This window comes from Rosa rugosa, chromosome 6, assembly GCF_958449725.1.
Source record: "Rosa rugosa chromosome 6, drRosRugo1.1, whole genome shotgun sequence".
In the NCBI taxonomy this organism is placed as follows: Eukaryota; Viridiplantae; Streptophyta; class Magnoliopsida; order Rosales; family Rosaceae; genus Rosa; species Rosa rugosa.
In genome coordinates, this window is record NC_084825.1 from 46,478,755 (window position 1) to 46,530,892 (window position 52,138).

General features: G+C 39.6%; 6 protein-coding genes and 1 long non-coding RNA gene across 16 annotated transcripts; 3 read left to right on the plus strand and 4 right to left on the minus strand.

The window, feature by feature from the left end:
* The first annotated feature begins 7,478 nt into the window (after window positions 1–7,478).
* On the plus strand, window positions 7,479–11,653 carry LOC133718032 (protein DA1-related 2). Of its 7 annotated transcripts, none has more exons than XM_062144817.1 (12): window positions 7,479–8,062; window positions 8,214–8,374; window positions 9,122–9,209; window positions 9,321–9,435; window positions 9,713–9,833; window positions 9,928–10,011; window positions 10,127–10,246; window positions 10,356–10,568; window positions 10,645–10,707; window positions 10,813–10,928; window positions 11,021–11,079; window positions 11,164–11,653. In XM_062144817.1, exons 1-12 carry the CDS (start codon window positions 8,017–8,019, stop codon window positions 11,490–11,492), a joined length of 1,515 nt encoding a protein of 504 aa, XP_062000801.1. In that variant the 5' UTR covers window positions 7,479–8,016; the 3' UTR covers window positions 11,493–11,653. The 7 variants fall into 7 exon arrangements, with proteins under 7 accessions (XP_062000801.1, XP_062000802.1, XP_062000803.1 ...); XM_062144818.1 differs by having other exon boundaries at window positions 8,238–8,374; XM_062144819.1 differs by having other exon boundaries at window positions 7,479–8,029.
* A 374-nt stretch (window positions 11,654–12,027) lies between these two features.
* LOC133715215 (uncharacterized) lies at window positions 12,028–16,311 on the minus strand. Of its 4 annotated transcripts, none has more exons than XR_009848962.1 (9): window positions 15,853–16,311; window positions 15,147–15,323; window positions 14,915–15,064; window positions 14,276–14,377; window positions 14,118–14,188; window positions 13,931–13,998; window positions 13,363–13,468; window positions 13,157–13,240; window positions 12,347–12,485 (listed from the first exon to the last, which is right to left on the minus strand). XR_009848962.1 is itself a non-coding variant. In XM_062141623.1 (7 exons), exons 1-7 carry the CDS (start codon window positions 16,093–16,095, stop codon window positions 12,244–12,246), a joined length of 1,053 nt encoding a protein of 350 aa, XP_061997607.1. In that variant the 5' UTR covers window positions 16,096–16,311; the 3' UTR covers window positions 12,028–12,243. The 4 variants fall into 4 exon arrangements, 1 of the variants encoding a protein (XP_061997607.1); XR_009848961.1 differs by having other exon boundaries at window positions 13,157–13,268; XR_009848963.1 differs by lacking the exon at window positions 13,157–13,240 and having other exon boundaries at window positions 12,346–12,485.
* A 1,123-nt stretch (window positions 16,312–17,434) lies between these two features.
* LOC133715926 (BEL1-like homeodomain protein 9) lies at window positions 17,435–19,865 on the minus strand. Its single transcript, XM_062142627.1, has 4 exons — window positions 19,271–19,865; window positions 18,155–18,534; window positions 17,996–18,056; window positions 17,435–17,910 (listed from the first exon to the last, which is right to left on the minus strand). Exons 1-4 carry the CDS (start codon window positions 19,703–19,705, stop codon window positions 17,557–17,559), a joined length of 1,230 nt encoding a protein of 409 aa, XP_061998611.1. The 5' UTR covers window positions 19,706–19,865; the 3' UTR covers window positions 17,435–17,556.
* An 8,619-nt stretch (window positions 19,866–28,484) lies between these two features.
* Window positions 28,485–31,941, minus strand: LOC133715704 (protein NRT1/ PTR FAMILY 5.6-like). The gene is made up of 4 exons (XM_062142323.1): window positions 31,523–31,941; window positions 30,738–30,955; window positions 30,084–30,631; window positions 28,485–29,399 (listed from the first exon to the last, which is right to left on the minus strand). The coding sequence occupies exons 1-4, from the start codon at window positions 31,677–31,679 to the stop codon at window positions 28,541–28,543; spliced, it is 1,782 nt and encodes a 593-aa protein (XP_061998307.1). The 5' UTR covers window positions 31,680–31,941; the 3' UTR covers window positions 28,485–28,540.
* Window positions 31,942–33,080: 1,139 nt separating this feature from the next.
* LOC133715706 (ras-related protein Rab2BV-like) lies at window positions 33,081–35,558 on the minus strand. Its single transcript, XM_062142324.1, has 3 exons — window positions 35,396–35,558; window positions 35,040–35,232; window positions 33,081–33,952 (listed from the first exon to the last, which is right to left on the minus strand). The coding sequence occupies exons 2-3, from the start codon at window positions 35,202–35,204 to the stop codon at window positions 33,467–33,469; spliced, it is 651 nt and encodes a 216-aa protein (XP_061998308.1). The 5' UTR covers window positions 35,205–35,232; window positions 35,396–35,558; the 3' UTR covers window positions 33,081–33,466.
* Window positions 35,559–38,403: 2,845 nt separating this feature from the next.
* On the plus strand, window positions 38,404–41,392 carry LOC133715707 (uncharacterized). The gene is made up of 3 exons (XR_009849186.1): window positions 38,404–39,224; window positions 39,899–39,974; window positions 40,900–41,392. It is a non-coding gene; the product is annotated as an uncharacterized LOC133715707 (long non-coding RNA).
* A 921-nt stretch (window positions 41,393–42,313) lies between these two features.
* LOC133715703 (cucumisin-like) lies at window positions 42,314–46,330 on the plus strand. The gene is made up of 9 exons (XM_062142322.1): window positions 42,314–42,463; window positions 42,617–42,818; window positions 42,958–43,201; window positions 43,305–43,818; window positions 44,151–44,254; window positions 44,513–44,752; window positions 44,831–44,942; window positions 45,041–45,233; window positions 45,371–46,330. Exons 1-9 carry the CDS (start codon window positions 42,371–42,373, stop codon window positions 45,901–45,903), a joined length of 2,235 nt encoding a protein of 744 aa, XP_061998306.1. The 5' UTR covers window positions 42,314–42,370; the 3' UTR covers window positions 45,904–46,330.
* The last annotated feature ends 5,808 nt before the right edge of the window (window positions 46,331–52,138 follow it).

Below are 52,138 nucleotides of genomic sequence, written 5' to 3' on the forward strand. Positions count from 1 at the left end.
AACACAAGATCAAGGTTTGACTTTTTCGACGTCCCTGATTTAATCTGAAATCTGATCAGACGCACAGGATTAATCCAAACTTCAAAGCTTGATCTAGGACGATCTAGGCCGAACCAGACTTAGCTCCAGGTATGAAAGTTGATCACCCTTTTATTTTGAAGAAGTTTGTAGTTGACGACTTTTGCATCGGAGGTGGTTGACCGCCATGTTGACCGCCGCGTTGACCGCCCACTGACCACCGCTTGTGGCGGCGCGTCAGACCATATTTCGAGTTTTCATTATCTAGACGATGATCTACGCATCCATACGAGTGTTTTGATATATTACAAGGTTATTTTAGAAAAAGTGGATAAATAGTGGATTTACGTTTTTACGTTACTATTTACGGTTTTTTACGTTTTATCCACGGTTTACGATCTGCGAAGATCAGACCATCGGTTTTGCTTCAAATTTTATTATGTTGATCGTATGACTGTCCCGATGACTTTGTGTGGTCACGGGCGAAGATCCGACCGTTGGATCTTCGTATAATTGAGAAATGGTGATTCGGAAAGCGATTCGTGAGAATCCGACCGTCAGATTTTCGTATAATTTTGTGGAGATGTTTGTAAGGACGATTCAGGAAGATCCGACCGTTGGATCTTCGTGATAATTTTGGAGGATGATCCTGAGGGCGATCCGTGAGGATCCGACCGTTGGATCATCGTATAATTTCGATCCGACCGTTGGATCATCGTATAATTTCGATCCGACCGTTGGATCATCATTAAATTAGAATCCGACCGTTGGATTTCCGTATATGTGTGCTTTTGAGTTGTTGGCTAAGTTAAGATCATTATTGGATTAGGTGATCGATGGATTTATTTGGCGGACGATTCGTGAGATTGTTAATTGAGCTGTTAAGAAGACGCAGCTGGATTAGAGGTGAGTAAATCTCACATGGTTCATATTACGAACCAAATGTCTTTAATTACCTTGTTTATATTGTTGATTTTATTGTGAGAAAGTAGAAGTGAGTCGAGGTGTAACATTTGAGTCAGATAGAATGACCTTTAAAATGTTTTGATCTACGGATCGGTCACCAGTGGTGACAGAGGCAAGGTCTTCGTAAGCGTGAACCTTGGCTAAGGTGACACATTACGTAAGATTCAGTTAGAGCTCTAGTCTGTCTGCCATAGTATGACATGAATCAGCGAGTTGGACTACTCGGGATTTCATGAATACAGTATGACATGAAAGTAGAGAGTTGGATTACTCTTGATCATGAATACATTTTTGAAAGTTAACGTATGACATGAAAGTAGAGAGTTGAATTACTCTTGATCATGAATACATTTTTGAAAATTCATAGTATGACATGAATCAGCGAGTTGGACTACTCGGGATTCATGAATACAGTATGACATGAAAGTAGAGAGTTGAATTACTCTTGATCATGAATACACCTTTATTATTTAAAATGTGTCGAGTGGTGAGTGATGAGATTGTTGGAAAATGGTTTGGAAATGGAGGTGGAATGATTTGTTTTGAATTGGGTTGAGTGGTAAGGATTGAGGTTGGGGGTGTTTACTTGAGTTAAAGTATTTGTGAGATAATAAAATCAACCTTTCCTTCTTGTTTACTCATACGAGCTTTGCAAAAAGCTTACCGGGTTTTGTGTTGTTGCAATCCCGGTACACTATTCAAACGGTGTAGCGGGTAATCCTACAGGTCAGGAAAATCAGGAAGGTGATCGAGCTGCGTAGAGTAGTTGCATTTGTGTGAATCTGACTTTCTTTTGTGAGGTGTGTTATGCTCATTTGAGCTACATTTATATTTGGAGAGAGTGTGCTGTAATCAATAAACTCCTTGAGGATTTGGTTATGTAATATTGGGTGGTGTGAGGTGTGTTTGTTCTGAGAAAAAATTTCAGAACGTTATTGTAATAATTATTATTCATGTTTCGGATTTGAATTTGTTATTCAAAATTCGGGGCGTGACAGTTACTGACAAGCTTCAGTTCTTCAAGTATGTATCAGTAACCTGTAATTCAATAAAATAGCAAGACTGTAAGGAACTGAGAAACAAACCGAACAGTTGGGACGAAATTAACAAAAGCCCAGCTCTAAAAGTTATGCATGAGTAGAAACTTACAATTGGCCAAAAGAAAACACACAGAAAATGATCAAATTAAGGAAAAAGGAAGCAGCTAGCCAGCTACAACAAGAGACAGATATTGGAAAGAGGGGAGAAAGAGGTAGACATTTTTTTCTTCCTTTTCAAATTAGATAAATACCAGTCGTTGAATATCACAGCTAATTCTCTCAAGTCATCAAGTGTATAGTCATTCTTTAATTAAACAAAAGATTAGAGTCATCAAGTGCATATTAAATAGGAAATATTTTGACCATTTGAATCTTAAAACTAATCTGAATAACAAAATTCTGTCATCATCTGATCATCCTTACATAGAAACTAAGTGGAGACTAACGTCAGAATCTATCTATTTTATTTGGGGAAGTAAAATTCATTGTGAAATTTGTCAATGTGTTAACAAAATGACCATTATAAAAATTGAAAAAAAGTCTAATAAATGTAGTTTTTTTAAGTTAAAAATGATTTTTAAGTGTTTTGACAAATATACCCTCAATTTTAACGGCTTCTAACGGTAGAATTAACGGCAGTGAGTTAAGTGAAAGACGGATGTAAAACTGAGTGAGTTAAGTGATATTTTTGAAAATACAGTGAGTTAAGTGTCGAATAAGTCATAACTCAGTGACCCTTATGGTAAATCTTCAGAAAAAGGTCCAAGCCCAAATATGCATTTTTCAGATTTAGCATTTGTCGGTTTCTCTGGGACAGATGAAGCCTGAAGGATTGTCTTTGTTCTTTCAAAAGGAAAAGGTCCAAAGCCCAAATATCATTGATAGACAAGTCTCAAATTTGCACGACTGATAGTCATAACAAGTCTCGAATTTGTAGCAGAAAATAGAGTGACCTAAATGGCTTCCTCTTTTCAACATGTACCATACTCTAAATTATCTTACTTAAAAGGAAGGCATCTTGATCTGCTCCAAAGTTTTGTATCGAGATCGATGTCATCATGTGGCTTGAGTCAGAGGTAATGGCCGGCCTATACTAGAATCTAAGCATCTCTACATCATCAACTGCATGCTTCTTATTCACAACTCCTTCTATTACACACAAAAAAGACGTTAGAATATAATGAAAGATCTCAAGCTCAGAATAAGTATATGTAATGTATGCACAAGACCGCTGTAGCAAATTTTTTGGCTGCTAAAGTCCTAAAGAAGAAAGCAACCAATAGTTAGGCTTCAAAGTCAGATGGCTGTCGATATGGCTCATGTCACACCCTACAGTCTACAAGCTTGTAGATTATATTCCCTTAAGCAGATTTAGTCGTCAGACTGAGACGTTGAATTGTTAATTTGTAGGCTGCTGTTTACTTTGCTTATGGTAACTTTCCACTTTCAGGGGATCCACCATCTACGGTGTAGATGGTATCATTTCAAAATGGCATTGACATTACAGAGCACATTCCAGATCTCCAGTACATAGGCAGATTCCCTACTATAATCTGTTAAAAGAACTAAACTCAATCTGGGGTGAAAATGTTTGTTAGAATGCCGGAAAGAAGTTGAGATATGGAGCCGTATAGGTAAATATATAGTGTTAAAGGGAGTAGGAAAATACAAAGAGGCTAAAACATGTGTTCGGTGATTCACACGCAATTTACGTGTGTTTCTAGCCCTAATTACCTTGAAATTAGCGAATACTGAAACATTATTTCGTAGTATTACTTTGTTTTTCTTCATTTGTAGAAAATTATGGTCAAGAGAGGAAAAAAACGAAAGAAGTAGTGAATTCGAGCAAAAAGTCAACTCCGACTGAATGACGAAAAGTCAACTAGTTAACCATCGGGTCAACCAAGTCAACTTGGCCCAATAACAAGAAGTCTGAGGCCCAAGACCAAAGAAGCACACATGTGAAGACCCAAGCCCATTTATATTACATCTTTGTATTCAAATTTCAAATTCAAAATCAATGTAATGATAATAATAATTAGTGGACTACATACCACACACATCACACATGTTGATGAGATATTTATTTATGTTCACACTAGGCACACACTCACTTACACTTTTACCCTCCGGTTTTCTTTATATTTTCCAAAATGTTTTCTAATCTTCTAATTCTCTACATTTTTATTAGGTTATTTTAGTCTTTTCATTTTACCCATTTTCTATTTGTTTTTGAGCCCTTGGATCCAGGGTACAAGTCCAATCTTGACCCTTGAACCCAAGGGGGTATTAAAGCACATTTGCACACACATTTCACAAGCTTAAAACCCATTTTTCTACACCCTAGGCCGAATTTGGGACTTCTCTCCCTTCTCACCTCTTCTTCTCTTCTTCATCCTCCATTCTTCACATGTAAGCTTGCACAAGGAGGAGGCACACACATTTCCGGTATCTAGGTCATCATCTCTACACCATGGCTTCTCTTGGCTTCATAAGGGTAGCAAGAGAAGCCATGAAGTTATGGCAATAGCTAGTGACAAGCTTTGCCTTAACTTTCAGTCTTTCATGGATTTCCCCTCTCTTTCCCTCTTCTTTCTCTCTCTCTTATTTCTTGCTTATGGTGTTGTTTGATGTGTATTAATATATACTTGTGTGTGACCTCTCATGGTTTTAGGGTTTTGAAACCCAAGTTTAGTTTTATATGGTTTTATTGAGGAATTAATAAAATTGATGTTTATTCATATGATTTGTGTACTCTTGCTTTAATTTCTTCACTCTAGATGTATGATTTAGGTTTTCCCCTCCTTAATCTATGTTTGGTGTGTTGGAATTGAAATATTAAATTAGGGAATTTATATTTCAATTTAGATTATGGCATGAGTATGGTGGAATTTGCCCATTGCATATCTCTATTTCCATTTAGATTTCTTAGATTGTGGTTCTCCAATCACCCAATTTTGAGTATTATTACCCATGATTGTCGGAATAGTATTCAGAATTGTTGGGTAAGGTAATTGTTATCACAAGTACTCTTTTCGACCTTATTATTTGTGGTGATGGTTGTTAGAATGTGTTACAATCGATTGTCGAAACATAAAGCATTTAGTTTTGAGCACTTATGGCCCTAACAAGGCATAAGGTTTGAGACTAGTATAGGGTAGCCAAAAACTAAGTATTCTTTCTTCTTTTTGTTTTTGCTTAGGGTTTGACTACTATTTTATGACAATCAATTTAGTTTTCTTTTCAACCTCTTAATGCTAAATGGAAATCCGACAAAACATTTGAAGCATCATTTGAATTAATCATTATCATTCCATACGATTTTAAATTTGTGTGGAGAACCTTGAATTCCATGGTGACCCTTGATGCGATGCATCTCATCATTCTATCTATCTTATTTTTATATCGTAGTTAGTTAGTTTATTTATCATTTATGAAAATCCAAAAAACATTGTGACTTTTCCACTACCATTCATTTGTAAATCTATGTGAGCGTGAGCATTACAAGCACTTTCGTGTGTTTCACGGTCCTATTTAGGCCTTGCTTGGTGCAAGGCCATCTATGTGACTTTGTGTGATGCAAAGTCATGCTTGAATGAGGCTCGGTGCCTTGTTTAGCATTTTTTTTCTATTTTTATTTTTTTGTGCAAGTGATTTTCGGTGACCTAGAACCATAGGATTCTTAGCTAGCTCGTAATCCCAAAGGTACAATAAACCGGGACGTAAATACTTCCCATCTTTGATAACCGTGTTGATTGTTACGCGATAGGCGAATGAAAAACGTTCAAATCATTCGGAAAAATGCTTCAAATAGAATTGGCTGCAATGTGCAAAAATCTAAAGTTCTAAACTCTTCAAGAATATTTAAGGGAGTTGGGACACCTTAGCCATGTGTTTAAACAGGACACATGAAAGCTTTTTCCTATAAAAGGAAAAGGTTCAAGCCTACGCTTAGCCAATGTCATCGATAAAGAAGTAAAAGAAGCATATGGGTGGCTAACAAAGGCTCCCTTTTATCCTGTAATTAGTCTTTAATTGATTTACAATATCCTTCAATTCTTAGGAATATTATAGGACAGTTCCCTAATACAAAAACCAACTTCGGCTCAGGTTTCCTATTGCAGCCAACTAAATAAAAGCATCGATCACTCTGTTGCCTAATCAAAACAGGTACGAATAGAAATTTTCTAGGTAGAAGAATCTCTTGAGTCTTAGAAATAGTATTAGCCACTCCCACTCAAGGAACTTTATCAATCTTGAAAAGTAAAAGAATATTGTGAATAATCTCAACATCTTAGTTTTTTTTTCCGTCAAGATCTCAACATCATAGTTACCATTGCCCAGCTAAGAATGATGAACTACCAAAGCCATCTTTTGGCATCAAAATTCTAGGAAAAGTGGGTTGACTATATAACTTTATGAAATCATGCAGGACAGTTTTGAAGCATAGCTAGCTGCATAGATAGGCCTGATTGTTCTTGACCAAAATAGCTGGCCACGATTATTTTTTGGCAGTGTGAGAACTGAGAACTCAAGAGAACACAATGTTTGATATATATAGGCCTAGGAAGAATTTTCAACAGATTAGCTGATTAAGACTCAGTTTTGACCTATAAAGTTATGCCAATTCTTGTATTGTGTCATTGTGTGCATGGAAGAAGTAGGGTGACATAGGAGTACGTATATGAGTGAACTTCCTCGTTCACAACCTTTTGGAAGTTACATATATCTATATTCAGTTTCCATTATCTGAATATGCTAAAACACAATTAATATAAAAAATCATATATGTTGAGAAAAAAAAATCGATCAATTTGAACATAAAATTATCAGAACATGATGTCTAATGAACAATTAGTTTTCATTCATTCGACATGACTATATAGGTTTGCTAATTAGAGTTGCTAGTTATGTGACACAAATACAGAAACGAGATGTGTCAAACACGAATGACACGAAAAAAACTCTACTCTTCAGATGAGGGTTCTAGAGAATGCATTGGACAAATTAGCTACCGAATTACAAGTTTAAATCAAGTATCTAATTCCAAAGGAAGCAAAGAGGATTATCATATTGACAACCCAAAAAAAAAAAAGGAATTAAGAAAAAAATTGAGAATAAAAACATGTTATATTTAGTGGACCACCATTAATGAAGAAGGCTTTTTGGTCTGATGCTAATCTAAAGCTGCGTTTGGCTCTGATCAACTCGGCACTTTTGGCGGGTATAAAGCGAAGACGTCGTTCATTGGACAACGGCCGCACTTTCCAGACCTCCAAACACACCCCTAACCCCCCCAGTTGACACAGCAAAAGCTGAAAAGTGCAATGGCACTTCCGTAAATTAATCGAATATCCAGACCGCTTTTAACCAACCCAAAAACGACCTTTCAATTATTAACCCGCGCGAAATTCATAAATTCGTTACACACAAAAAAAAGTTCAAAACCAGAAAGCAAAGCAAGAAAAGCAGAAAGAACATTCTTTCGTTTAATCTCCAACTCTCCAATCCACGGCGATGCGTCTGCACACCGCACCTTTCTTCTTCGTTCCGATTCCTTGTGCTGTCCTGCACCGCAAACTTTAGTGTTCTCCGCTTCACCAGATTCCCTAGCCCTCTCGCCGGGGCCGCACACAACTTGATTGTATAAATATGCGAGTGTGGACATTCTGTCTCTGATCGAACTCCCCCACTTTATTTTTTTGGAGATCAGAAGTCGGATTTCGATTGCTTTAGTGCCGAAGCGAAGAATCTGTCGAGAAAATGACTTTCTTTCTCTCTCAGAGATTCCATCTTTCTCTCTCCGCTTTTTAATTTGGACGATGCCTATTGCCTTGTTCTTCTTCCCCTTTTCTTTCAAACCGTCCGTCAAATAATTCCTCTTTCTCTTTCTCTCTCTCTCTCTCTCTCTCTGTGGTTTCCGTCCTTTTCAAGCTCCTTGGTGATTCCGGCGAAGCCTAGAGCTATAATAGGAGCTTCATTTCAGTCTTTCATGGCTCCCTCAGGTGTCAACCAGCTCTCTCACCCTTGTGTTTATGGTATAATCTATATTTTCCTGATATCAAGACTCAGCAATTCGGCTAGTTCATCGGTTTTTTTTTTTTTTTTTTTTTAATTTGGTACCGCCTGTTTCTGTGGAAAGAATTGTAATTAGTTGGGAGATGTGGTTGAAATGTTTTTGGTAAGCAGGGGAGTTTGTTTCTTCATACGCAGAGAGGAAGTCACGCTTTATGAAATGGCTGAGTAAACTTTTCAGGAGCGGGAACAATCGAGGAGGAACTTTTGGGAATCGCAATCATCAGCTTATTGGCGACGAAAACATGGTTTGGCGTGCGCCTTTTAGATCTGTGGTTAGAACAACCTTCTCTCTTTTCTGTCGTTTCTTACTTTTTTCTGATTGTGGTTATTGGTTATGGTACTAATTAAAAGGAAGTTATGGAAAAGTTTTGTTCTAACTTGGCTGCAACTATTTAATCAAGTAATGTTGCTTCAAATTACTTGCAGTCTTAAAATTTTAAAATGTAAATTATGACCAAGATATTTCTCTTCTTGCTATTGTTAATGGATCTAGTTACAACTTAACAAAATAACAGATTCAATCTGAAACGTTTTACTCAAGTAAGGATTCTTTTGAGGTCGCAAACAAATGGGCCGGGGTTTGGTAGAATTACCTCTGCATCTTCATTTTGCAATTTACTGCAATGTAGGGTTATAAACTTATAATGATGCCATAAAGCATTAGCTTGCAGTATATTGGTGTTACTCAACTGTCCAGAAATTTTCATATGAAAATTTTCTCATTATGTAACTTTTGCATTAGATTCTAAATTAAGACCTGACTAGTAGGTCAATAGAACCTGTAAATTGTTGTTCACAGCCAATGCTTGATGCCCTTATATGCTTTGGGTGTATATTATTAAGAACAAACATTTTGTAACAACTACAAGAGCCTTTCATTTCCCATGTACGAGTGTAACACCTATGTCTCCCAGCACAGTGGTGACTACTATTGAGTGGGTTTAGGCAAAAGGCTCCCTTCAATTATATATGACTAGATATCTGAACTTTTGTGATTTAGTTTCTCTCCTTTTTATCAGGATGAGCGGTCTAGAACCCAGAAAGAGAAAGAGGAATTAGACCATGCAATTGCGCTCTCTCTGGCTGAAGATTCAAAGAGACCCAGTGGTAGGCTTTATGTTCTTCAAGATCTAACTAAACTCTTTTTACTACTCTGCATAAGTTTGTGTGTTTACAATTATCAATTATTTTAGATTAATTTTTAGTTTTTATTCCCAGGATATAGATGGCAGGACAAAGATAACGAGCTTGCTAGGTCACTTCAGGATATAAATCCACCAATATATCCTCCATATGCCCCTCCAGTTCCTCAGTATAATCCGTATGGAACTAGGTAAGAATTTTTTGTTGTACTTGTAATTCTGTGTAGCTTAGGGTCGATAATTTGATCGATTGTGTTATGAAGCTTGAAAGTTGCTGCAACTGATTACAGAATTTCATGAGTTTGTGACCACCAGAGTCTAAAGTTGGTAGCACCCTTATTCTCTCATATTGTCAAATCCTATACAATCTGAGAAGAAACAAACCAAATGCAAGTTTAGGAAAAAAAAAAATCATGACTTCCTATTTTGAACATTACTGATCCTGTCCTTTTTGCCTGTAATATGCAGAATATGTGGTGGTTGTCAGCAAGATATACGTTACGGTAATTATTTGGGCTGCATGGGGACATTTTTTCATCCTCAGTGCTTCTGCTGTCGTTCTTGTGGTCGCCCAATTGTTGAGAATGAGGTATAACTGTATTAGTTTGTCTTTCTTGGACTCATATCATGTATATATATTTGCTTTCATCTAGCCCTTACCTGTGTTTTTCTCTTGATTCAAGTTTTCTCTATCAGGGAGGGATCCTTATCATAAGTCCTGTTTTAAGGAGCTGGCCCATCCAAAATGTGAAGTTTGTCATCAATTTGTAAGAAAAGTCTACTTTGACTTATAATTCATCTAAACCTTATTATTTTCTGGGATTTGGTAACGATGGGTGATATGAATTGACATTGATAAACTTTCATTTCAATAACTTTCAGATTCCAACGAATCAAGCTGGTTTGATCGAGTATAGATGCCATCCATTTTGGTCACAAAAATACTGTCCATCACATGAACATGATAACACAGCTCGTTGCTGTAGTTGTGAACGCTTAGAGGTACTCATCTAAACCTGCACTGTGATACTTTCTCTTAAAACTCTAGAAATTGTTGAAAATGGAAATCACTGATCAAATTGTCTGTTTTCTTCTTTTCCCTTCCTTACAGTCTTGGGATGCAAGATATATTTCAGTGGGAGATGGACGGAGTCTATGCTTTGAATGTATGGAATCAGCTATCATGGATACTGGTGATTGTCAGCCATTGTATCATGCCATCAGAGATTATTATGAAGGAATGAACATGAAGTTAGATCAGCAAATTCCCATGCTTCTGGTTGAAAGACAAGCACTTAACGAAGCTATTGTCGGGGAGAAGAATGTAATGATACCCTGCTCTGTTCCTTTAAGTTATAGATTATTTTGGAAGTCCATAATCTAAAACTGGTTCTTTGCAGGGCCTCCATCACATGCCCGAGACAAGGGGTTTATGCCTTTCTGAAGAGCAGACAGTCACCAGTGTATGAATCATATTACAACTTTGACAATCTATATTTTTCTTCGTTAATAATGAATCATTCACAAGCAGAGTCTTACCAAAGCATTTTGTCTGCTTCTCCATTTAGATACTCAAAAGGCCAAGAATTGGAGGGCATCAACTTATCGGAATGAGAACCCAACCTCAAAAGTTGACTCGAAGATGTGAAGTTACTGCCATTCTTGTTCTCTATAGCCTTCCAAGGTAATGGGAAACTTCTGCAATATCTCCTCTATATAAAACTCAGTTCTCTGCAATATTCATCTCACTATTTAGTGTCCTTTCTGGAAATGCAGATTACTAACAGGTGCTATCCTTGCTCATGAGTTGATGCACGGCTGGTTACGTCTCAAAGGTAAGTTTGTATTTCTGAAGCTCTCTCATATGAACCTTTGCATTCTCATTAGGAAATCATTTATTGAATAAACCAACTGTGCAGGCTACCGTAATCTTAATCCTGAAGTAGAGGAAGGTATCTGTCAAGTGCTTTCATACATGTGGCTTGAAACAGAAGTAATGCCAGGATTCAAAAACATGCCATCCACGTCTACATTTGCAGCTTCTTCTTCCACTTCCTCATCCTCATCGAAAAAGGGTGGAAAGTCGAATGTTGAACAGAAGCTTGGTGAATTTTTCATGCATCAAATTGCGAATGATTCTTCCCCAGCATATGGTGGAGGGTTTAGAGCAGCTAATGCAGCTGTCAATAAGTATGGTTTACGTCGTACTCTGGATCACATTCGTCTCACTGGAAATTTCCCATTGTAATACGAAAACAATATGATCCCTATTCCTGTCTCTTTTAATATAAATTATTTTGCCAGCCCCAAAAGGATTGAGCTCATCAAAGAAGCTCTAGTCCTTTGAGGATAACACATCCAATGCCACTCTTACCAATAACAATGCGTATCTTTGTTTCTTTCTCGTTACAGATGATCGGTTTTGTTTGATAGGTTTTTTTTTTCATTTCTTTTTTTGGGAAAAAGAACCCCGTTAAATAATGTTCCTGTTTATCAGATATGGTACTGGGCAAGAGACGATCCTTGGGGATATGTAACATGAAAATAATAGGAATAATAAATTAAAAAAAAAAAAATAGGGAAGGACTGTTACTATTTGGAGTTGCTTAAATGGTCCATGTAGTGCCTAGTCATGGACTCCCTCACTCATACAAACTCATACAAAATTAAACTTCCGGAAAGCAAAGTGGGTAACAACATAGCCTTCTTTTTTTCCTCTTAAGAAATAGAAGAATACATTAGAACTACGACAAAATAGTCATTAGTCATTACTGATGCAAGAATTGCAGCCCAGCAAAAAGAAGATTTAATATTCTTTTTAGAACTGTGAGAGAAAGTGTGTTGCATACATTTCTAAGTGTAATATTGGATCCTAAATCTATACATGGAAAAATGCTAGTATCTCACAGCAGCATTGCAAAAACTACCATGAGATTAGTTATAACAATTTCAAATCACATCCTCCTCTTTAGTATCTCCCTTAAAAAGATGTGCACCTACTATATAGTAGCACTAACATCTGCAAGAAGCATCTTCAGTGTCTCGTATGTCATAAAACAAATGCCGACACCAGGTACCACTTTGTAGTATTCCGGTAGAATTCCTCTATACAAGCCGCGCAAGCCTTCTGTCCTGAATATGTGCTTAAATGTACCGAAAAGACCTGTTGTGTAGACACGCGCTCGGCCACCAGCCCCTTCCAACTGTTTGCGCCGCCTCACGAGATCCAATGGAAATGTTGCTGCATAATAGAGTGAGAATGAAATATAAGGAGGTAACACAATTATTGCATGACACTCCTTCATACTCTATGATGTGAATTCTACAAGGTCAAAAACCTCATCAACCACAAACAGAACAAGGCTATTGTAATCATGCAGACCAAAGAACAAATCCATAACAAGCAAACAAATTAAACCAGGCCAATGAAGACGAAAACTTCAGACCACAAAGACAAAAAGATAAAGTTGCAACATATGATCACATAAACATGCAAGCATATTGTTCGGAATTTGTCACATTCAAATTGAACATTCTTGTTATTTAATTAACACCACTGCAACCACGCTTTGTAAAAAGGTATGGCATGAAAACCACGAATAAGGTCCCATAACTGCTCCTTGACTGATTGTATTTATCTATAAGACAAATCACCCAACGAGTAAAGAGAAAACTCATAGGCTGCTTGTACTAACGGGAAAGTACCTAGGTTGTCCAGTCTCTAAAGGAATAGAAATGTTATCCAATACCCTATTAAAGTCATTTTCAATCTTTGAGAAGAAAAAAAAATTATTCTTAATCCATAGTTGATGCAAATTGATAAACACAGTACTCCCATCTGTACCAGTGAGGCTTGACGGATTCCAATACCCATGAAGACATTGGAAAAGGAAGCCTAAGTGAGAAGCATACCTCAAAGAGGACACCTCTCACATTTGATAACTGAGAACAAAGGTTCACCTGTAGTGCCACCCTATAATAGAACTGACTGCAAATCTTTGGGAGACAAGTCACCGAAGAAATGCTGAATGAAGTTAGTCAAAATAAGATCTTTATTATTAAAAAAATTATGTTTGATGAATGACGAAGGAGAAACAATTTCTTGTCAGCTTCCTTACTACAATTCCCAAATGCAGATTAAAAACCACTCCATTGTTGTCACTGACTCTAGGGTTCAGTCTGGTTAGAGACTTGGTGCAGAGCCTGCACCACAACCTGTTTTCTCTGCATCAAAAGCATAGTAGACAGCTATATACATCAACGTCTTTGGCGTTTCTAAGTTAACAAAGTAATTAATTAAACCACATTGCTAACTGTAATAGCATTGTTTTAATCAATTTAAATGCAAAAATTCAGGTTGGGGTTTTTTGAGCAATTAACACAAAAAAGTAGAACCAACAGAAAACATCACTGGAACAGAAAATTGTGAGAAAAAAAAAAAAAACCTTTTATAACTGCAACATGGGTTATTTAAATAAATAAAAAATAAATAGATAAAACCACCATTAAAGCTAGCTGACCAAGTATCAAGACACTGACAATTTTGAAAACTATGACTTCTCAGTACATATTAAATGAAACCATCAGCCACAACCACCACCCTCAGTAGTCAGTACATATTTAAAAAAATATAGACCATCTTAAAGACCCTCAGGAATTCCAAACAGAACGTCTAGGATCACTCACCTGTTGATGATGCAATTCCTGAAAGGCTCCCACAAGCAAGACTAACCAGCACAGTAGAATCATCAGGCCTAATGTAAAGACACAAAATTAAAATTATCGTGTTAGGCCTGAAAATAGGATGCATAGAATGACAATTAAAGGGCATGAAGACCCTAAAATTGCGGAGTCCATAAAGAAAAGTAATCACCTGTTTGCCTGCCAATAAGATCTTAATGTCTCATATACTGTAAAACTGATAGCTATACTGGGCCCAACACCCTGCATTATATACAGTCCAGGAGTCAGCAGCACATCAAGAAGAAATTTTAAGCATAAATGAAGTTAACAATAATAATAGGAGCATACCAAGAGGGTTGCTCCAAGTCCTTTATAGAGACCAAAGATACCCTCATCCCTGCTAATAGTTTGCAAAGCATGCCCAATGCCTCTGTAGTACATTACATTTGTCTGCAAAGTACAAACTAATTAGGACAAAAACAAAATATACATGCAAAATAAATCAATCAATATTAAAGGCAATCGAGAGCACAATACAACAACCCCCAAAGGTTGAAAGTGTTGAAACTGAATAGAATATATGCATGTGTATTGCTGATACAAACTCTGCCTTGGATAGCAAACTTTCGGGTAGGTTTTAAAAAAGAAAATGATAACTCAAGGATTAACTTGCGTAGACATGCCAAGAACAAATTGAGAGGACTTGCAATATATGCAGTAGATATGAAGAGCTTTAAGGCAATCATACCTACAGAAATGCCCAAAGGTTCAGATGGTTGAAACTGAATTGAATAGTTGCATGTGTGGTAATTGATTCAAATCTACCTCCAGACCGCAAAGTTTCAGATAGATTTTAACAAAGAAAAGATAACTCATAGATCAACTTTCAAAGACATGCAGCATGCTGCATAGCATTCCCAAGCATGTCAAATCAAGTAAAATCTAGTAAAAGAAAACAAAGATTGCCTCCCAACCATCTGATCTTACCTGAGCTGCAAGGCGTGTCCTTACAAGATCCAAAGGATATGTGGCTGTTGCAGCTGTTATTCCTGCCAAACCTCCACCCACAAAATGTACACAAATGTCTGTACTCATGTTATCCCTGGAATTTTCCAGTCCCGGAACTGTATGCAGAATCTGTACCACATAAAATCCAATGAACTAAATGCCAAGATATAATAATCAACAACTTACTTAAACTGTGAGTGTTTTTACAAACCTTTTTATACTGCTCATATGAATAGAAATTGACAGAAGAATAAGGAAGACGATGAGCAATCGTAACCAGATTTCCTTTCCAGAAAGCTCTAAATCCCTCTTCACCAGCAATTCTTGAGGCCTCACGCCATAAGCTAGCTTTTCTCATAGTTGCAACATCCGAGTGCATGCCTTGTATCTGAAAAGATAAGATAATTCTCAATAAAGCAGTTCTTACCAAAATCAGACACACCCAATTTTCACTACCCATAACCAAACTAGTTTAAAGATCAGTGGCTAGAATCACTGCACACTAGGCAGACTACATCACAACATAGAACTAAAAAACCACAAAAGCGGAACAAATATCATAAACACATCTGCAACAACTACAACTATGAGCTTCAAAGAAGCAAACCTTTACATTCAACATTAACTACAGCCCAATACTTTATGCTCTTAAACACAACCATAGTGCTCTACTGATACCTTAAATTACAGTCCACAATTACTAAACCAATAACTGTATAAAAACACTCCAACATTATTCAAAGGCCACATTTTTACCCAAGTTTCCATTACACAAAGACACCACACTCCAAATTCATACCAATAAATCCCATAACAAATACTAATTACCCAAAAAAGTAAATTACTTTCAGAAATAAAACTTAAAAATAAGAACTTCAGCTCTGCAAAAATTAGAGGAAAAAAAAAGGGGGGCAAACCTGAAAGAGTATAGTAAGCCGAGCCAGAGGCGCAGTACAAGTCTTAGCCAGAGCTCCGGCCACGCCTCCGGCGAGAAGCTGCGACACTGTTCCGATCTGAGACTGCTGCAGAGACTTCGACTTCGGCTGCGGCTGCGGCAGTGACTGCGCGACTGCGGCGACGCCGCCTCCATGGCCGGCATGTAAAGCTCTCTGAGCTCCTCCTCCTTCCACCACCACCCCAACTCTCGCCTCCGTCTGCATTCCCACCGTGCCCTAGAATCCCCCAAACTTCACCAAACTCTAAAACCCTTAGTGAATCAAAAACCCTAGCAAAACAATCAATTGCAGTAAAAACCCTAGCGGCTCGCTCTTTTGTTCAGCTCTGAAGCTTCATTTCGATTTTGGGTACTTCTGCCTCTGCCTGATTTGAACGCAGGAAGGGGGAGAGGAGAAGAAAGTCCCAAAACGACGTCGTTCGGTGACCGAAACTCAAAAAGTAGGGTTTCTAAGTCATCGTCAACTTACGGAGTTTGATAGCTCCGCTCCCCCACGGTCAGTCCTAGTGTAAAACGAGAAACGTGGCATAAGGGGAGTGGAACAAGATTTCTGCACCGTCGGATCAGATATTACTAGGTCGGTGGAAGGATGCGGACTTATGATATTAGAGTGGAACTGGGTGCAGGAGATGGAAACCTTTGGCGGAATATCTGTTTGTTTCGGTTTCGCATATTCTCGCGCGTGCAATTTCGGTGATGACAGCTGTGGAGGTTAACGTAAGTCGGTTTTTTGTAATGTCTACTCAAAGATTGCCAGGTAGCATTCTCGGGAATCCAACAGGGGCTTGTTTTCCCCGATATTATTTTCAACCACCGACCAAGTCACCAACCTTGTTTTCCACCATTGACCTATTTTTTTACCGATATGCATTAGAGTAGCAGTAAATTCAGACTAAAACGAGAGAAAATGTCATTCATCTCAAATTTTTATGATTTTTCTATGATCGAGATCAATTTGAGATTTAAAGAATATAATGCAGCACTTCATGTGTTTTTGTCGGACTATCATGTTAAATATGTTTTCAGACCAAAAAAAAAAATCATGTTAAATATGGATGATGAAGTAGATTTTACAAGAGATATTTTCAAACAGTTAAAATAATGTAGTTGATATTTCCATTCAACTAGAATGTTCTTTTTATGAAGAGAAGCAAGAAAGCAGTATACTCTTCATCTAGTATCTTCATGATTTTTCATTTGGTATCTTCATGATTTTGGATATAGTCAAGATTAGTTTTGGTTGTCAAATAAGCAAGAAACCAATGAATATATACCTTGCTTAATCCATAGTAGAATAAACCCTACTTGATGAAGCCTTGGTCAATTTGAGATTATGTTTATTCTTTTGATTATTTTTACCCTTTCACTCAATAGAATATTACTTACCAGAAGATATAGTCCAGTGGAACAAGATGCTGTTCAGCCCAAATCATGGGTTGTGACGATTAATTCTAGTGCCATTAAATCAGATAAGTATTTGGAATGTAGCACAATACAATTATGATTAAAACATAATATATGGTTCTCCACTTAGTGAAACAAGCTAGCACTTAATCAGCAAAGCATTAATCCTGATCTGTAGCTTTCTCTTGCTTTATACATATACTTATCCAAGAAGCATAAAGAAAAAGCAAATCCCAGCTAGCACTGGCAGAAACATTCTTGATCATTTTTTGGCTTGAAGGCTTAATGCTAAAGAAACTTCACCTTCATGGCTTCCGGTATTCATACGAAAATAATTGCTTGATAAACTCCCATAATCTCCTGCATTCCTTTGTGTTTCACTCTGCTTAGACATGTCAGAATGTTTGTTGGTTCTACAGCGTTTAGTTTGGGGCAGATTCCCCAAATGGAGAGGGTTCTCTAAAGACGAAGAGCAAAGGGATGGCGCCATTCTTGTGTTTCTGCTCGTTGTGTCTGAAACCGAAACAATTGGAGCTTGTTGTGTTTCAAGGCTGTGTATTTCTTCCACCATTGGCTTCCAGAGTCTTACTCTTGAATTGATAAACCAATTGGAAACCTGCATATAGCCAAAGATAGATACCAACATGGTTAAATGCATCACAAGTTAAATGGATTTGAACCCTAATGTATAGTAGCTTCACCTGAGTTCTTGATAAGCCTGTCTGTTGAGCTAGCATTTGCTTTTCAGAATCACTAGGATAACTGAAAATGAACAAACCCAAGTTATATAAGATAGAAATTTATTACGTTTGTGAATGAATGTAGTCGCTCATTTGGTTAAGTATAGAGAAGTCACTCACGGGTGAAGGAAGTGTTCAAAAAGCCATGTCCTCATCACAGCCACTGCATTTTCCGGAAGTCCTCTTTGGGATCGAATTTCCGATAGATGAAAGTTGTTGGTCAGGTTCTCATGACTTGGGTTTTGGCTATGAAAGCCTCTTCTAGAAACCCCCGAAACCCCCCTAATCCCATCTTTAACATGGCTAAAATCGCCGACACTGCTCTTGCCTTTGGATTGAAGTTTGTCCAAAATGGCATTCTTCAAGCAACCAAAGTGCTTCAAAATGGCTTTGATGGCAAAAGATATGTATGGAGCTGCATTTCCAAGCCCATCAATGGTTTCAAATGATGCAACAACCGACTCCATCTGCTGGCAGTATAACTTATATCTCTTGTAGACCTAAGAAACAAGTGTCTGGGGGTTAACAATGTTCGATACAATCTGAAAAGCTATAAAGTAACTAGCGACACAAAGAATGAAATGATACGACATAAACACAACCCCGCTAATATTAACCGATACCACTACTTGTCGGCTAAAGCTTTTTCGTAAAATGAATAGATCCAGCCTTCATCTGGGTCAGAAATAGGCTTTAAGGTATAGAACAGGCCCCTAGGCCCAATGCGCTACCACTGTGTTTTCTTTTGTCCGAGGCCCAGGGGTAAACTGAGTCCAAGCGAATAAAAACAGAAACATTGGAAATTAAATTGTGACAGTGTGACAAGACAATACATCTTTTTTTGCCATGACTCTACTGAACCAAATCAATGATTGATGTGATCGTGACCCCTTGCCAGTCTCAATCAAATTTTCTATCAATCGAAATAAAAGTGATAAACCTTATACTACTATTTTATTCCATACTATAGTAATGATAAAAATATCTATCGACAAAAATAGCAATGCTAAAATGCAAAAAAGAAATCAAAATTTCAAAAACTCTAGCTAGGATCCTCAATTAACAGGATATGTTTCAAAAGGAGTCTTAAATTAGCAGTCTACTAATTTAGAAATAATTCAATTTGAAAGAGTCGTTAGATTAGTAGTGTTCATTAAGAATGACTAATAACAATTTGATGTAGCAGTACATAGAATTTAGATGTATGCAATTAATTAAGGCGAGTGATAAGTGTACCTCCTCGAGCATAATGGTGAGCCTAGAATTCTTGAACTGAAGCTCGACCCGATCACTCACTCCACTAATCTGATCTCTTCCTCTTCCAATGAAGCAGTTAAGGAGAGCAAGATTCGAATCGGATCGATCCGACCCGCAGAAGTCTTGAAGGAGCTGCTGGGCAGGCTTGAGGAACCTGGACCGCTTCAGTATGGAAGCGTAGCCCGTGAAAGGGCCTAGGGGGACAGAGCTTCTGAACTCACCACCTTCAAATGAAACACGGTGGTCGTGATCGGAGAAATGTGGGGAAAGTGGTGGTTGGGGGGTTGGCATGGTGGAGGGTGTGAATAGTGAGAGCTGTGGCTGTGGTGGGTTGGTTAGGAGGTTCACGACTCGGAACTGGTCTCTTCTGCTTTGTCGGGGGACGTGGAACGCTTCGAAACCCTCGTCCGCCATGGATGGGTTGTGAAGCTTGAGAGAGAGAGAGAGAGAGAGAGAGAGAGGTGTTAGTATGAATTGATAGTGGTTTGATGAAGGATAGGAAGACGTACATGAGTCACAGTTACATACTTACATAGTTACATACAGACTGCTGCAGTGTGGTTAGCAAAGACAAAGATATGGTACCGGTTCCAAGAAAGAAATAGGCAATGCAGTAGATGTTGAAGGAAAATCGATTTAGTGTGCCTTATCAAACTAGGAGTAGCAATAGGAGAGAAGGTTCTAGAATTTCTAATCATATATGAATTAGTATTCCTTGTAACATTAGAATATGTACTTTGTAATCCCTATATATAGGGCTCCTATTCTCAATAATATGATTGACAATTCTCTCATCAATCTCTCTCAATTCTATTATCCTTAAACACGTTATCAGCACGAGCCCTAACCACAAAACAGAAAACCAAAAACCAAAACCCGAAAATCCTCTTTCACCACCGCAGCCCTTAGCCCGAGCTAGCCGAGCCTTCGCTGCAGCCTGCCCCCGCGCCCCCCACGCTACGCGCCCCTGCACTCCTTTGCTGCAGCCTGCGCGCCCATGCGCTTGCAGCTCTGTATCGCTGCCCCTGCTGCTCGTGTTCTCTGCTGCCCCTGCAGCGTTTACTTCCTAGCTACATCTGCAGCCTTTTCGGACCACCAAACCGGACCAGCAGCAGCAGCTTTCTGCCTAACTCCCTGCAATACTCGGCAGCAATCAAAATTCTTTGCTGCATCACCACCGAGCCATCTGCCAAAACCAGGATTGCAAACCGTTTGCAATCCTAACTCCGGATTGAAGCAGTTTTCGGCCTGCATCCCTGCAACCTTCGGTAGTAACTCAAACCTACTACCACCATCACCACCGAACAATTAAGCCACGACCAGGATTGTAAATAACCTGCAATCCTAGATTAGGATTGAAGAAGCATCTGCAATCCCAACTAAGTATCAAGCTTCCGAAAGTTCAAAAATTCAAGAATCAAGTGTTCAAGCTCCAAACAAACAAGTAAGTATTTATAATTAAAGTTCCCGTTTTTCGTACTTTAATTTCTCCTTCTTTTCTTCGGGGACTTGAAAACCTCCCTTCTTCTACATCCCACCTTTCTTATAACGTGGGTTCGATCATTGAAAAGCGGAATCGTGGGGATTCACGCAATTAACGAACTAAGAGCGTTCGTAAGACTTCGGACTAAGAGCGTCCGTAAGCATCGATTTAACGAACTAAGAGCGTTCGTGAGCATTTATTTTGATCATTCAAAAATCATTGTTTCGGTCTAATCCAAATTTCTTGGAAATCGATTTCTTGGTAGCATTAAGGCTCGGAAATCTTAATACTAGTTTTCGTGGAAGCATTGACTCCGAAACTAATCCGTTCTTGTTTCTCTTTTTTGGATATCAAACTTGAACGAGCTCGATTTTACTCCATTGGATTCTACGGGCACGGGATATTTATTTGCCTACAATCCAAGAGCCATGTTCTAAAGGAACCGCTCAAGACTCACAAACTGAGATAGAAAATTCCAAGGCATTTACCCTGATGAAGCGCCACATGAATATGGCCCTCCAGTTTGAGTACATGAATGAGGATAACGCTAACAACCTTTGGGTTGCGCCTAGTGAACGTTTTAGTAACATTCACAACTTTCCGAACATGGAAGCACGATGGAATAATATCTGCTTCACTAAAACTTTGAAAGAGTTATGAAATATTGTTCGGAGGCTCTCTGCATCATATTATTTATGCATGATTGTGGAAAACACAAAAGAACAAATTGATTGAGAAAACCCTAACATGACCATAGGAGTCATGACGTTGAGGGTATAGGGTTGGACACCATGGCGCCACTTTTTGGCCATGATTGCACTATTCCAACGCCATTGGTCCTAGGGACCATAGTATTGTGTCAATACATCTCAATCAAGAGAGCATCATCTTCATGGTATTTTATGGAGTACCTGATCAATGGTAATCAAGATATCGAGCTATAAAAGACTTTAAATCTGGCGATGAAGATAGAATGCCGCAGATTTTTATTCAGAATAGTCTTTTAATTTCCAAGAATTATGTAATGGCAATTATGCCTTAATCAATAAAATGACTTATTGGATTATCTCTTTTCCTCTAGGCGTACTCAATTAAGTATGATGTCTAGGAAAGTAATTGAGATTAGTGGTACTTAAGAGAGCTTTGCTCCACCGACATCTCTCTCTACTTCCCTGGTCATATTTAATTGGAATTACCGAACGAATTGAATGACTACAATTTGTCTAATGTTTGATTTTACTTTAGATTAGATTATGGTCACGAAACTTTGATGTAATCATTGGCTATTATTAATAAAGTATCGATTTATTTTATCTCATGTCATGGACATGTTTTTCGAACTTTATTACTTAAAAGATATAAGAGCCAATGGTTTTCATGCGGAAACGCATTGTGAGAATGGACAGGAGTTCCTTTGCATCACCTCTAATGACTACGGACATAAAAGAATCTTAGAGAAACTTATGTGTCACTCTAGTGGGTTGTATGCAACCACTATTCGAGTCATTGAATCCAACCATGTCATGAGAGATGATTTATGGGATTCCGACACATATAGGCTTTGGCACGATCGTTTGGGACACCCAGGTCGTGACATGATGATCCGTATATTAAAGACTTCACACGGACATCCCTTTTTCAGAACGAAATGAAGTAAAACTCGAAATTTGGATCAAGGAGGAGCACCTGCGCCTCACGGCGGCTTCCCCTTTCAAGTCTGGCCACCACAGGCCGGCGCCGCCATCCCCCTGCGACCCAAGGGTGGCTTTGACGCCACCTCTGCTCCCCTGACTCCAATTTCTACTTCTAAAGTCAATTGTGACTTCGTGGCTCAATCAAAATCCTCATTGGTTATTTCTAAAGCCCATTATTCGTTCTACAAAGCCTGCTCTTTAGCAAAATTAGGATCGAGACCATACTACGCAAAGGACACTAAAGAAAATATACCATTCTTGCAAAGAATCCAAGGTGATATTTGTGGACCTATTCAACCACCATGCGGACCATTTAGATATTTTATGGTGTTGGTTGATGCATCGACACGCTGATCACATGTCATGCTATTGTCCACAAAGAACGCTGCATTTGCTAAACTCCTAGCACAAATAATTAAGTTAAGGGCTCACCACCCTGATCATCCTATTAAGTCTATAAGATTAGACAATGCTGGGGAGTTTACATCAAAACCTTTTCATGATTATTGCATGTCCATTGGGATAGACGTTGAACATCCAGTTCCTCATGTTCACACCTAAAATGGTCTCGCAGAAGCCGCCATTAAACGACTACAAATGGTCGCTAGGGTATTGGTAATGCGCACCAATCTCCCTATTTCTGCTTGGGGCTATGCAATATTGCATGCAACTGTGCTTATTTGTCTGAGGCCCACTACCACTCAACCCTTCCCTGCGTCCCAGATGGTGACTGGGTATGAGCCTATTGTCTCACACTTACGCATATTTGGGTGTGCAGTTTATGTGCCAATTGCGCTGCCACAGCGCACCAAAATGGGTCCTCAACGACGATTAGGCGTTTATGTTAGATATGATTCTCCAACGATTGTCCGCTACTTAGAACCCTTGACAGGCGATCTCTTTACCACAAGATTTGCGGATTGTCACTTCGATGAGACAGTCTTCCCGTCTCTAGGGGGAGATAAAAACATGAATGTTCAACAGGAACGACAGGAATTGTCGTGGTCTGTCCCCTATACATACCTCCAACAATATGGAGTATTTACTACGTCACCAAGCATAAGTAACACCCACTTTGAGACATCCACGAGACATGGCAAGGCCCAACCGCTACTCGCATCTTGTAGCCCTATGTTTAAGCTACGCGGCGGTATCCGGAAGTCACAAATCCGCCACCGGGAAGCCACCTTCCCGCCCTCGCCAAGATGTCACCACAACATAGCTTTCTACATGCTTCTAAGCTTTCTATACTAGAATTATGTGAAAACTTATCCCACATCGAAGAATAAGTATAGGAAGGGCATTCCTTCATCTATAAGAGGAATGCCCCCCTCCCACAATTAGGACATCCCATTACATATTTTGTAATCTTGTTAGGCCGCAAGGCTCGACACACTAGTGTAGCTTTCAAGTGGACGTAGTCTCCCGCTCAGGCGGAGGCGAACCACTATACATCTTGTGTCAATCTCTCTCTCTCTCTTTACTTATCGTTAATTAGATCCCCAACGGATCAAAGCATTAACATTGGCGCCGTCTGTGGGAAGCCAACACATTGGCTTCGTCACCTTCCATGAGCTAAGTCTGCTCAGCGGAGCTTGAAGAAATTCCTTCATTCTTTGAGTTTGTTTGAATTAATGTTTCTTGGCGGCAACTAGAGCAGAGTGTGCAGAAATAATTTGCACCTTGCGGGCTGGTCAACACGTGGTCAACGCCCAGCGGAGTTAGTCAACGCCCATGGAGTGGTCAAAACTTGCAGAAACTGCTCAAAACACCAGCATATGGGGCGGTCAAAGCTTGGTCAACGCCCGTCAGCATCCGGTCAACGCCCATGGGCTCGGTCACCGCCGAGCAAGGCTGATCAATGGTTGGTCAACGCCATACACAAAAAAAAAAAAAAAAAAAAAAAAAATCTGGGCGGCCAAATTTTCTCTGGACACCCAGAAATCTTCTCTGGGCACCCCTCCAACTTTCAACTTTCCCGCCCGACTTCATCTCCGCTGCACTTCAACCTGCAGCTCAGCCAAACTCTTCGATCTCCACTGAGCTCAGGCACCGGCGAACTCCTCCGCCAAGCGGACACCACCGACCTTGCACCACCATCAGCGCCGCCGCACCGCCGCACTAGGACTCTCCGCCGCACTCGGACTCTGCAGCTCCGGTGCTCCGCCGGGAATAGCTCCGCCCAACCTCATCCGCGCAGCTCCAGTTCCCCGCTGCGCTCCGTGGTCTCCGCCAGACAACAACCACCGTGGCGAACCAGGTCCTCCGGACAAACACGGCATCCGCCAGCGTTGGTCGCCCGCACGCGCTCCGCCCCACTGTCGGACCGCTAACGTCACTCTGCTACGAGCATTCTACGTATGCCTGCTTTTTGTTTTTGTTGTGCAGGTTAACGAGTCCCTTCTTGCTTACGGAGTTCGGGGACTTGTAGGGGCTCCGTACCGCCCAGTTACTTATGCTTGATGACTTCATGATTTGAACTCCCCAACCAAGAAGCTACTCTTACTTGGGGACTTCGGGGACTTGTACATACCTCCAACAATATGGAGTATTTACTACGTCACCAAGCATAAGTAACACCCACTTTGAGACATCCACGAGACATGGCAAGGCCCAACCGCTACTCGCATCTTGTAGCCCTATGTTCAAGCTACGCGGCGGTATCCGGAAGTCACAAATCCGCCACCGGGAAGCCACCTTCCCGCCCTCGCCAAGATGTCACCACAACATAGCTTTCTACATGCTTCTAAGCTTTCTATACTAGAATTATGTGAAAACTTATCCCACATCGAAGAATAAGTATAGGAAGGGCATTCCTTCATCTATAAGAGGAATGCCCCCCTCCCACAATTAGGACATCCCATTACATATTTTGTAATCTTGTTAGGCCGCAAGGCTCGACACACTAGTGTAGCTTTCAAGTGGACGTAGTCTCCCGCTCAGGCGGAGGCGAACCACTATACATCTTGTGTCAGTCTCTCTCTCTCTCTTTACTTATCGTTAATTAGATCCCCAACGGATCAAAGCATTAACATCCCCACTCTGTCTCATCTTGATCCCCGAACCGCACAGTCCGAAATTGAAGTGCAGAGAATTCTCGATCTTCAGAACGTAGCAGAATCGATGCCTGATGCGTTTTCTGATATCGCAAAAGTGACGAGATCACACATACCTGCTGCAAACGTGTCTGCAAAGATTGATGTCCCTAAAATTAGAGGACATGACGCCACCTCAAGAGTACATGAGTATGGCGCCAACGTCCCCTCTCACAGTGATGGTGACGTTGTGGCTAGGCCCATGGCTCCTGCTAGGAAGCGCGGGAGGCCCATAGGTTCGATGGATTCTCGCCCAAGAAAGAAAGCGAGTTTAGCACAGAATAATCCATTAATCATCAATGTAAATAATCCATCTCATGAAAATATTCCGGATTATGGTTATGTCCAAGAGACATCATTGGGGGACGCTCCAATGTCAGAACCAACTCCAGAGATTAGAGAGATCTCCATAAATTACACTAGTGTACATGAGATGATGGATAGAAATTCTATGGCGATTGATGATGCATTTGCATATCATATTGCAAAAGGAATTATAGAATATGATGATATCGAACCTCGCTCTGTTGAAGAATGCCAACGAATAGCGGATTGGCCTAAATGGAAAGATGTGATCCAGGCTGAATTGGATTCACTAGCAAAGAGATAGGTATTTGGGCCTATAACGTAGACACCCCCAGATGTAAAACCTGTTGGCCATAAATGGGTCTTTGTTAGAAAGCGTAATGAGAAAAATGAGGTGGTTAGATATAAAGCCCGCCTCGTGGCGCAAGGTTTCTCACAACGCCCTGGAATCGACTACGAGGAGACATATTCTCTCGTAATGGACGTTATAACGTTCCGCTACCTTGTCAGTTTGGTAGTTTCAGAAAAACTTGACATGAAGCTTATGGATGTGGTTACAGCATATCTCTATGGGGATCTAGATTCAGAGATATATATGAAGGTTCCAGATGGACTTCAATTACCCAAATCAAGTGGCTCTAAACCACGGAGCGCGTTTTCAATAAGATTAAAACGCTCACTATATGGATTAAAACAATCCGGACGGATGTGGTATAATCGTCTAAGTGACTACTTGATTGGGAAGGGATATATTAATAATGAAATATACACATGCGTGTTCATTAAAAGAACAAGTTCCGGATTTGCAATCGTAGCAGTTTATGTCGATGACATGAACCTAATTGGAACTCTAGATGAGTTAAAGGAAACTGCTAAATATTTGAAATCCGAATTTGAGATGAAAGATCTTGGGAAAACACGGTTTTGTCTCGGTTTAGAACTCGAGCACCGTAGTGATGGGATTTTGATCCATCAGTCTGCATATACTCAGAAAATCTTAAGGTGTTTTAATGAAGATAAAGCAAAGTCTGTGAGTACTCCCATGATCGGTTGTAGTCTTAAGCCCGGAAAAGATTCGTTTCGTCCAAAGGATGAGGACGAAGAACCATTAGAGGCCGAAGTGCCCTATTTAAGTACAATAGGCGCATTATTGTACTTAGCTCAATGCACAAGACCAGATATCTCATTCGCAGTGAACTTGTTAGCTCGACATAGCTCTGCGCCAACACGCCGCCATTGGATTGTGTAAAGACAATCTTTCGATACCTAAGAGGTACGATTGATATGGGCCTATTTTATCCCTACAGAGAGAAGAGGAATGACGGAAGAATGGGATCGGACCCCATTAGGCATGGAGCCGCCGTCCATAACATGACCGTCGACCATGTTGTCACCGCCAGCGCCGCCGACGCCCATGGTGGCCGGCCTCACCCTATTCCCCTCCATTAAAACGACAACAATGTTTTGATGGGTTTTGCTGATGCAGGGTACCTCTCTGACCCTCACAAATGTCGCTCCCAAACGGGTTATGTCTTTACCATGGAAAGCACTGCAATATCTGGGAGGTCTACAAAACAGACCCTTGTTGCTACTTCCGCAAATCATGCAGAGATTATTGCTCTACATGAAGCTGTACGAGAATGTATATGGCTAAGGTCTATAATAAGACATATTCAAGGAAGTTGTGGTTTGAAGTCTACCACGGATTAACCTACATGCATTTCTGAGGATAATGCAGCTTGTATTGAGCAAATGAAGTTAGGTTTCATCAATGGCGACAACAAGCACATATTGCCTGTGTTCTTTTATAATCAGCAACAACAATCACTTCTAAAGATTGAAGTGAATCAAATCCGATCAGAGGATAATGTAGCGGACTTATTTACTAAGTCGTTACCTAAATCCACCTTCGAGGAGCATGTGAAGACCATCAGATTGAGAAAGTTATCCGAACTCCCACGATTGTAGCAATCAGGGGGAGATATCGACATCAGGGGGAGTTATGATGTCTACATGTTCGATCTCGAAGAGTGAAGGACGTGTTGTGCTCTTTTTGTCCTTCGACCAGGGTTATTTTTATCCCACAGGGTTTTTGTTACCTGGCAAAGTTTTTAACAAGGCAACGAATGAAGCGTTACCACCAAGTTTTAAGCGGCACAAGGGGGAGTGTTGAAGGAAAATCGACTTAGTGTGCCTTATCAAACTAGGAGTAGCAATAGGAGATAAGGTTCTAGAATTCCTAATCATAGATGAATTAGTATTCCTTGTAACAGTAGAATATGTACTTTGTAATCCCTATATATAGGGCTCCTATTCTCAATAATATGATTGACAATTCTCTCATCAATCTCTCTCAATTCTATTATCCTTAAACAGTAGAGAAATTCTTAATCACAACCTTTTGATTTTTACCTTTTACCAAAGCTGGTTATATGTGTGACATACTGACACATGACAAACATTGAACATCTAGGGTTAATGTTATGAGCATTAGGTCATGACCTCCAACCTTGGGTCAAAGTCCAATTTTTAAAACTCATCTCGAATGCAAAAATATGTTTTGAGAGTTCAAAATTAATATAAGTAAAAAAGTTTAACTTTCAAGACTATAAAAATGGTGAATATCAAGGAAGCAATCACTAAATAACACAGGATTCCATATGTACACAAATTAAGCCATGGATTGATCATTTCCATTAGTCACAGAATTATCACCCAAAACCACTCTCCTCTCCACATTCTTGTAGGTATAACCCCTAGCCACATACCCATAAACACATGAATTCAACCCGTTCATGGCTGCCAAAAGCCAGAAGAAATTGTCCAAGCGGCTTCCACTCAAGTCCTTCCCAAACCAACTCCTCCCATCCTTCTCTGTAACATGATCTATAGCAATAATTAAAAAGCTGCTCAAGAAGCTCCCAACCCCAATCACACTCAAGTACAAAGCAACCCCTAAACTTCTCATTGAGTCAGGAACTTGGTCATAGAAATACTCTTGCAAACCGACCAGAGTAAATGCATCCCCTATACCAAGAATTATGTACTGGGGTGCTAACCAGAACACACTCATAGCTTGTGGATCTGCATATCTTAGCCTTTTTCGTTCAACAAGTGCTGCCACGGACATTGCCATCACCGTAAGTATCATCCCAAATCCGATCCTATGGAGGATATTCATACCCCTTTCATTTCCGGTGGCTTTCCGTAGAACTGGAACAAGAATTTTGTCATAGACAGTGACTGAGATTAGCATTGCAATGGCTCCAAGAGAGAAAATGGTGGCTGGTGGGATCTTGAAGTTGTTAGTAATATTTCGGTTCATTGTAGCAGCTTGTTTAACAAAGAAGGTCGGGGCTTGTGCCAAACACACTGCATTTGTTAATGAGGTGAGCCAAATGGGGATCATGCTCAAGATGAGTTTCAACTCCTCCACTCTTGTCAATGTAGCCAATCTCCAAGGGTTGTGCTTCTGTTCACAAGATGGGTAGTTCTCATTCTCTTCAATTATTGCGGCCTTGTCTAGAAACCTACGGATCAAATCCTATTAGTATTGAGGTGTGCGTTCCAAGGCTCAATCACCCCGATGAATACTTTACAATAAGAAATTAAGAATTAATTAAAGACATTCAAATTCAATCTTCAATTTTTAATTGAATGTCGGTGTTATTTTAAAAATTATAGTATAATTTATTCAATTGTTGAACTTGAAACTTCTCAATGAGTCACTATTATAATGTTTTTATTGGAGACTCTCCCTAAGTTTCAATACACATATTACAAAAGAAGTTGCAAAAATAGATACATATTGTATATAAGAAAGCAGATCAGGGTTTTAACAAAAATGTTTCTAAGAGCAAGTTCACCCGTTAGGTCACCGAGTCACCTACTATTCACTGCTTTTTAGTGTATATTTTCATTCTCTGGGTCACGAAATACACTGTGCCCGTGACCCAGGGCACGAAATACACTGTGCAGGTCACCATGGTGACCCAGAACACTGTACAGGGTGACCCAGGGCACGAAATACACTGTGCTCGTGACCCAGAGGGTGAAATTAACACTAAAAAGCAGTAAATAGTGGGTGACCTGGTGACCTAACGGGTGGACTTGCTTTAAGCATATAAGAAAGCGATAAGCAATACTATATGGACCCTAACTATGATTCAAAATAGTTTATATATAGAAGTATGACGGGCTTATAAGCTGCTTACCTGAGCCTATTTGTGTGAAGTAGAAGCCTTCCTTGGGAGTACTTCTCTGACTTGGGAACTTCAAATAGCAGATCAGGGTTTTGAGGATTGGTCAAATTTCTTTTTCTAATGGCTGCAACCAAGACCTGTAACATGGGTCTCAGAGGGCTTCCTTGTGCTACTCTATAACGGTAACAATACTTCCCCATATAAAACGTCACTATTGTAATAGCCAGGGTGATTGTGAGAACAAGATCTGCTACGCCCCAGCTCACTGAGTCCTGAACATAAACAATCACAGTTACACCAAGAAACAGCCCACAACAAAGTGCAAAGTTCCACCAGTTGAAGAAAGACATTTTCTTCTTTCTTTCTTCCAAGTGATCATCATCGAATTGGTCAGCACCAAAGCTTTGAAGACATGGCTTGTGACCTCCGGTTCCAACAGAGATGAAGTACAAGGCAACAAAAAGTAATACTACATGAAGCTTTCTAGGCTGTCGACATATCTTCGTGTTGCAAGGCTTTAGACTTGGGATGAATTGCGACATTGTCAAGAGACTCAGACCCTGATGATTAACGAAATTTTCAAAAGCATTACTCCAATATTCATGACTAACGATCATCATAATAATTTGATATTTAGAATATGTAGTATGATATTTAGTTATTTACCATTAGATATATGAGGGATGAAAACATAACCATGTTGAATCGACCAGTGTAGGCATCTGCTAAGAACCCTCCGATTAAAGGCATGATTGTCGTCACTCCTGTCCAATAGTTCACATTTTTCGCTGCGGTTTTGATGTCTTGATGAAGCACTTGGGTGAGGTATGTGATGAGATTTGTTGCTATTCCAAAGTAACTCAGCCTCTCACTAAATTCAATAGCTGATTCAGGTACAAAATCAGATGTCGGTCACAATCATAGAGAAAGTCCAAACTATCATCTCCAGGTTATCAGCACCTTTCAATGCAATTATCTACCCACTTTTACTAATAAATTCCATTGATATTAGTGAAATTCTTTATGCATGGAGACAAACAATACCTCAAATCAGGGATAGAAAATGACACAACTGATTCGTGTAGTAAATTGCTGTCAAAATATGTTGCCAGCTAGCTTTTTTCAATCAGTTGCCAAAAGAATTGAACTTGCTGGTCTAAATTGCTAAAAGCCAAGAAACTAGTTAGCCACATCATGTTTTACTTCTCAGTTACCTAGTTTAAGAACCAAAAAGATGGCACCAGACTGGTTGTGAAGTAACTTGCCTAGTGAGTTTCAAACCACATCAAGAGGGTTTCGTATATTTTCACTGGAACGTGGAAACTATTATAAGTTTTTAACTGAGACTTACTGTAAGAAGATAAACATTGACATAATCAGAACTTGAAAGAGTAATGAACCAGCAAATACCGTGTTAAGAGTTGGCTAGCTATGAGGAGAGACAGACTTACTGATGATAAACAGAGAAGCTTTCCAAACGCCTGTTGAAGCACGTAGAGGAACTGTTCCTTTGTAATCTATAGATGAATCATGAACCAAATTCTCTTCCTCCCTTTTTGTTTCTCCTCCTCCACTTTTTAATCTCTTTTCGACTTCTTGCAGCTCCATCTTTGGTATTGGGAATGAAAAGAGGGAAAGATATGGTCTGTTTAGAACTTGGAAGTTTTGTTATCAAGTTGTGCTTTCTTTTCACTGATTTTATAGCTGGGGGATTCTATACTGGGGTAGAAACGTGCTCAACTTGTTAGTTTCTTATGAAAGCAAATTAGTTGCAGTCTATTATTAGTTACTGTCACCAGTAACTATTAAACCTAAACGTTATCCAAAAAAACCACTCACATTTCTGCCTACTCCACTTTTCTGATTAATTACCTTCTTTCTTATTTGAATGCCTAGCTACATTCCCATTTGAATATATTCAAGCATCAAGGACAACTAGCTTATGTGATTAGGAAACCAATAAGATCGTCCCATAAAACCATGAGCATTAGGAAAACTGGTTACTGCTAACTATTTACAGAACTAATCTATTTTTTAATCTCTTTTCAGAGACAGTACTAGGCTTTTATAGCTACCAGTGAATGTTTGAAAAAGCTTGAGACCTTACAATAATTTAACAAAAAAAAAAAAAAAAAACACTACGATGCTGTTTGAACAAAGACCGGATTCTTCCAGCCTCAGATGCTTTGGAAAGAATACAAATCTCATAATGCTAAAACCATTGATATGTTAACGGATATGATTCCCATGTATTGTTAATTTTTTAATTAAAGTTCAACCAGTAATCCTACATATTAAACAGTATAAGTATTAAAGTATAGTATTAAATTGATCTCCTACCACAGAGCAGCTTCATATTCTTAGCTTCCACAGCCACTCAGTGTAGAATTAAAAGTTGTGCCTTTTCTCTGTTGATTCTTAAGAAGCTTCTTGAGTTTGTTCTAAGCATAGCTGGCCTAACCAATTAAAGCAAAACATTGTTATTATAGTGGTTAGATACATAAACGAAGTTTGCCTCCTCTGCTTTCGTTTTTCTCCTTCTCCTTTTCCATCATATAAAGAGAATAGTTTCAAAAGGAAAGAGGGTTTTCACAAGCCTTGATTTGTTATGGTCAACTCAAACTTTGTGGTGGACTCTCTGTTGAGGCATATAAATGATTGATGTCTAGCTAGGATTTGAAGGTCTTCCTGGGAGGTATAAGTGCTTGGGTAGATTGTGAGCAAGAACCAAAAAAAGTTTGGAATCTGCAATTGTAATGATGTTAACAATATACTTTTGCCTTTGTTATACCAAGTGTTTGGGATTCTTTATCAGGATTAACTGGAGAAGCTTTGAAGCAGTTTCATCAACTATTTTGACTCAGATAATGCCCTCCTTAATACAACCATTTCTATTTGAGTTGTTTAATCATCAAATCCTTAGCCTATGTTTGGTTGTGTGTTACAGAGTGATATGAATAAGCTTAAATCTCTATCTTTTAGTTTTATTTTCTTGGTAAAGAAAAAGTACAAACTAAAAAATAGTATATACATGGAAAAATTTATTCCAGTATCAATCAAGTACAAATTCACAATAATAAAAGGAGAAATACAAGAAGAAAAAGTAACAATAATATGAAACTATACTTACAGTGCTTGTTTCATCTAATCTTTGCCTATACTGAGAGAGACCCTGATTAGCCTCCCATACTTCCAGGTACCAGTGCAAAACATTAGAGACAGCCGAAGGGTGTCGTGTACTTCTTCTACTATGGTCAACTAAAACCAGCTCTGCTCTTTCTCTTTGGCCTCTAGAAGTAAATGCATGAAAAGAAGCTAGAATGTATCCCCCTTCCTGTCAAAAAACCAAAATTGTATATGCCTACTTTTGCTTTTCCTTTTATAGTTAGATGTTCTTAGTTAGAGCAACAAGTTTTCTTATTCATGTCACCCGATAGATTTGCAACATTGATGGTAGTTCCTTGAGGAAGTCCAGTGGTCGAAGCTGCCTCCTGTGCTGCTAGTGCCTTCTTGCTTATTATGTGGTAAATATCCAACAAAATAGTCTGAAATGCATTCTCAACATTAAAGGCCTCCAATGCTGAAGTTTCTAAAAATGAGAGACCTTCCTTCTCAGCCAAGAGTTGAGCATCTTCTCCTGGGACAGCTCTCAGGTGATTGAGGTCAGATTTATTACCGGCCATCATAATGACAATATTTGAGTCTGCATGGTCTCTGAGTTCGCGTAGCCACCGCGTCACATTGTCAAATGTTTGCCTTTTGGTTATGTCATAGACCAATAGAGCACCAACAGCACCTCTGTAGTAAGCACTGGTTATGGCTCGGTACCTCTCTTGACCTGCTGTGTCCCATATTTGTGCTTTCACTGTCTTCCCCTCTACCTACATTAGAATAACATCATAAATTTGCTGTAAATACCAAGTATCTTAAGATGGAAAGTATACACCAGGCCACTGATGAGAAGAGGCATGCTACTACTTATGGAATGTTAACATTGGTTATTGCTTTGGTTTCAACTGTTCTTATCTAGTAAAGGACCTGTTTTATGAAGATGGGGAATTTAGAATGACTTATCAAATATCATTGTGCAGTTACTGCCTTAAAGTTGCATGTCATACACGGTTTCTACCTTTCATCATAAGAGAACACCATACATAACCTACACACAACCTTGACACCAAGCACTTACGTTATATCTTGAAGTTAAGATATGGTAGTATCATAATTGGGTACAGTTTGTGTAATTTAGGTTCAAAAGGTTCAAATGCTACCAAACAAGGTAAGTACAAAACAGAACGGCAGGCAAGGACTTTACCTGAATCATAAGGCTAGTCATCTAGAAATACCACCAAGGGACTTTCTTTTCATATAAGACATCTAAGAACAACAACCACCTAGTGTGGGAACTTTGCCTGTGTCCACAGTAGAGGGAGATAAAAAAATCTTCTATCAACCAAAATTTGTATTTGTTTGCTTTTTCCATCTGTCTTGCATTTCATTTGTGTTGATTTCAATCAATTTGGAATGATCAAAAGGGATTTGTACGATTCTAATTCATGGATTTCTCAACTAAAAATTTGAAGGATTTCCCATACTTCCTAACCTCAACCTAACCTTACAGCCTGACACACCCTCGTGCTCTAAGTTTCTCAATCATCAATGCCTTATCACACCCTTTGGTTCTAGGTCTCTTTGAAACAACTGTTCTTAACATAGACATGCTCGTAATACCTCTACAACTTCTTTTAGACCCAAAACTCTTGACCAAATCCTAAAAACTAATACCATCACACCAATACATAGAAGTCTAAACCATATTCCCCGTGGACAAGAAATAACCAAACTATACTCCAACATTGTTTTCTAGTCAAAATAGAAAAACCTGATCAATCATATACCAACATTGATGTTCAAACACATTAAAATGCAGGAAATTGGAACTTAATTTCAACTCTAGAGCAAACCAACCTGTAATGTCCTGGTTGCAAATTCAACTCCGATGGTGGACTTGGACTCCAAACAAAACTCATTCCTCGTAAACCTGGAAAGAATGTTGGACTTTCCGACACCCGAATCTCCAATCAACACAATCTTGAAGAGGTAATCATATTCGTGATCGACCTTGTACGCCATATGTTCTACTCCTTACACCACCCCAGACCTGCCAGATGCAATTCGCCCATAAATACCAAGAAAAAGAAATGCCATTAACAATCATAAAACAAGAATCAAAAAAGCATTTTCCTATACCAACATTTTTAGTGTCAATAAGTTTTTCCTAGATAAAAATGGAGAGTGATCGATACAGAAGAAGGGAGACTAACCATAAAACAATGGTGTGCAGAATGGTGATAAAGAATGATTATTGGGATTTGAAAGCTCTGTTTTGTTGGCGATGTTATTGCATTGAAGAGATTTGAGGAAACGGAGAAGAGAGAAGAGAAGAAGAAGAAGAAGAAGAAAAAGGAGGTATTTTTCGAAGCCAATGAGAAGAAACAGAAAACGGATGAAAATGCACTTAAAACGGCCTTTCACGAGCGGAACTCGGAGTGTTTGTGTAAACGACCAATTGGACGACAAGGTGTACTAGATACCTCACATGAACCAACACGTCGTTATTGATGCTCATATATAGCACCAATCAAACCAAAGTGAACCAAACAAGATCAGTCCTGGGAAAAGTACTGTTCGACTTAGAACAAACGAACTTGGAAAGACGTACGGTTAGGTCCATATAATTATACACTTGTTGAATATGTCGACTGATTATCAACAATTAGAGATTTGTCCACAACCGACACATGATAATCAATCAAGAATCTCATATGATATTTTGGTTATTGTTTTACTCACATTTCATTTTCCTAAAGAACGAACGCTAATTAAAATTCGAACTCTTGTTATCAACCGAGATGATTTAGATTCCATAAATTCGGAGTGGACAGCCAATAAAAAAGTCATATATCCTTGATGACCATATCCCATTCTTTCCCTGCCGAGCCGCCTCTCTTCGCCATTCCAAGTACTCTCTGCCTTCCCTTTCTATAACATACCCTTAGCTTTTCACCGGTTAGAGAGGCCCTCTTGACCTTGTGTAGCAAATAACTGGTCCAAAATTTCTCCTTGTATTTTATGTTTTGTTTCTGTTCATAACTTCATAGATAGGAAAATATTGATGTACCTCGGTTAAATATATACGGCTTCTTTTTTGAGAAAAGATGTCAAACTATATTAAGCTGAAGTACCAGAAGGATTATAATCTAGTTCGATTACATACGGAAGTAAAATTAGGGGCCGGGTACAACACCCCACGAAGCTTACTGGCCATGAAACTATGAAAGAGAGCATAACGAGCGAATTGATGTGCCACTGTGTTCGCTTGGCAATGGAGAGTCCGAAAGAAAAGAAAGATGATGGAATACGTCATCGTACACACGTCCGAGATCATGACCTGTTGCTTCTACTTCTACATGGTATGTGAAAGATACATTGGAAAGCATATTCTCCCACTCCATTGATGGCATTTTAAGAGGTTGTTAGCTGGGGTAATACTTCATCCGGTGATGCACCCATTGAGTAAAATCTATATGCATGCATGACAGTATGAATATGATGAGCCTTTGCTTGAAAAGTGAAAATTATTGAAATGTACCCATCAAGGATGTTCGTTTCTACAATCAAGTCTATTTGTTGATTTGTTTGCCTAATAATTTTCGTTAGGCATTGTTTTTTTTTTTTTTGAAAGTTAATTTTATTGAAACAAATCAACGAGTACACTCGCTTAAGATGTCATCCCTTATGCATTCGGGAGCAGAACCAAACCAGGTTTGGCTTACATTATTAATTACAAGCTATACTAGCTATTTTATGTGCTACCTTGTTCGCCTCACGGGAAGCAAAGTTTACTTTGAACTCCACCTGAGATTGCAGAAGAGCTTTGACGTCTTCAATCAGAAAGCCATGCATAGAATAGTCGCCTTCTTCTTGTTTCAGTGCAGCTGCTAGTATAGAACAATCTGTTTCAAAAATAACCCGAGTATAGCTCAGGTCGGTGGCCATTTTTATTGCCTCGGACATGGCCTGCAGCTCCGCATGGAATGGTGTTGTAATGTTCAGCAGCGGACTGGCTGAGGCTGCTCTAAACTGCCCTCTTGAGTCGCGGAACACTATACCTGCTCCACTCTGCCCCAATTGAGCTTTGAAAGCTCCATCAATATTGCATTTTAGCCATCCCTCTGGTGGTTTCGTCCAGCCCTTACTTCTTGTGGAGTGTTGTTGCTCATGACTGTTTGCTTTCACAAAATCTTCCAGCCATCCCATAGTCATCAACACCACATCATGTGGATGTTGCTTATTGTCTTCCCATACCTTTGTGTTTCTATTCTTCCATATACCCCAGATGATCATCATAGCTTTGCTGAAAGTCTCCTTTCCACTATTATTCACCAAGTATAGCAGCCAATCCTTAAACTCAGTAATAATCGGAGGAGGCAATGGTATATTGGCTGCACTCCACACTTCTTGAGCATAGCTGCATCGAACAAAGACATGCATGTTGTCCTCGGCCTCAACTGTACACATTGGACACATTACATCACCCATGTATCCTTTGGAGCTCAAACAAATTCGATTAGGCAGAACATTCTCACATGATCTCCAAACCTGCAATGCTACCTTGTTTGGAACTTTGGCTTGCCAAATAGCTGTCCATACTTTAGTATAGACGTCTGGGATTCGTGGGGGAGCTAAGACTAGCCCCAATGCCATGTCTCGAGCCACATAGTATGCACTTTTGGTGGTGAATAATCCTCTCTTATGAAAATGCCAAATCAACTGATCTCTTGGAGCCCTTCTACTAATTGGTATTTGTAGAATTAAGTCCCGGTCTGTTGGTGAGAACCATTGCTCGATTTTTGCTACATCCCAGCACATAGTTTGTGAACATATTAACTCACATACCCGTGTAGGAGTATCTCTTGGTTGGGGTGATATAGGGCAGCAAGGATAAGAGTCCGGCAACCATCGATCCCTCCATATATCAATATTCTGACCATTGCCTACTTGCCATCTCAGACCTTGTACTAATACTGCTCTACCCTCCCAAATGCTTCTCCATGGGAAAGAAGGTTGGTCTCCTAGCGCTGCATGTAAAAAATCTCCATTGGAAAAATAGATAGCTTTGTATAATCTTGCTATAAGTGAGTTTGGATTCTTCACTATTGTAATACCCGAAAAATTCAAGTTAATTTCCGATGACGTTTTGGAAATGATTTCGTGGTCGTGGACACGAGTACGAAGCTTAGAGGAGTGTGGAATTAGTTCGAACGATTTTATTTTGAAAACTGAACGTTTTAGGGGGGTCAAAGGAGTTGACTTTTTATACATTGGGAAATTGGGAAAACTTTCTTCATGAAAGTTGTAGAGCGCGTCGATACGAGTTCGTGGACATATGGAACGTAATATTCGGAGTTCGTATGAATAAGTTACGAATATTTGAAAATTGGGATTTTCTATAAATATGAAAAAAAAATCCGAATATTGCAAATGAGGACAGAATTTCTGGAACTCCAGAAATTTCTCCCCATTTCTCTCCCGAGCCCAGCCGCGACCCCCTCCCTTCGTCACCTTCGTTCTTCCTCATCCGGCCACCGATTGATGTGAAACAAAGTGGGTTTTTCTGGTCTCGACCCCCTTTACGAGTTTGTAGAAGAAATCGAAGTGAAATACGAGCTGTATGAGGCTCTACAAGGTCGAGAAGAGAGCCTCGTCGGAGACGAAATCGCTCTTCCCCACTTTTTCTGGGCTCTACTTTGTCTGGCCATATCTTCCTCTACAGGCCTCCGATCGACCTGATTCCAAAAGCAATTTTTCTCACCGTGAAGTTTTCTACAACTTTCCAGAAGACATCGACTTGAGATAACCATCGTGGTGGCCGCTAGAAGACCGAGAAGCCGCACAGCCGAGCTGGAAATCTTCTTCCTTCGCCACCTTGGTTCTCCCAGCTCCGGCCACTATAGCTCGAGTTCTTTGAGGGCTTTTCTAGCCCAGAGGAAGTAGAAGCTATCCCCAAGAAGGCTTGCAGCGATTTGATCCGGGGTGATCGAATTTTGAAGATTGGGAAACTAGGGTTCTTCGGGTTTCAAAACTTGCGAGGTAAAATTCTACTTTTTGGCTTATAATCTGACTTGGTGTAGTTATGAAAAGTGAAATTGGAGTTGAGTTGAAGGACTTTGATGTTGGGAGTTTTGTCTAATTTTGACTTTGGATGGGTGGCGGTGCCGCCACTGTGATGGTGGTTTCCGGCGACCTCCGGACACCCCAAGGACAGTTTCTGTCCATTTTTGTGTTCTACGTGTCGATACGATCGTTTGCATATATAATTCATAATTTTTGGATATCGTATGATGAAGTTATGAATTTTTAAGTTTCGATCGATTTCGATCGTTAGATTTGTGATATGTGAAGTTAGGACCGTCAGATGGACTTGTAGTTTTGATACGATGATCTTATGACTGTCCCAGTGGCTTTGTGTGGTCATGGGCGAAGATCCGACCGTTGGATCTTCGTATAAATGCAAAACGGTGATTAGGGAGGCGATTCGTGAGAATCCGTCCGTCGGATTTTTGTATAAATTTGTGAAGATGTTAGTAAGGACGATTCAGGAAGATCTGACCGTTGGATCTTCGTGATGATTTTTGGGGGGTGATCCTAAAGGCGATCCGTGAGGATCCGACCGTTGGATCATCATTTAATTTCGATCCGACCGTTGGATTGTCGTTTGAGTATGTTTTTGAGCTATTGGCTAAGTTAAGGTCATGTGTGATTAGGTGATTGACGGTCTCCCTTGGGTGAACGATTTCGGTGTGTATTGTGTTGAATTGAAGACGCAGCGGGAATATCGAGGTGAGTAAATCGCACATGGTTCATTCACGAACCGAAATTCGGTGATTTTATTTAATTGAGAAATTGTGGAAATTGTTTTACTAAAATAAATATTTGTTTTAAATTATATGGACTTGATCGACTACGGTCCATAGGTAAGTAAAATGTATTTAAACTATAAAAATGAATTTCTAGATTTTATTGCATGTGAACTATAGTTGGTATTAGTGGTCACTCTTGTGTGGGTGACTACGTATATATATATTTACGTGGAATATATATTGGATGGTGTGATTTACTGAGTTATATTTTGAGCATTACCCTTGGAATATGTGATTTATCTTAGATGTTGTGTTGTCTATGATAATGGGTAATTGAGTAAAGTGCGATAGTTGAGTCGTTGAGATGAATTAAATGAAGAGTCGAGTGAATTGAGAAAAGCAGTCATTCGTAAGGTGAACCTTGGCCCAGGTGACACTTTACGATACAGTTAGAGCTCTAGTCTGTCTGCCGTCATACTGCTTGGGGGATAAACGAGTTATCATATGCCCTTGGGTATGACATGACATACTGAATGGGGTGATTAATATAATTAATCATAAGCCTGTAAGTATGATATACTGAATGGGGTGATTAATATATTTAATCATAAGCCTGTAAGTATAATATACTGCATGGGATGATTTATATAAATAAATCATAAGCCTGTGAGTATATATTGAGTAAGAAGTTGTTTATTATTGAGTAGTCATGATGAGATGTGAGTTGATTGATGCTTGAAGTGATGTTGTACACTTCAATTCTTATGCAAAACAAAATTAAAATGTGCTTGAGTTGATTGTGTTACTTTAAATCGTGCAATCCTTTCATTTACTCATACGAGCTTTGCAAAAAGCTTACCGGGTTTGTATTGTTGCAATCCCGGTACACTATTCAAACGGTGTAGCGGGTAATCCTACAGGTCAGGCGAATCGGGAAGGTGATCGAGCTGCTTAGAGAAATTGCATTGGGTAAATCTGGATTTATATTGTGAGGTTTATTATGCTCTTTTGAGTATTGTAAATTAAGTTGTGAGAGTGTGATGTAATAAGTAAATTGAAGATTGGTTTTTGTAATATTGAGAGGTGTGAAGTGTGGTTGTTTGTGAGAAAAAAATTCAGGACGTTATTTGTATTGATGTTAATCATGTTTCGGATTTGAATTGATTATTCAAAATTTGGGGCGTGACAACTATCCTCCAACCTTGTTTCGCTAGCATACCTAGGTTGAACCAATGCAAATTTTTGAATCCCATTCCACCTTCATTCTTGGGTACACACAGTCTATCCCAAGATCTCCAGTGAATCTTCTGTTTTTCTTCGGAGTCACCCCACCAGAATCCTGCACATAGCTGCTGAAGATCTTCACATAAACCAATAGGTAACTTATAGCAGTTCATCACATAATTTGGGACTGTCTGTGCCACTGCTTTGATCAGTATTTCCTTACCTGCTCCACTTAGCAACTTTGCTCTCCAACTAACCACCTTTTTAGTTAATGTTTCCTTCAGATAGCTGAAAGCTGCTGTCTTTGTTCTCCCCACGTAGGTAGGTAAACCCAAATATCTCTCATGTTTGTCAACTCTCTGTACGCCTTACAGACCGGCCAGGTTTTGTTGCACATGTTTGTCACTCTTTCGTTAGGCATTGTTGTTAGCTCCTTATTAGTTCATATATTAGACAACAAACTAAATGCCAACACTGACCCCGATTTTCAATCGCTTCATGATAAGATTGTAGATTGATTTATTTAGCTATGGATGTAATGATAAATGACATAGACGTAAAACATTCATATTCTTTGTTTTTCATCACGAGGTAGATATAAACAATAGCTAGATTGCTAGGATGTCAGAGGATTAGGTTGAAAAAATTATTACAGTAATAAGGCGGAAAACATCTATCCATCTACATATGTGATTTTGATTTAATTAGATATAAAATTAATATATAAGACAAATATGAAAATACCATAGCTACACCTACGAGCTTTTTCTTCTTTCTTTAAGTAAATCATATATTTGTTTGTTGGTTCCAAAAGCTAGCTTATTATATGTTAAACCTATCAGCTCTCAATAAACGCAAATTTCTCTCCATCTTATGAACTGTTCTCTTTTAAACTTCAATCTTTGTTATCTGTGGATAGAAAATGGTCAACTATTCAAAAGTTATGTTGCAACACTTTTGCATTAAGAACCGCTTGTTATTATCCAAGACATTTACTATTGTTTTGAAATCATTACACGCGTCCAGAACTGTAAAAGAGGCTACCTAGCTTACATGAAAATTTTCAAATCCTGCTATAAATATATGTTGAACTTCTTGGATGAGAGCACTCTCATTTGTAGGCTCAAGTAGCATCATACATAGAGTACAAGTATGCCTCTTCGATGGCTACTCCTTCTCAGCCTCATTGCCAATATTCTACTTCTCATTGATGCTACTCAATCAGTTGCTCGGGATGCCCGAAAGGTATATCTCCCAAGTTCTATTAGTCATATTCAGCCAAATTAACTAACATTAGCTTGTACATTTGATATGTAAAGATTTAGTAAGATCACTTTGCGTCGATCTTGCAAAACTTTGTATCACTTAAAATTTAATCGATATTGCAATTGGATGCAGGCTTATATTGTGTATATGGGCGACAAGCCAAAGAACGGGGTGCCAGTAACACCTGATCTTCATGTGAATATTCTACGAGACGTAGTTGACAACAACATTAATAATGATATTTCACATGAAGCTCTGCTTCTTCACAGCTACAAGAGAAGTTTCCATGGATTTGCTGCAATGCTCACAGAACAAGAAGCACAAAAACTAGCTGGTACTCCTGCAACCCTACATTTGCCTTGAATAAATATTACTGGTACTTGTACGGGAATGGATAGGGTAGTGTACATACATATAAATATTATAATTAATGTAAGCATGTGTTAAAATTTACATCGAATGTATGTATACAGGAATGGATGGTGTAGTGTCTATCTTCCCAAGCAAAAAGAAGAGCTACAAAACAACAAAGTCATGGGACTTCCTTGGGTTTCCACAAACGGTGGAGACAGGCCCCCTTGAAAGGGAGATCATCATTGGTGTGATCGATAGTGGAATTTGGCCAGAGTCGGACAGCTTTAGTGATGTTGGTTTTGGTCCTCCACCTAAGAAATGGAAAGGCATATGTCAAGGCAATGAGAACTTTACTTGTAACAAGTATGCCAACAAATTGATCCATATAAGACGATCACCGTACCTAACATGCATGTAAATAAATGAGCCTTTGTGCTAATATGAATTTAGTTTATTATCTTGACAGTAAAATCATTGGAGCACGGTATTACCATCATCCTCGACCCTTCAAAGAAGGAGAGATTGAGTCTCCAAGAGATTCAATTGGTCATGGAACCCACTGCGCATCAACAGTAGCTGGGAATTTAGTGAGAAATGCGAGCCGAAATGGTTTAGGGTTGGGAACAGCAAGAGGAGGAGTGCCATCAGCACATATTGCGGTGTACAAAGTATGCTGGGAGGATAACTGTGATGACGCTGACATTTTAAGGGCATTCGATGATGCCATTGCTGATGGTGTCGACATCATCACTGCTTCCATCGGAGGCGAAGTTCCAAATGATTTTTTGCATGACACACATGTAATTGGGTCATTTCATGCCATAAAAAATGGGATACTGTCTTCGATGTCCGCTGGTAACGAAGGTCCAAAAAAAAAATCTGTGACAAACTTTGCACCATGGGATCTTTCTGTGGCTGCTACCACCATAAATCGCCAGTTCATCACCAAGCTTCAATTGGGTAACGGTAAAATCTATGAGGTAATTAATAAACTAGTAAGGCCCACCCACTATGTGTGTGGAGATAAGTTAAAGATAATGGAAAAACTTCTCGTACAACTACCACATTTTCTGCTTTTTATTTATTTTTTTATATTTTATTTTATAATTTACCATATTATCCCTATTGATTAATATATTTCATGGTTTTTTAATACATAAAGGTTAAATTGGTAAAAAAAATCAGTTTTGGAGAGCAAGCTCTCTTCTCTTAATAATAGTATAGATATATAGCTTTGCAATTGCTATTCATAATTAATTAGTACTTCTCTACATTTATAAATAGTAACTTTTGTTTGTTTATTAACTGCCAGGGAATTTCACCTAATGAATATGACCTCAAGGGTAAATTCTATCTTTTAATTTATGGTGGAGACGCACCCAATAAAACAGAAGGTGGTAACGAGACTATGTCCAGGTATTCATCTTTTAATTAGGACAACATCCATTAAAGACTTATTAAGCTCGGGTATATATTCTTTACTCAAGAAAAGAAAAAAACTCGGGTAAATATTGTTTCTAACTTAATTGGTTATTAGTGTTCAATATGTTGAAGCTGACCCTAGTTATCATCCACACATCATGTTTTAGATTTTACGTCATTGAAAAGTGACCATTTGCAAAACTGCATATGAAGTATCCTGTTTAATATTTGATGTTACTAAATCAATTACAGGTATTGTTCCCCAAATAGCTTAGAAAAAGAATTGGTCAAAGGTAAAATTGTGCTTTGTGATAAAGGCCCCACTAAGGATGCGCTCGAGAATGGGGTTGGGGCCATACAGGGTGGTGCAATCGGAGTTATTTTGACGGGCGAAAAACTGGCCGAGGAGACGCGTGACGCTTATTTCATCCCTTCAACTTATGTCGATTTTGAAGAAAATAGCAACATTTACAAATACATAAATCAAACAGGGTAATTAAGGAACTAAGAAGAAGTTTAATTAACCGTGGATATTACAATATGCATATTAATTAATCTTGATTTTTATAGGAACCCCACTGCAACAATTTGGAAAAGTCAAGAGATTAATGATGTATTGGCTCCATACGTGCCCTACTTCTCATCAAGAGGTCCAAATCCTATGAATCCCAACATTCTCAAGGTGACTAGCTTGATTCTATCGTAATGAAATCTTAATCTAGCAAGAGGAATGATATTGCAGGTGATGATCTAGAACATTTTTAACTTGTGGCCTTGCAGCCAGATTTAGCGGCTCCAGGAACTTACATTCTAGCAGCAGTTCCCCCAACTGGTGGTGATAGTAGAGCTGGATATGACTTTAAAACTGGGACATCAATGGCGTGCCCCCATGCTACAGCCGTTGCTGCATACGTCAAATCATTTCACCCGGAATGGTCACCCGCTGCTATCAAATCAGCTCTCATCACTACCGGTTGGTTTGAATAATTTTCAAAGAAGAGTTTTTGATCTCTTGTAGGATAGTAGTGTTATGTTGATGAATATTGGACTAGTTATCGGACTAAAAAAGAAATGACCTAATCATCCTTGTGCATTTTCAATCTTTTGCAGCTAAACCTATGAGTGCCAAAACTAGCCCGCAAGCAGAATTTGCATACGGAGCTGGCCTAATAAACCCTTCTAGGGCTCCATATCCTGGTTTGATATACGATCTTGATGTACAAGACTATGTAGATTTTTTGTGTTCACAAGGATACAGTGGTAATCTATTGGAACAAGTAACTGGGGACAAAACTAGCTCATGCTCATCAAAATCTAATAATGAAAAAGCCATTGATCTGAACTATCCTTCTTTAACTCTTTGCATTAAGGATCCGGAATTCGTCAATGGGGTCTTCCATAGAACTGTCACTAATGTTGGATCATCGAACTCCACATACATAGCTAAAGTGTTGGCTCCATCGGGACTCAAAATCAATGTGGATCCAAGTGTGTTGTCGTTCACATCTCTAGGACAAAAGAAATCTTTTGTTGTCACAGTAAAAGGGCCGATTGAGAAATCAAATATAGCATCTGCGTCTTTGGTGTGGGATGATGGTGCTTTCCAAGTCAGGAGCCCCATCGTTGTCTATGTTACAGTTTAATTAAGAGGTGTGTCGTGTATTAAAAAATAGGTGAAATCAAAAGCTTATTATTGAAAAGGTGATTACCTCAACTGTGGTAAGTGGGGTGACTTTATCTTCTGCATGAGTGGGAAGAATCGACAAGCGATAAAGAGACTTCGTAGGTAGTTTTATTTAAATTCGGAGTTTGGTTATTGTTTGTTTTAGTGCTTCATGGTTTAAAAGGTGGGTGTGCTTAGAGGTACACTTCTTTTGGGTGTGCTTATTTAGTGTACTCTGTGTAATGGCTTTTTCTGACGGCCCTATGGGCAGGCCATTATTGTACTGCTTGCTGAAATGCTTAATGAGATTGACCTCTTCAACTCAAAAAAAAAAAAAAAAACTTAATATTGAAAATGTCCAAGTCTACGGTTACATTTATAATAATATGCCTCCAATCTTTGGTCTATGGCCTATATCTTATTTGCTTACTCGTTTAAGCTTGCTGTGAAAAACTAACTTATTTACATAATTTATATTTGACCTAACAATATGAGACATTTACTTTCTTTTTTTGAAAAATTTAAAATTTTATATTAAACAAAAAAATAACAGCTAGGGAGTAGGGGAATATGAAGCCAAAACAAAAAAAAAGTCATACAAAAACATAAACAAGAATAAACATGGCCAATTGAATTAAAGATTAAGACACATAGTGAGCATGCGATAGTTTATCTTTACTAGTTAGAGCCGCCTCCCTTTCTCTCTGCTAGGGTTAGGGTTAGGGTTCTTGGTTCTCTCTATCAACGTAACAATGAGTTCCGTTGATGCCATGGCCGCAAGGCTAGCTTCATCTCTCGTGATTGCTGAAGGAAAGAAACAAGTTTACCTCCGTCCTACGCAAGGCCAGGGTTTGATCAGTCAGAGGTTTTCATGGTGGGAAAGTTGCTCACTGCTCGGGATTATAAGATCCGATCCTTTCTTGGGATGTTTCGCAATGCATGGCGGATCAATGGATCCCTGCAGGTGGAGGAGGCCGACGATCAGAGGGTTCTGTTCACTTTGTCGGATCCTTCGGACCGAGTTCGTATCTGGAAGGGTGCTCCGTGGGGGTAAAATCATGCACCGGTGGCGCTGGCATGTTATGATGGTGTGGTGGCCGTGGAAAAGGTTCCTCTGACCATGGCCTCATACTGGATAACACTGAAAGGTATTCCCCCTGCTTTTAGGTCTGAAAGAGTGATGACCATGATTGGTTATACACTTAGGGACTTTTCAGGAGATTGATAAGACTAGGAAGAAAGCCGGAAAGCTTCGCATTCGGGTGGAAATCCCACTGAACAGGTCGCTGCCATTTAAACGATGGTATTTGGTGGAAGATGAGGTTGAGTTCCTTTGCAACTTCAAGTATGACAAATTGTTCGGTCGGTGTTCCATCTGTGGATTGGTGACGCATGTCGGTTTGCCTTGCTCGGGGCCGGCGCTGGAGGAGGATGATGACGGGGCTGAGAGGACGGTACTGGGATCGCAAACTGGCCTTGCACCGCCGACAACTTTGACTGGAGGTATGCAGATGCCGCCGGGATCTTCGGTGTCGAGTTCGGGGATGAAGGGAGGCAGCAGCTCGGGCTTGAATGGTAGGCTTTTGATTCCTGGTAAAACCCTAGTGTTTAAGACCCCTATCCCTCAGCCGGTTGTGGAACCTCCTCTGAGTTCTTTCTTGAACAAACCTCGGAGGCAAGTGGTGATCAGAGAGCTCCAGGAAACTGCTATGACACCAGAGCGCGTTACCGGTAAGCGTCGAGGCCGGTCTGAGGAGGGAGTGACTATTTCCCCAAAGAAGCTTAAGCTTAGCTTGGCTGTAGGCAAGCGTAATCTGACTTTGGAGCCGGAAAACCTAGGTTTGGTCTCCTTGCCGGAGGAGGGAAGCTCTAGTAGGGGGAAGAGGAAAAGAGGTCGTCCGGTTGGCAGTAGGAATAAGCTGCCATATGGGGAGAAAAAGAAAAGTGCAGAACAAGAGGCTGGGCGAGTGCAGAAGGCTTCCAAAACAAGTAAGGTGAAGGCAGCAGCTGCTGGTATGAGCTCCAACTCGAAAGGGAAGGAGCTAGTTATTTACTAATTTTCTTTCAGTTGGGTATGAGCCTGTGTGAGTGGGGACAAGCTTCTATGACGTTTCTAGTTGTTTAGTTTGTACCACAATTGCGTGATTGGCAAGCTAGGGCTAGTTGAATGATTTCCTTTCCGTAGGAGGCGAGGTTTGTTCTATTCTTGTATCGGCTCGCTTAAATGTGAGCGTCCCAGAGATTCTAATGAGTTCGCTATGGTTTAGATAGGTAGTTCGGATTTTCTTGCCGGATGGCTTATGTAAACTTTATAGACTTTAGCCCTTGGCTGTTGATCTAATGCATTCAACTTCTATTTCAAAAAAAAAAATAGTGAACATGCGATTACAGGTAAGGTAAGGGTCCCGCAAACTTATTAGGCCTCGTTTGGTCTTTAATTTTTTTATTATGAGACTTGAGGAGAGCCTTGAGACAATGAGACAGTACTTGTAACAGATACAGAGTTAATTGAAAACTCAATTTCAATATGACGAATAATATGACCGATGCATATTTTTACTTAATATATAAGATATGTAAGTCACCAAGTTTGACATGAATTCTTATCCACCCAACCGTTCACTGCTTATGTTTATAGAGTCATATCATATACAGGTATGTGACAGACAAGACTAGAAAAATTTTCCAGTTATGAATCAAGAATGAAACCAATGGGGGATGCCACCCACTCCTTCTATTGCCCTCTTGTAATATTAAATTTTACAAATCCCTAGATACCCAATTTGTGTGCGAGAGTAGGTATACCTTATAAAATGTAGAGTGAGTGATCAAATAATTGTATATAATTCTAAGGACTAAATTCAGTTTGCCCCCTCGAACTTTGGGGCAAACATCAGTTTGGTCCCTGACCTTTTTTTTTAATCATGATGGTCCTTACACTTTTATTTTTCATCACGCATATCCAAAATTCAAATTTTGATCGAAAGATGACGTCACAAGCTGAGTTGGCCCCGACATGCGGGCCCACTTTTCATACTTGGACCCTCAGTTCAGACGAAATGTCCAATCTACCCTTGTTTCCCATATTCTTCTTCTTCGAAGACTTCATCCCTCTTTCTCTCTCTCTCTCTCTCTCTCTCGCTCTCTCTACCCCTTTCTCTCTCTCTTTCTGGATTCACATGGCAAAGGATGATAAACTCCGATCCCAAACCTCTACTCAAATCCATAGAAAATCAAAGCACAAAATCACTAAACCTAACAAATCTGAGAAAGAGAGAGAGAGACCACAGCGACGGAGGAGACGAGGGCGTAGGCGGCGCAGAGAGACTAGAAGATGTCGTCCTACCACTTAGTCGACTCGTTGATGTCGTCCCACCAGGCTAGCACGAAAGCCGCGACCTCCATCGGTGCCGATATCAGCAGCGAAGGCGGTAGCATCCTCGTTATTTCGTCTCCGCCTCCGAGAAGCAAAAGCTACCTCCACCACCCAGAAAAGTCAAAACGGTGAGAAGCGGAGAAGAGAGAGGGTATTGACCCTCAACATCCAATCCACAGCCTCCTTACGAGTCCCAGCCAAAGACGAGTTGAATTGAAGGTTTGGATGAGGTGATACCGGACCTGGGTGGAAGAAAATTTGGGATTGAATTGAAGGTTTGGATGAGGTTTGGCCCAAAGCTTCGTTCTTGAATTAGATCATGGATCTGGCCCCGGAAGAACTTCAATTTCTTTCAAGGTTGTGCAGAAAGGGATCGATGGGTGGAGGGACGACTCGACGGTCGCCGGATCGGTTTGGTCATAGTGAAAGGGGAACTGGAGAATTTTCAATGGAAGGTTGAGGTTGCTGAATGCTTGTGTTGTTATCCAACTGAAGTTGCAACCTGAAAACCCACTTGTTTATCCAATTGTAGTTTGCTGAGAAGTGCGGTGGCCTGAATCTCAAGCTTGAAGGAGGACGGAGAAGAAGATTGAGAAGTTATTGGATCGATTTGGTTTAGGCTTTGGAGAGAGAGAAAATACATAAAAGAAAGGAAAAAAATTAGAAATTAGATTAAATTCTAATAAAAGAAAAAAGAAATTATATTAAATTGGAAATGTTCATTATGCCCTTCTTAGGGGTTCAAAATCTGAAAAGTGGGCCCTGCTGTCGGGTCCAACTCAGCATCTGACGTCATCTTTCGATCCAAATTTGAATTTTGGACGTGTGTGATGAAAAATAAAAGTGCAAAGACCATCATGATTAAAAAAAAAAAGGTCAGGGACCAAACTGATGTTTGCCCCAAAGTTGGAGGGGGCAAACTGAATTTAGTCCTAATTCTAACTTTATTTTTGGTATTTTTGATTTGACGTTATCACTCAAACTAAACACATCAAACCTACTTGCAATATACTCATCATTCTAGAATAATGAGTATTCCTAATGGACTTATTGCAAAACCCTATCCGCTAGAGCGTGAAAGAGAAAAACCTTAGTTTTGAGAAAACCAGTGAGTTACGGTAGAAGACGGCGATAGAGGCTGCAGATGAGATGGCAGTGCGCTAGGCTGCATCCTTGGGACTGGCAGATGCTCAAAAGCCAATGGATCTTCGTCCACCAAGAGGAGAAAAGCTGCGTCGGGCTCAGTTGTACTTGGTCAGAAAACTCTTGACCGCTAGGGCTTTTAGTAAGCGGTACACAGTCCAAGAGCATGAAGATCGCTTTCTGTTCATGCTTTCTGATCCTTCTGATAGGAATCGAATCCTCAGGAGGGGATGGGGATTTGATCGTTCTCGTCTGGTGTTGGCTCCATTTGACGGGGTCGGCGCCATAAAGGATGTTCCTTTGACTACTCTGGCATTCTGGATCAAAGTTCATGGCCTCCCGGTGGATTTCCATACTAACTGGTGCCTTCGATGGATCGGAAGTGCGTTGGGAAGGTTTCTGCAAAAGGAAACAATGGGGTTGGACGCAGGAAGGGTCCGGATTAGAGTGGAGATGGATTTGACGCAACATGTGATCTTCCAACGTAGTTTTACAGTGGATGATGGTGTTGATGTAGATCTAGACTTCTTCTTTGAGAATCTATGTGGCCGCTGCAGGGATTGTGGGTTGTTGACACATGTAGGGCTTCCTTGTTCTGGGCCACTGTTGTCGGAATTTTTCCAGGGTGCGACGACGCCAGCGCGGCTTAACTTGGAGCGAGTTCTGAATAGGGTGGTGTTTTGTTGGGAAGAGTTTGGTCTTTGGTATGCAGGAAGGTAGAAGTGGTTCAGGGGGATTACAGCTTCTCTTGCCCGTCACTAAACCCAAGCCTCGCAGAGAAATCCATATCCGGACTTTACCTGTTGAGATTGCACAGACCAGTGAACAAACCCCAACACGGGGTCTGACTGAGAATTCAGATGGAAGTCTGCCAGGGGACTTGACTTTGGTGGATCATGTTAGTACTAGTGATGGAGCAAGCCATGCAAATAGGGAGATTGTGGCAGCACCGTAACCTAATCTACGAAGGGAGAGAGTGGATGAAGATGGGGTATCCCCTAAGAAGCTGCGTTTAAGCTTAGCCATTGGACGTACCAATTTGGATGCTATTTCAATGGGTTTGTGTCCATCATAGTTGGTGCAAGGTGAGACAAAGAAACGGGGAAGACCCAAAGGTGCAAAGAACAAAGTGAAGGAGATCAAAGTTGTGAAACCTTCGCCTATGAAAAAATCACCGGCTAAGCGAGGAAAGAAGGTGGAAAAACTGGTCAACGGATTACCAGAAATTACTTTTGTTGGAACTCCTAATGGCTCAAACCCTAATAAGGGCAAGAAGCCGGTAGTTGCTTAATCTTTTTTTGCTTTCTATTTGTTGAATAATGGTCTATGTTGGGAAGAGTGTCTTTATGAGCCCATGTGGAAGTACTTAGTGTCACCGTACCACAATCGCGTGATTGGCATGTGGGATTAAGTAGAATAGATTGCCTGCAAAGGTGAGGTTTTTTTATTAACATAGACTACTCTTCGCTACGAATGTCAACACAGAGTAGTCGTTTTGTACTATTCTTATCTATGAATCATGGGCATACTATTGGTATGTACTCTTTATTTCAAAAAAAAAAAAAACTAAACTAAACAAATATTTTATGTTTTTTAATATTTAGAGGGTATTTACGTCAAATTTTTTAGGAAAAATGTGTCCTTACCTCATTTATACCAAAAAACCTACAAAATACCCCATCAAAAAAACTTTTTC

Coding starts and splice junctions, on each gene's coding strand:
- LOC133715704 (XM_062142323.1), bottom strand. CDS start 31,679: ATGGAGCTGCAAGAAGTCGAAAAGAGATTAAAAAGTGGAGGAGGAGAA. Junction 30,632..30,737: donor CATCCCTCATATATCTAATG/GTAAATAACTAA, acceptor GTTAATCATCAG/GGTCTGAGTCTCTTGACAAT. Junction 29,400..30,083: donor CTTCACACAAATAGGCTCAG/GTAAGCAGCTTA, acceptor TTTGATCCGTAG/GTTTCTAGACAAGGCCGCAA.
- LOC133718032 (XM_062144817.1), top strand. CDS start 8,017: ATGGCTCCCTCAGGTGTCAACCAGCTCTCTCACCCTTGTGTTTATG. Junction 9,436..9,712: donor TATAATCCGTATGGAACTAG/GTAAGAATTTTT, acceptor TGTAATATGCAG/AATATGTGGTGGTTGTCAGC. Junction 9,834..9,927: donor GCCCAATTGTTGAGAATGAG/GTATAACTGTAT, acceptor TCTTGATTCAAG/TTTTCTCTATCAGGGAGGGA.
- LOC133715706 (XM_062142324.1), bottom strand. CDS start 35,204: ATGGCGTACAAGGTCGATCACGAATATGATTACCTCTTCAAGATTGTG. Junction 33,953..35,039: donor TTGCAACCAGGACATTACAG/GTTGGTTTGCTC, acceptor ATTCTAATGTAG/GTAGAGGGGAAGACAGTGAA.
- LOC133715703 (XM_062142322.1), top strand. CDS start 42,371: ATGCCTCTTCGATGGCTACTCCTTCTCAGCCTCATTGCCAATATTCTA. Junction 43,202..43,304: donor GAGAACTTTACTTGTAACAA/GTATGCCAACAA, acceptor TTATCTTGACAG/TAAAATCATTGGAGCACGGT. Junction 45,234..45,370: donor ATCAGCTCTCATCACTACCG/GTTGGTTTGAAT, acceptor AATCTTTTGCAG/CTAAACCTATGAGTGCCAAA.
- LOC133715926 (XM_062142627.1), bottom strand. CDS start 19,705: ATGGCGGACGAGGGTTTCGAAGCGTTCCACGTCCCCCGACAAAGCAGA. Junction 18,535..19,270: donor TCACCATTATGCTCGAGGAG/GTACACTTATCA, acceptor CTTGTTTCTTAG/GTCTACAAGAGATATAAGTT. Junction 17,911..17,995: donor CAGGCTTATCAAGAACTCAG/GTGAAGCTACTA, acceptor GGCTATATGCAG/GTTTCCAATTGGTTTATCAA.
- LOC133715215 (XM_062141623.1), bottom strand. CDS start 16,095: ATGCAGACGGAGGCGAGAGTTGGGGTGGTGGTGGAAGGAGGAGGAGCT. Junction 14,378..14,914: donor GGACACGCCTTGCAGCTCAG/GTAAGATCAGAT, acceptor TGTACTTTGCAG/ACAAATGTAATGTACTACAG. Junction 14,189..14,275: donor GACTTGGAGCAACCCTCTTG/GTATGCTCCTAT, acceptor TATATAATGCAG/GGTGTTGGGCCCAGTATAGC.